This window comes from Zea mays, chromosome 7 (genome assembly GCF_902167145.1).
Source record: "Zea mays cultivar B73 chromosome 7, Zm-B73-REFERENCE-NAM-5.0, whole genome shotgun sequence".
Taxonomy (NCBI): Eukaryota; Viridiplantae; Streptophyta; class Magnoliopsida; order Poales; family Poaceae; genus Zea; species Zea mays.
Window position 1 is genome coordinate 46,458,812 of NC_050102.1, and position 71,832 is coordinate 46,530,643.

At 44.0% G+C, this 71,832-nt stretch overlaps 3 protein-coding genes across 8 annotated transcripts; all 3 read right to left on the reverse strand.

Annotated features, from left to right (window-relative positions):
• Nucleotides 1-21,234: 21,234 nt before the first annotated feature.
• On the reverse strand, nt 21,235-25,216 carry LOC100276131 (uncharacterized). Of its 5 annotated transcripts, none has more exons than NR_159958.1 (3): nt 24,026-24,496; nt 23,780-23,843; nt 21,235-22,065 (listed from the first exon to the last, which is right to left on the reverse strand). NR_159958.1 is itself a non-coding variant. In XM_035960450.1 (3 exons), the coding sequence occupies exons 1-3, from the start codon at nt 24,453-24,455 to the stop codon at nt 22,865-22,867; spliced, it is 573 nt and encodes a 190-aa protein (XP_035816343.1). In that variant the 5' UTR covers nt 24,456-25,209; the 3' UTR covers nt 22,103-22,864. The 5 variants fall into 5 exon arrangements, 4 of the variants coding, with proteins under 4 accessions (XP_035816343.1, XP_035816342.1, XP_035816344.1 ...); XM_035960450.1 differs by lacking the exon at nt 21,235-22,065 and adding an exon at nt 22,103-22,943 and having other exon boundaries at nt 24,026-25,209; XM_035960449.1 differs by lacking the exon at nt 21,235-22,065 and adding an exon at nt 23,130-23,643 and having other exon boundaries at nt 23,780-23,874; nt 24,026-25,216.
• An 18,075-nt stretch (nt 25,217-43,291) lies between these two features.
• Nucleotides 43,292-47,653, reverse strand: LOC118472919 (uncharacterized). Its single transcript, XM_035960899.1, has one exon. The coding sequence runs from the start codon at nt 47,323-47,325 to the stop codon at nt 46,606-46,608; it is 720 nt and encodes a 239-aa protein (XP_035816792.1). The 5' UTR covers nt 47,326-47,653; the 3' UTR covers nt 43,292-46,605.
• On the reverse strand, nt 43,303-49,421 carry LOC100283522 (undecaprenyl pyrophosphate synthetase). Of its 2 annotated transcripts, XM_035960599.1 has the most exons (4): nt 48,792-49,421; nt 48,618-48,685; nt 46,824-48,516; nt 43,303-44,067 (listed from the first exon to the last, which is right to left on the reverse strand). In XM_035960599.1, exons 1-3 carry the CDS (start codon nt 49,188-49,190, stop codon nt 48,063-48,065), a joined length of 921 nt encoding a protein of 306 aa, XP_035816492.1. In that variant the 5' UTR covers nt 49,191-49,421; the 3' UTR covers nt 43,303-44,067; nt 46,824-48,062. The 2 variants fall into 2 exon arrangements, with proteins under 2 accessions (XP_035816492.1, NP_001358872.1); NM_001371943.1 differs by lacking the exon at nt 43,303-44,067 and having other exon boundaries at nt 47,865-48,516; nt 48,792-49,225.
• Between the last annotated feature and the right edge of the window lie 22,411 nt (nt 49,422-71,832).

A 71,832-nucleotide genomic window follows, 5' to 3' on the forward strand; every position in this document is an offset into this window, starting at 1 on the left:
GATTCCTCGCCGGTGTGGGAGCTTCACCGCATCGCCGCCATGTGCTGTGGGTAGCCTTCCTGGCGTCGTTCCAGCACCCGGTATGCCCTCCCACCTTGCATGTGTTAGCTCAGGAACGCGTAGGTCTCTCGGGTTTCGAGAGAAGGGCGTCGGTGTGCCGGGACGGTGTTCACCGGCGGGAGCTCCGCCGTGTGGACCTGTGCGTCGCCACGGCTAGGTGCGAGATAAGGTTGGGGCGACCCTGTCCGTTGGATCCGTCATGGGCCGTCCATTTGTCGATGAGCGCCTTAGATTAAATGAGGGGTTAGAACTGATTTGAGTCGTCCGATCGGATCGGACGGGATCGGATCACGATCATGTGGTTATAATTACGTACCAGTTCACAGTATGTTATGGGCCATCGATCGTTCATCGGGCGGCTCAGTTGTCTCGGCGGGATTAGGTCTAATCCAGATCGTAGGATGTCGATCTAGCGGTCAGGGATCGACAATACCCCTTCGGCCATGCCATTATGCAAAAGAGTCCCCGTGAAATGCAGAAACTAACCCGCCGTCCGCATAGGGCTTCGCCTGAGTCTAGGAAAGTTTAGACTTTAACCCCTTTGCTTATGTTTATTTAGAACGCAGTCCAGAGACTTATAAATTGAATAAATAAATATAGAAATGAATTTTTAGTGTAAAAATAAATACTAGAATGTGCTTAATTCATAGAAAATGCATACTTAGTCCAAATTTATTCATTCTAATTTTTATAATTTTGTAATATTATTGTCTATCACTTAGTACCACTGTTTGACATGAAACCTATGTTAAATTGGATCACCTAATTAATTTTGTATCTAGCACATACAGACTTCGGAAATTCATAACTCCTCCGTTTTAATTTTGATTTGACTCGTTCCAGTTGCGTTAGCTTCGTATATATATTTACTACACAGTAGCAACATTTGTTATATGATATCCCCTACATTTATAGTTTGGTAACTAATTAGATTAATCTGTGTCTATTAGATTAACTTCTTTAATATTAAATATAGTATTCTGATCTTATGATTACAATTTGACTAGATGATCTTTAATCAACTAATGACTTAGATTAAAGTTGAGATAATTATTTATAGAATAATCACTCATATGATTTATATTAACCAATTTATAATATAGTTTAATATTTTAATCACATAAATCCTCTATAAAATCATAATTTCTTAAACGTAACTCCAATTTTAGTGGTTCTCGTTCCCACGATCTCCTAGCAACGCGTAGATTATTATTATTCAGTTTGTACTTATGTTTGGTGTGATGTTAATTTTGTCTATACCATGTTGTTTGGATTGCTACGACTAGTAGTGAGGTCACGAGTCACTTGAAGTTCATCCTATCACCTGGATTCTCAAGTGCCAGGCAAGTTGTGCCATTGATCCACTTTTGTTACCCAATAATATTCTTTATTATCATTATTCATGCATAGGTTTAATTTTGATGGGACCCAATAGGTCACCCTAGACTGTTTATCTTTTTACCTTGTTTACCCCTGAATCATTGGGTAGTTATGCTATTGCTTTACACGTTTTTGGGCTAATATTTCATTATATCCATGTTCCTATTATGCTATTATGTTATTTATGTTCATGATAGGATCATTATGTTAATGGGAACATGGAGAACCACCCGGGAAAACAGTGCTACCATAAGGGTAGTATGGGAGGCCCTTGGCTAACTAATTAGGAAAGCTAGTGGATGACTACCTTACCTGAAAGGGGCAAGAGCAGTAGGAGAGTGGTTAGTGTAGGGAGGTCCTTGGGTTGATTTTGCTGCGATGGCGGTCAGGCGAGGGATCCTTGCATTGGAGCTTCCTAGAAACTGTAGCGGGTTTTCTGAAGCTAGTGGAACTTTGTAAAGGCCTCATAGTGTTACCCTGCCTCGCTTACTTGGTAGAGGTGTATGGGATTCATGACCCCTTGGCAGATGGGTAACATGACTTGTGGGTAAAGATGTGCAACCTCTACAGAGTGTAAAACTGGTATACTAGTCGTGCTCACGGTCATGAGCAGCTCAGACACTCACATGATTAATCTATAGAATTAAAACTCAATTTGTCATTTACATCGCATTGGGATTATTTTATTATTACTTTTACTTATTATTACTAAGGTTTGATATTTACTTATACTTAGTAATTGCTAATAAAATTTTGACCAACTTATAAAAGCAATGCTCAACTTCAACCTTTATTTTGTTGATCAACCTTACACTTCACATGAACTCCCACCTTTGGTGAGTTCATGCACATTATTCCCCATAACTTGTTGAGCTATGAACGTATGTGAGCTCACCCTTGCTGTCTCACACCCCCACAGGAGAAGGACAGGTGGTTCAAGAGGAGCCACACAACGAGCAGTTCGATTTGATCTAGGTGGCGTCTCCCAGCTAACTTTCTGGCGCCAAGGATGGATTTTAGATCCTTTTATATTTATCTTTTATTTTGTAAGACTTCCGCTATGTAATAAATACTCTGATTACTATGACAATTATCTCTATACACTCTTGTTGGGGACTTGTTCTCAAATGCTAAGAATTAAGAACAAGGCAACATAAAAAGTGTTAAGTGTTAAAGTCCTTCGTCCTTCGAAGCATTATGTCCCTTCGGGAAATAATGAGTTTCGGACGAAGGTCATAAGAAACATACCTTCGTAAACATAACAAGTAATGACGAAGGATTCATATAAAGCATGAAATATAATATAAGCATCATCATAGAATCATTTCTATTTTATTAACATGGAAAAATAGAAATGATTTCAAATTACAAATGTACCTTCGGTCCTGAGAGAAGATAAAAAGTACAAGCGTGACACAAAAGCAAATGCCAAGTCAGCGTGAACAGTACGGGAGTATTGTTCATCTATTTATAGACGCGGGACGCAGCCCACGTAAAATTACATTTATGTCCATTACATTTGTCAATGACTTATGGAAACCTGACAAGGTCCACGTAGTCTTTTCATCTTTAAGTCGGTTCCCCTCTCTGCTATCGCGACGAAGCTTCCCTGCGCACAGCTTCGGCTGTGCACCATCCTTCGTGGAGCTTGGTAATCAGCCCGTCCTTCGTCTGGTTCAGGCTTCGTCCTGACCGCACTTCATGTTCGTAATTCTGAGTCCGAAGGTACCTGTTCACATAATCCACTTGGAAAACATTGTTAAATCATGTTTTTGAGGACCTTCGGAGGACGAAGGCCCCCAACAACTCTGTTATTATATTTGTTGTCTTCTTTGGCGCATGTATGAGATGCACCCGGCTTTGTTCCTTAAATCCGGGTGTGACATGAAGATAGTTCTTCTTGCTATGAGTTTCTCAATCAATGTGGATAACTTTAGGAGCTAACTCAAAATATTGTGAGCAAGAGAACTTTTAGAGAGAGGGGAGATGGAAGAAACAAATCGAATGGTGATGATCAACACAAATAAATACGGTGATTTGTTTCTCGAGGTTCGGTTCTAATGAACCTACTCCCTGTTGAGGAGGCCACAAAGGCTGGGTCTATTTCAACCCTTTCCCTCTCTCAATTGGTCACGTAGACCGGTTGAGTGCTTTTTCTTAATCTCATGGGTCACAAAGACCCCGCAAGGATCACCACACAATTAGGTGTATCTTGCTAGCTTTAAAAATCACTTAGAAAATTTAGAGATAGAGATGAAGAAAGCAACCAAGGAACAATAGCAACAATTGAAACACAACCCACCCTCTCTCAAGCCACTAAACAGTTTTGATCACTTGACTTGATTATGGCACTTGGAGAGGATTGAAGGCTTTGAATTTGTCTTTGGAGTGTATGCTTTGTTCTTGTATTGAATGTAGAGACTGGAAAGCTTGGATAACTTGAATGGTTGTGGTTGGGAGGTATTTATAGCCCCAACCACTATTCTAGCCGTTGGCTGACTTCTTTGTCGATGGACACACCGGACAGTCCGGTGCGTGCTTGTCAGCCGGTCGTTGGGGTTTGGAGCTGTTGACCATTGAAGTCGTCTGTCCTTGTGGTGCACCGGACAGTCCGGTGCGACCTGACATCACAGACTGTCTCTGACCTTCAGGCGCTTCAGATTGTGGTGCAGTCGACCGCAGTTGACCGTTGGCGAAGTTGATCGTTGCTTCGTGGGCTCACCGGACAGTCCGGTGCACATAGGACATTCTAGTGAATTTTAGCCGAGGAGTGCTTTGTTTTCCCGAGAGCGGCCTGTTCGCTGGGTGCGCCAGCCGAGGCACTGGACACTGTCAAGTGCACACCGGACAGTCCGGTGCGCCACAAGCTGGTGCAAATCTGTTTTGCTCCATTCTTTTAGAATTGCCCCAAGGGTCATTTTCCTTATATGAATATGTGAACTTTATGCACCTAAGAAAAGATCAACTAGACAAACTAGTTAGTCCATAGGGTTTGTGATGGTCGTCAAACACCAAAATCGATTATAGGAAATGATTGAGGCCATTTCCCTTTCAATCTCCCCCTTTTTGGTGATTGATGCCAACACAAACCAAAGCAAATATAAAGTATAGAAATGTAGCTAGTTTGAATTTGTCAGATGTGCATAAGTTACTTTGAAATGAAAGCAATTCTAAGCATATATTATTGTTTTGATATATTTAACATTTTGGACCACATTTGCACCACTTAGCTTGTTTTTGCAAATCTTTTGGAAAAGTCTTTTCAAATTCTTTTAGCCAATGATATAAGAATATGATTTCTAAAAGCATTTTCAAGTTTTGAAAGATTATCCCTCTATTTCTGATGCTTTTCCTTTGGCTATATAAAAGCTCCCCCTGAAAAGGTTTTTCGAAAAAGTTTTTCGAAAATAGGGTGGTAGTACAGTCCTTTTGCTTTGGCCTATTAATTTCTACCCCTTTGGTATTAAGCGCCAAAAACGAAGAAAACTTAGAGGCCTTTAACAATAAAGATAAGAAAGTAAGTACATGAGTAGGGCAAGATACCGACAGAGTCGTAGTGGAAGCCTTGCATTTGCCTAAAACTCCATTTCTCTTTCAATCTAAGACTAAGCAAAGAAATACTCTTGGACACACATTAGTCTTAGCGTTGGCACAAGAAGAATAAGAAATACGCATTTTGAAAGGGAATTAGGCTTACACCTTTTTTCTAATTGATTTTGGTGGTTGAATTGCCCAACACAAACAATTGGACTAACTAGTTTGCTCTAGTCTATAAGTTCTACAGGTGCCAAAGGTTCACAATAAGCCAATAAAAAGACCAAGAAAGGGTTCAAACAAAGAGAGCAAAAGACATCCCAAAAGGCACCCTGGTCTAGCGCACCAGACAGTGTCTGGTGCACCAGGGCACTCGACGATGAACTTGCCACCTTCGGGAAAATGGGAGGCCGCTCCGCTATAATTCACCGGACTGTCCGGTGAGTCACCGGACAGTGTCCGGTGCACACCGGACTATCTGGTGTGACAGCGAAGCAACGGCTACTTCACGCGCAACGGTCGACTACAACGCATTTAATGCGCGCCTGCGCGCGCAGAGGACAGAGCACGCGCAGTTGGCGCACCGGACAGTCTACAGGACCTGTCCGGTGCACCACCGGACAGCCTAGAGGCCCCACCAGTCAGAGCTCCAATGGTCGAACCCCAACGGCTGGCTGATGTGGCTGGCACACCGGACTGTCCGGTGCGCCATGCGACAGCAGCCTTCCAACGGCCATATTTTGGTGGTTGGGGCTATAAATACCCCCAACCACCCCACATTCAATGGCATCCAAGTTTTCCATCTTCAACACATTACAAGAGCTATAGCATTCAATTCTAGACACTCCAAAGAGATCAAATCCTCTCCCAAGTCCAAAGACGACTCAAATCAATAGTGGCTAGTGAGAGAGTGATATTTGTGTTCATTTGAGCTCTTGCGCTTGGATTGCTTCTTTCTCTCATTCTTTCTTGTGATCAAACTCAATTGTAACCGAGGCAAGAGACACCAATTGTGTGGTGGTCCTTGCGGGAACTTTGTGTTCCGTTTGATTGAGAAGAGAAGCTCACTCGGTCTAAGTGACCGTTTGAGAGAGGGAAAGGGTTGAAAGAGACCCGGTCTTAGTGACCACCTCAACGGGGAGTAGGTTTGCAAGAACCGAACCTCGGTAAAACAAATCATCGTGTCTCGCTCTTTGTTTGCTCACGATTTGTTTTGCGCCCTCTCTCTCGGACTCGTTTCTATTTTTAACGCTAACCCGGCTTGTAGTTGTGCTTAAGTTTATAAATTTCAGATTCGCCCTATTCACCCCCCCTCTAGGTGACTTTCACATTTGTACCAAATGAAAGAGATATGACATGATCAAAGGTTTAAAAAGAGCAATATGTGCAAGATTTTATTCAAAGTTCCGAGAACCTAAGATATGTAGTTCATTCCTAAGCTTGCTAAAAGTCTTTCCCTTTAGGAGCTTGGTAAATATATCGGCTAATTGGTTGTGGGTGTTAACATAGGCAATTTCGATATCTCCCCTTTGTTGGTGATCTCTCAGAAAGTGATACCGGATGTCTATGTGCTTAGTGCGGCTATGTTCAATAGGATTATCTGCCAAGCAGATTGCACTCTCATTGTCACATAAGAGAGGGACTTTGCTCAACTTGTAGCCATAGTACCTAAGGGTTTGCCTCATCCAGAGTAGTTGTGCACGACAATGTCCTGCAGTAACATACTCGGCTTCGGCGGTGGATAGAGCTACTGAATTTGTTTCTTTGAAGCCTAAGACACCAGGGTCTCCCTAGAAACTGACAAGTCCCTCATGAACTATTTCTATCAATTTTACATCTGGCATAATCGACATCATAATACCTGATTAGATCAAAGGTAGATCCCTTGGGGTACCATAGCCCAAACTTAGGAGTGTAAACTAAATACCCCATGATTCTTTTCATGGCCCTAAGGTGAACTTCCTTAGGATTGGCCTAGAACATCGCACACATGCATACTGAAAGCATAATATACGGTCGTGAAGCACATAAGTAGAGTAGAGATCCTATCATCGACCGGTATACCTTTTGATCTACAGACTTACCTCCTGTGTCGAGGTCGAGATGCCCATTTGTTCCCACGGGAGTCTTGATGGGTTTGGCATTCTTCATTCCAAACTTCTTGAGTATATCTTGAATGTACTTTGTTTGGCAGATGAATGTGCCCTCTTGGAGTTGCTTGATTTGGAATCCAAGGAAATACTACAACTCCCCCAGCATAGACATCTCGAATTTATGTATCATAATCCTACTAAACTCTTCACAAGATGACTTGTTAGTAGACCCAAAGATAATATCATCAACATAAATTTTGCATATGAACAAGTCTTTGTCAATTGTTTTAGTGAAGAGAGTAGGGTTAGCTTTTCCGACTTTAAAACCATTAGTGAAAAGAAAGTCTCTTAGGCATTCATACCATGCTCTTGGGGCTTGTTTGAGCCTATAAAGTGCCTTTGAGAGCTTATGGACATGTGTAGGATACTCACTATCTTCAAAACCAGGAGGTTGCTCAACATACACCTCTTCCTTGATAGGACCATTGAGGAAGGCACTCTTCACATTCATTTGATATAACTTAAAGCCATGGTAAGTAGCATAGGCAAGTAATATTTGAATTGACTTAAGCCTAGCTACGGGTGCATATGTTTCACCAAAATCCAAACCTTCGACTTGTCAACAAGTCGAGCTTTGTTCCTAGTCACCACGCCATGCTCATCTTGTTTGTTGCGGAATACCCACTTGGTACCTACAACATTTTGGTTTGGACGTGGAACTAAATGCCATATCTCATTTCTCATAAAGTTGTTGAGCTCCTCTTGCATTGCCACCACCCAATCCAGATCTCTAACTGCATCTTCTATCCTATATAGCTTAATAGAAGACACAAAAGAGTAATGTTCACAAAAATGTAACTCGAGATTGAGTCGTTACCCCCTTTTGAATGCCACCAAGTAAAGAGTTGACGGGGTGATCTCTTTGAATTGCTTGGTGGACTCTTGGGTGTCGTGGTCTTTGGTCTTGAATTTCTTGTTCATCTTCCTTTTCTTGATCATCTTCATCTCCCCCTTGATCAATGCCTTCTTCTTGAGGTGGCTCATCGTCTTGATCTTGATCCTCTTCTTCTTGAGCCTATTCCTCATCTTGAGTTGGTGGAGATGCTTGTATGGAAGATGATGGTTGATCTTGTGCTTGTGAAGGCTCTTCGGGCTCTTGCGGGAACACATCTCCAATGGACATGTTCCTTAGCGTGATGCAAAGAGCCTCTTCATCATCTAATTCATCAAGATCAACTTGCTCTATTTGAGAGCCGTTAGTCTCATCAAACACAATGTCACAAGAAACTTCAACTAATCGAGTGGACTTGTTGAAGACTCTATATGCCCTTGTGTTTGAGTCATAACCAAGTAAAAAAACATTCTACTGCTTTAGGAGCAAATTTTGAATTTCTACCTCTTTTAATAAGAATAAAGCATTTGCTCCCAAAAACTCTAAAATTAGAAACATTGGGCTTTTTACTAGTGAGGAGTTCATATGATGTCTTTTTGAGGATTCAGTAAAGGTAGAGTCTGTTGATGGAGTAGCAAGCGACGTTAATCGCTATGGCCCAAAACCGATATGGTGTCTTGTATTCATCAAGCATGGTCCTTGCCATATCCAAAAGAGTTCTATTCTTTCTCTGCACAACACCGTTTTGTTGAGGTGTGTAGGGAGAAGAGAACTCATGCTTGATGCCCTCCTCCTCAAGAAATCCTTCAATTTGAGAGTTCTTGAACTAGGTTCCATTGTCGCTTCTAACTTTCTTGATTCTCAATCTGAACTCATTTTGATCCCGTCTCAAGAATTTCTTCAAGGTCTCTTGGGTTTGTGATTTTTCATGCAAAAAGAGCACCCAAGTGAAGCGAGAATAATCATCCACAATTACACGACAATACTTACTCTTACTGATGCTTATGTAAGCAATCGGGCCGAATAGATCCATGTGGAGTAGTTCAAGCGGCCTCTCAGTCGTCATGATGTTCTTGTGTGGATGAACTCCAACTTGCTTCCCTGTTTGACATGCACTACAAATCCTGTCTTTCTCAAAATGAACATTGGTTAGTCCTAAAATGTGTTCCCCCTTTAGAAGCTTGTGAAGATTCTTCATCCCAACATGAGCAAGTCGACAATGATAGAGCCAACCCATGTTAGTCTTAGCAATTAAGCAAGTGTCTAGTTCAGCATTATTATCATTGGAATCAACTAAATATAGCTGACCATCTAACACTCCCTTAAAAGCTATTGAATCATCACTTCTTCTAAAGACGGTAACACCAACATCAGTAAATAGACAATTGTAGCCCATTTTGCATAGTTGAGAAATAGAAAGCAAGTTGTAATCTAAAGAGTCTATAAGAAAAACATTAGAAATGGAATGGTAAGGAGATATATAAATTTTACCCAATCCTTTGACCAAACCTTGATTTCCATCCCCGAATGTGATTCTCTTTGGGGATCATCATTTCTCTCATATGAGGAGAACATCCTTTTCTCCCCTGTCATATGGTTTGTGCACCCGCTGTCGATTATCCATCTTGTTCCGCGAGATGCATAAGCCTGCAACACAAATTTAGGTCTTGTTCTTAGGTAGCCAAACGGACTTGGGTCCTTACACATTAGAACAAGCACCTTGGGTACCCAAACAAAAGTCTTTGGACTCTTGTGTTTGCTCGCAACATATTTGGCAACTACTTTGCCTGATTTGTTAGTGAGAACAAATGATGCATCAAAAGTCTTAAATAAAATGTCATGCTCATTAGATGCACCAACAATCTTTTTCTTAGGCATTTTGATATGAGTGGTATGCCTAGAGCTAGAAGCCTCATTACTGTAAATATAAGCATGATGAGAAACAGAATGAGATTTCTTAGCTTGAATTCTTCTAATTTTGTGCTCAGGATAGTTTTTAGGATATAAAATGTAACCTTCTCTATCCTGAACCATAGGAGCCTTGCCCTTAAGAAAGTTAGGAATCTTGTTCTTAGGGGCATTAAGTTTGATGTTGCTTTGGTTCCCATGTTGGAAGCCAATGCCATCCTTAATGCCAGGGCATCTCCCATTATAAAGCATACTACGAGCAAATTTAAATGTTTCATTTTCAAGCTCATGCTGGGCAATTTTAGCATTTAATTTACTATGTGATCATTTTGTTCCATAATTATAGCAAGGTGATCATTCATAGCATCAACATTAATATCTCTACATCTAGGGCAAATAGTAACACGCTCAATGGTAGATGTAGAAGCTTTGCAAACATTCAATTCTTCAATCTTAGCAATTAAACTAACATTTTCAGTTATAAGACAAGAAATTGAATCATTGCATATATCTAGCTCTTTAGTCAAGTTTTGACATTTTTCAACTTCAAGAGCATAAGCATCTTTTGGATTAACAAATTTTTTATTTTGCTTAACGAGCAAGTCTTCTTGGCATTCCAAGATATCATCCTTCTCGTTAATGGTTTCTATCAATTCACTAATTTTATTTTTTGCTCTTTGGTAAGGTTTGCAAAAAGAGAAGTCAAATCATTATCACTTTCACTAGAGCTACCCTCATCATCAGAAGTAGTGTATTTGGGGGTATCTCTAGAGTATACCTTCTTCTTTTTCCTGTCCTTGGCATGAGACATTTGTGGTCGACGTTGGGGAAGACATTTGCTCTCGTCAGAGTCCCATTCCCATCCTTTGTGCGCCTTGCCACCCTTCTGATTGTTGTAGTACTTCTTTTTCTCCATCTTCTTCTTCCCTTTCTTGTCGTCGACCCTGTCACTATCACTTGTATATGGACATTTTAGCAATAAAATGACCAGACTTACCACATCGGTAGCAAACCCTCTTGGAGCAGGGTTTGTAGTCCTTCCCCTTCCTTTGCTTGAGGATTGCCATAAGCTCTTGATGATAAGAGCCATCTCCTTGTTGTCAAGCTTGGAGGCGTCAATTGGGAGCCTATTTGTAGGCTCTTCCTTCTTTTATTTTGTTGCCTTGAATGCAACGGATTGCGCCTCAGGTGTGGAGGTGGCGCCTTGCTCCAAGTTGACAATGTGTTTGGAGTCTTTGATCATAATTTCAAAGCTCAGAAACTTGCTAATCACCTCCTTGGGTGACATCTGTTTATATCTAGGATCTCCATGAATTAATTGTACTTGAGTGGGGTTATGAAAGACAAGAGATCTTAGTATAACCTTGACCATCTCATGGTCATCCCACATGGTTCTCTCAAGGTTGCGGACTTGATTCACCATCATCTTGAGCTGACTGAACATTGCTTGTGGCTCTTCTCCCTTGTTGAGGACGAACGGACCGAGTTCGCCCTCGATCGTTTTGTGCTTGGTGATTTTGGTCACTTCTTCCCCTTCATGCGCCGTTTTGAGGACGTCCCAAATTTCTTTGGCACTCTTCAACCCTTGCACCTTGTTGTACTCCTCCCTACACAAGTAAGCGAGGAGTATGGAGGTGGCTTGGGAATTGAAGTGCCTTATTTGGGCGGCCTCATCGGAGTCGTAGTCCTCGTCGCCCACCTGTGGTGCCTACGGTCCAAACTCAATAATGTCCCAAATACTTTCGTGAAATGAGGTTAGATGGTGCCTCATTTTATCACTCCACATACAATAATCCTCACCATCAAACGAAAAGTAAGGGAGCGCGTTTAGAAATGCGAGGATAGCGATGAGGCATCCTACTATACTTCTTACGCTCTTGGCGTTTCAAGGATGTCTGAGAGCACCTAGAGGGGGGGTGAATAGGTGATCCTGTAAAAACTTGAAACTTAATCCACAAAACTTGATTAGGAGTTAGCCCAATTAAGCCAAGTGGCTAGAGAGGAGAGCTTGCACAACATGATAACCACAAAGAGATCAACACAGAGATGGCACAGTGGTTTATCCCGTGGTTCGGCCAAGACCAACACATGCCTACTCCACGTTGTGGCGTCCCAACGGACGAGGGTTGCAATCAACCCCTTTCAAGCGGTCCAAAGACCCACTTGAATACAATGGTGTTTTGCTTTCACTTTACTATATCCCACTTGTGAGGAATCTCCACAACTTGGAGCCTCTCGCCCTTACACTTTGATGTTCACAAAGAAGCACGGAGTAAGGGAGGGGTGAGCAACACACACAAGACACGAAATCAGAGTACCAACACGCACACAAGTCACAACAAGAGCTCACAACACAACCTGACGAGTTCACAACTCAAATGGAGCTCTAGTTGCTATCACAAAGAATCAAATGCGCGGAATCGAAGTCTTAGTGCTTAGGAATGCTTAGAGAATGCTTGGTGTACTCCTCCATGCGCCTAGGGTCCCTTTTATAGCCCCAAGGCAGCTAGGAGCCGTTGAGTGCATTCTAGGAAGGCAATTCTTGCCTTCTGTCGCCTGGCGCACCGGACAGTCCGGTGTGGATTGTTTTCCTTCTTTGGCGAAGTCGGCCGTTGACGCTTTGGAGTCGTTGGCGCACCGGACACTGTCCGGTGCAACCGGACAGTCCGGTGCCCCCTTCTAGCTGTTGGCTCGGCCACGCGTCGCGCACGGATTAAGCGGCCGATCGTTGGTCCGGCCGACCGTTGGCTCACCGGACAGTCCGGTGCACACCGGAGAGTCCGGTGAATTATAGCCGTACGTCGCCGACGATTTCCCGAGAGCAGCAAGTTCGCCTGAGTCAGCCTGGTGCACCCAGACTGAGCTGACTTCGGCTGAACAAAGCCATCTTTTAATTCCAACTTGATTTTTCCTGTTTCCAGCATCTAGACATAATACATTAGTCTCCAAAACAATATACTAAGTCTTAGAAACATACCTTTATACTTGATTTGTACTTTGTCCACCATTTAACACTTAGGCACTTGTGTTGGACACTAAATCACCAAAATACTTAGAATTGGCCCAAGGGCACATTTCCCTTTTTGGTGATTTATGCCAACACAACACAAAGCAAGTAGAACAAGTGCAAAATCAATTCAAATAAGAACTCAAGATTGTTTTGATTCAAATTTGGCATATATGGATCATTCTTTGCCACCACTTGGTTTGTTTTTGCAAATCAAATTCAATTTCATATCTTTAAGTCAAACACACTTGTTGAGACATAAAGAGAGTTGTTCCAAGAGAAATTGATCAAAGATTTCAAAAACTCCCCCTTTTTCCCATAATCAACCATTCTCCCCTCAAGAGGCCAACTTTTGACAAAAAGAGACAAACAAAAGTATTTTGACAAACAAAAACTCTAACTCTACTTTTTCAAAATTCTCAAGTGGCTCAAGTGGTAGCTGATCCATTTCTTGCTTTGGCCTTATTTTCTCCCCCTTTGGCATCAAGCACCAAAACGGGATCAATCTTGGCCCTTTAACCCCATTGCCTCACTAAAATCTTCAACTAAGAGTAAAAAGGCAATAAGAGTACATAGATGAACTTGGAATTAGTTACTCTTTCATTGGAGTGCAGTGGAAGTCTTGCATGGTCCAAGTCCACCTTTCCCTTTCAAACCTCCTTTGAGACTAAATTAAGCAAACTCAAGTACACAGTTAGTCTCAAAGGGTCAAGTTGTAGCACATCTCCCCCTAAATATGTGCATCACTTGCAAATGGACTTGTGAGGTCCGGGGAGTGCTTGTACAACTTGAGCACCATAAACAAACAACCAAATGCATTAAGGAACATGATCAAGGCATAAAACACTTGTATGCTATAAATCAATCCAGGTTCCGCGAATCTAAGACATTTAGCTCACTACACAGCTTGCAAAAGGTCGACTCATCTAGAGGTTTGGTAAAGATATCGGCTAGCTAGTTCTCGGTGCTAACATGAAACACTTCGATATCCCCCTTTTGCTGGTGGTCTCTCAAAAAGTGATGTCGGATGTCAATGTGCTTTGTGCGGCTGTGTTCAACAGGATTCTCCGCCATGCGGATAGCACTCTCATTATCACATAGGAGTGGGACTTTGCTCAGATTGTAGCCAAAGTCCCTGAGGGTTTGCCTCATCCAAAGTAGTTGCGCGCAACACTGTCCTGCGGCAACAAACTCGGCCTCAGCGGTGGATAGGGCAACAGAGGTTTGTTTCTTAGAACTCCACGACACCAGGGACCTTCCTAAGAATTGGCACGTCCCCGATGTACTCTTCCTATCGACCTTACATCCAGCATAGTCGGAGTCTGAATATCCAATCAAGTCAAAGGTAGACCCCTTTGGATACCAGATCCCGAAGCAAGGCGTAGCGACTAAATATCTAAGGATTCGCTTCACTGCCACTAAGTGACACTCCCTTGGATCGGATTGAAATCTAGCACACATGCATACGCTAAGCATAATATCCGGTCTACTAGCACATAAATAAAGTAAAGACCCTATCATGGACCGGTATGCCTTTTGATCAACGGACTTACCTCCTTTGTTGAGGTCGGTGTGTCCGTCGGTTCCCATTGGAGTCTTTGCGGGCTTGGCGTCCTTCATCCCAAACCGCTTGATCAAGTCTTGTGTGTACTTCGTTTGGGAAATGAAGGTCCCATCCTTGAGTTGTTTCACTTGGAACCCAAGGAAGTAGCTTAACTCTCCCATCATTGACATCTCAAACTTTTGAGTCATCACCCTGCTAAACTCTTCACATGACTTTTGGTTAGTAGAACCAAATATTATGTCATCAACATAAATTTGGCACACAAAAAGGTCACCATCACAAGTCTTAGTAAATAGAGTTGGATCGGCTTTCCCAACCTTAAAAGCATTAGCAATTAAAAAGTCTCTAAGGCATTCATACCATGCTCTTGGGGCTTGCTTAAGTCCATAGAGCGCCTTAGAGAGCTTACACACGTGGTCGGGGTACCGTTCATCCTCAAAGCCAGGGGGTTGCTCCACGTACACCTCCTCCTTGATTGGCCCGTTGAGGAAAGTGCTCTTCACATCCATTTGGAACAACCTGAAAGAATGGTGAGTAGCATAGGCTAACAATATGCGAATTGACTCTAGCCTAGCCATAGGAGCAAAAGTCTCCTCAAAGTCCAAACCTGCGACTTGGGCATAACCTTTTGCCACAAGTCGTGCCTTGTTCCTTGTCACCACTCCGTGCTCGTCTTGTTTGTTGCGGAACACCCACTTGGTTCCCACAACGTTTTGCTTGGGATGAGGCACCAGTGTCCAAACTTCATTTCTCTTGAAGTTGTTGAGCTCCTCTTGCATGGCCAACACCCAGTCCGGATCTAGCAAGGCCTCTTCTACCCTGAAAGGCTCAATAGAAGAGACAAAGGAGTAATGCTCACAAAAATTAACTAATCTAGAACGAGTAGTTACTCCCTTGCTTATGTCACCCAATATTTGGTCGACGGGATGATTCCTTTGAATCGTCGCTCGAACTTGGGTTGGAGGTGCCGGTTGTACTTCTTCCTCTATCACATGAACATCTTGTGCTCCCCTTGATCACACGCCTCTTCTTGATGAACATGTTCATCGTCATGAGTTGGGGGATGCACCATTGTTGAGGAAGAAGGTTGATCTTGCTCCTTTTGTTCCTGTGGCCGCACATCTCCAATCGCCATGGTGCACATTGCAGCCGTTGGAACGTCTTCTTCATCTACATCATCAAGATCAACAACTTGCTCTCTTGGAGAGCCATTAGTCTCATCAAATACAACGTTGCTAGAGACTTCAACCAAACCCGATGATTTGTTGAAGACCCTATACGCCTTTGTATTTGAGTCATAACCTAACAAAAACCCTTCTACAGCTTTGGGAGCAAACTTAGAATTTCTACCTCTCTTCACTAGAATGTAACATTTGCTCCCAAATACACGAAAGTAAGACACATTGGGTTTGTTACCGGTTAGAAGCTCATATGAAGTCTTCTTGAGGAGGCGATGAAGATAAACCTGGTTTATGGCGTGGCAAGCCGTGGTCACGGCTTCCGTCCAAAACCGTTCGGGCGTCTTGAATTCACCAAGCATCATCCTCGTCATGTCTAGTAGCGTCCTGTTCTTCCTCTCTACCACACCATTTTGCTGTGGTGTGTAGGGAGCGGAAAACTTGTGCTTGATTCCTTCCTCCTCAAGATACTCCTCCACTTGAAGGTTCTTGAACTCGGACCCATTGTCGCTCCTTATCTTCTTCACCTTGAGCTCAAACTCATTTTGAGCTCTCCTTAGGAAGCGCTTGAGGGTCCCTTGGGTTTCAGATTTATCCTGCAAAAAGAATACCCAAGTGAAGCGAGAAAAATCATCAACTATAACAAGACCATACTTACTTCCTCCTATACTTAGATAGGCGACGGGTCCGAAGAGGTCCATGTGAACTAACTCCAGGGGTCTTGATGTTGTCATCACATTTTTGGTATGATGAGAGCTTCCCACCTATTTACCTGCTTGACAAGCTGCACAAGGTCTATGTTTTTCGAAAGTTACATTATTTAGACCTATTACGTGTTCTCCCTTTAGAAGCTTGTGAAGGTTCTTCATCCCCACATGTGCTAATCGGTGATGCCATAGCCAGCCCATGCTAGTCATAGCGATTAAGCATGCATCTAGACCGACCTCCTCTTTTGCAAAATCAACTAAATAAAGTTTGTCGTCTAGTACACCCTTAAAAGCTAATGAACCATCACTTCTTCTAAAGACAGACACATCTACATTTATGAATAAACAGTTATATCCCATATTACACAGTTGACTCACAGACAACAAGTTATATCCAAGCGACTCAACTAAGAACACATTAGAAATAGAGTGCTTGGATGAAATAGCAATTTTTCCTAACCCTTTCACCTTGCCTTGGTTCCCATCACCGAATATGATTGAATCTTGGGGATCCTTGTTCTTGACGTAGGAAGAGAACATCCTCTTTTCCCCGTCATGTGGTTTGTGCATCCGCTGTCGATAATCTAGCTTGAGCCCCCGGATGCATAAACCTGCAAGGCAAATTTAGGCTTGTGTCTTAGGTACCCAACTCATGTTGGGTCCTACAAGGTTAGTTACAATAGTCTTAGGGACCCAAATGCAAGTCCTGTCCCCCTTACATTTGGCCCCTAATTTCCTAGCAATTACCTTCTTATCCTTTCTACAAATAGCAAAGGAAGCATTGCAAGCATAATAAATTGTAGAAGGTTCATTCATTACTTTCCTAGGAACATGAACAATATTTCTTCTAGGCATAGCATTTTTCTTAGCCAAATTTCTATGATGCATAGAAGAACTAGAAGCAAACATTGCATTTGAATCATAAGCATGTGAAACAACATCATTGCAACTCCTATCATGATGAACATTCCTAGAATATCTCCTATCATGGTATAAGAAAGCATGGTTCTTTTGAATACTATTTGCCATAGGGGCCTTCCCTTTCTCCTTGATGGAGATGGAAGCCTTATGGCTTGTTAAGTTCTTAACTTCCCTCTTGAAGCCAAGACCATCCATAATTGCGGGGTGTCTACCAACCGTGTAGGCATCCCTTGCAAATTTTAGTTTATCAAAATCATTTTTGCTAGTCTTAAGTTGGGCATTAAGACTAGCCACTTCATCATTCAATTTAGAAATTGAAACTAGGTGTTCACTACAAGCATCAATATTAAAATCTTTACACCTATTGCAAATTGCAACATGTTCTACACAAGATGTTGATTTATTGGCTATTTCTAACTTAGCATTCAAATCATCATTTATGCTCTTTAATCTAGAAATAGAGTCACGGCATGTAGACAATTCACAAGAAAGCATTTCATTCCTTTTAATTTCTAATGCAAGAGAATTTTGTGCCTCTACAAATTTATCATGCTCTTCATACAAAATATCCTCTTACTTTTCTAACAACCTATTCTTATCATTCAAGGCATCAATTAATTCATTAATCTTATCAACCTTAGTTCTATCTAGGCCCTTGAATAAACATGAATAGTATATTTCATCATCATCACTAGACTCATCCTCACTTGAAGAAGCATAAGTAGTATTGTTTCGAGTACATACCTTCTTCTCCTTTGCCATGAGGCAGGTGTGATGCTCGTTTGGGAAGAGGAATGATTTGTTGAAGGTGGTGGCGGCGAGTCCTTCGTTGTCGGAGTCGGACGAGGAGCAATCTGAATCCCACTCCTTTCCAAGATGTGCCTCGCCCTTTGCCTTCTTATAGTTCTTCTTCTTTTCCCACTTTCCACTCTTCTTTTCCTGGTCACTATCATTATCGGGGCAATTAGCGATAAAATGACCAATCTTACCACACTTGAAGCAGGAGCGCTTCCCCTTCGTCTTGTTCTTGTTGGGGTGCTCCTTGCGACCTTTTAGCGCCGTCTTGAACCGCTTGATAATGAGGGCCATTTCTTCCTCATTAAGCCCAACCGCCTCAACTTGCGCCACCTTGCTAGGTAGCGCCTCCTTGCTCCTTGTTGCTTTGAGAGCAACGGTTTGAGGCTCGTGGATTGGGCCATTCAACGCATCATCCACGTATCTCGCCTCCTTGATCATCATCCGCCCGCTTACAAATTTCCCAAGAATTTCTTCAGGCGACATCTTGGTGTACCTAGGATTCTCACGAATATTGTTTACAAGATGTGGATCAAGGACAGTAAAGGACCTTAGCATTAGGCGGACGACGTCGTGGTCCGTCCATCGCGTGCTTCCATAGCTCCTTATCTTATTGACGAGGGTCTTGAGTCTGTTGTACATTTGGGTTGGCTCCTCCCCCCCTGATCATCGCGAATCTCCCGAGTTCGCCCTCCACCAACTCCATCTTGGTGAGCATGGTAATGTCGTTCCCTCATGTGAGATCTTGAGGGTGTCCCAAATCTGCTTGGCGTTATCCAAGCCGCTCACCTTATGGTATTCATCCCTGCACAATGATGCTAGAAGAACAGTAGTAGCTTATGCATTTTTGTGAATTTTCTCATTAATAAATATAGGACTATCAGTACTATCAAATTGCATTCCACTCTCGACTATCTCCCATATGCTTGGATGGAGAGAGAACAAGTGACTACGCATTTTGTGACTCCAAAATCCGTAGTCCTCTCCATCAAAATGAGGAGGTTTACCAAGTGGAATGAGTAAATGAGCATTGGTACTTTGAGGAATACGAGAGTAATCAAACGAGAAGTTAGAATTAACCGTCTTCTTTTTCTCGTAGTCGTTGTCGTCATCCTTTTGAGAGGAGGAAGATTCGTCGCTGTAGTAGTAGACTATCTCCTTGATGCGCCTTGTTTTCTTCTTCCTCCCGTCTTTTCTTTTGTGGCCCGAGCCTGAGTCAGTAGGCTTGTCATCCTTTGGATCATTGACGAAGGACTCCTTCTCCTTATCATTGACCACCATCCCCTTGCCCTTAGGATCCATCTCTTCGGGCGATTAGTCCCTTTCTTGAAGAGAACGGCTCTGATACCAATTGAGAGCACCTAGAGGGGGGGGTGAATAGGTGATCCTGTAAAAACTTGAAACTTAATCCACAAAACTTGATTAGGAGTTAGCCCAATTAAGCCAAGTGGCTAGAGAGGAGAGCTTGCACAACACGATAAGCACAAAGAGATCAACACAGAGATGGCACAGTGGTTTATCCCGTGGTTCAGCCAAGTCCAACACTTGCCTACTCCACGTTGTGGCGTCCCAACAGACGAGGGTTGCAATCAACCCCTTTCAAGCGGTCCAAAGACCCACTTGAATACCACGGTGTTTTGCTTTCACTTTACTATATCCCACTTGCGAGGAATCTCCACAACTTGGAGCCTCTCGCCCTTACACTTTGATGTTCACAAAGAAGCACGGAGTAAGGGAGGGGTGAGCAACGCACATAAGACATGAAATCAGAGTACCAACACGCACACAAGTCACAACAAGAGCTCACAACACAACCTGACGAGTTCACAACTCAAATGGAGCTCTAGTTGCTATCACAAAGAATCAAATGCGCGGAATCGAAGTCTTGGTGCTTAGAGAATGCTTGGTGTACTCCTCCATGCAACTAAGGGTCCCTTTTATAGCCCCAAGGCAGCTAGGAGCCGTTGAGTGCATTCCAGGAAGGCAATTCTTGCCTTCTGTCGCCTGGCGCACCGGATAGTCTGGTGCACCACCGGACACTGTCCGGTGCGGATTTCTTTCCTTCTTTGGCGAAGCCGACCATTGACGCTTTGGAGCCGTTGGCGCACCAGACACTGTCCGGTGCACACCGGACAGTCTGGTGCCCCCTTCTAGCCGTTGGCTCGGCCACGCGTCGCGCACGGATTACGCGGCCGACCGTTGGCTCACCGAACAGTCCGGTGCACACCGGACAGTCCGGTGAATTATAGCCGTACGTTGCCGACGATTTCTCGAGAGCAGCAAGTTCGCCTGAGTCAGCCTGGCGCACCGGACACTGTCCGGTGCACCCAGACTGAGCTGACTTTGGCTGAACAAAGCCATCTTTTAATTCCAACTTGATTTTTCCTGTTTCCAGCATCTAGACATAATACATTAGTCTCCAAGACAATATACTAAGTCTTAGAAACATACCTTTATACTTGATTTGTACTTTGTCCACCATTTAACACTTAGGCACTTGTGTTGGACACTAAATCACCAAAATACTTAGAATTGGCCCAAGGGCACATTTCCCTTTCAATGTCGACTCGACGCCGGAGGTTGAGGGTGAGGAAGAATCGGTCTCATAGTAGACCACCTTCTTCATCTTCTTTTTCTTCTTGTCACCCTTCTTATGTGACTTGGTGGAGCCGGTGGATTCATCCTTGTGCTCCTTGTGCTTATCGCCGGCCTCCTTCGACAGAGTTCTTTCTTCGTTCTTCTTTCCCGAAGATCCGGGCTTTTCCCCAGTGATCATCTCCCTTTTGACGTGTTCTCTTGACATCACTTCGAGTTGTTAGACTCTAATGAGGTACTAAGATCTGATACCAATTGAAAATCGCCTAGAGGGGGTGAATAGGCGAAACCTGAATATTATAAACTTTGAACACGCACTTCACCCGAGGTTAGGGTTAGAAATAAATAATAATCAATACAAAGTGTGGAAGATAATTCTTTTTGCTATGAGTTGCTCAATCAATGTGGATAACTTTTGGAGCTAACTCAAAATATTGTGAGAAAGGGAACTTTTAGAGAGAGGGGAGACAGAAGAAACAAATCGAATGGTGATGATCAACACAAATGAACACGGTGATTTGTTTCCTGAGGTTCGGTTCCAATGAACCTACTCCCCATTGAGGAGGCCACAAAGGCTGGGTCTATTTCAACCCTTTCCCTCTCTCAATCGGTCACCTAGACCGGTTGAATGCTTTTTCTTAATCTCACGGGTCACAAAGACCACACAATTAGGTGTCTCTTGCTAGCTTTACAAATCACTTAGAAAGTTTAGAGAGAGATGAAGAAAGCAACCAAGCAACAAGAGAAACAATTGAAACACAAACCACCATCTCTCAAGTCACTAAACACTTTTGATCACTTGACTTCATTATGGCACTTGGAGAGGATTTAAGGCTTTGAATGTGTCTTTGGAGTGTATTCTTTGCTCTTGTATTGAATGTAGAGAGTGGAAAGCTTGGATAACTTGAATGGTGGTGGTTGGGGGGTATTTATAGCACCAACCACTATTCTAGCCGTTGGCTGACTTCTCTGTCGATGGACACACCATACATAGCACTGTTCATTGTCCGGTGCGTGCCACGCCAGCCGACCGTTGGGGTTTGGAGCTGTTGACCGTTGAAGTCGTCTGTCCTTGTGGTGCACCGGACAGTCCAGTGGCACACCAGACAGTCCGGTGCGACCCGACATCGCAGACTGTCTCTGACCTTCTGACGCTTCAGACTGCGGTGCTGTCGACCGCAGTCGACCATTGGCGATGTTGACCGTTGTTTCGTGGGCTTACCGGATAGTCCGGTGAATTTTAGTCGAGGAGTGCTTCGTTTTCCCGAGAGTGGCCAGTTCGCTGGGCACGCCAGCCTAGGCACCGGACACTGTTCGGTGCACACGAGACAGTCCGGTGCGCCACAGGCTGGTACAAATCTATTTTGCTCCATTCTTTTAGAATTTTCCCAAGGGTCATTTTCCTTATATGAATATGTGAACTTTATGCACCTGAGAAAAGATCAACTAGACAAACTAGTTAGTCCATAGGGTTTGTGATGGTCGTCAAACACCAAAATCGATTATAGAAATGATTGAGGCCATTTCCCTTTCACCTATACAATATAAGTGGGTGTATCATATTGAAACAACACTCAAATACCTGCGAGCCATGGTTGGAAATAAGGCAAGAGTAGAGGATGCATCATCGAAACTTTTTTTTGCTAAAGAAGGTTTCATACGAGTGTGTATTTCACAGAGGAACACATTGTCTATGCTCCTATGATGTGATACAATGTCAATGAGGAACCTCCTGTGATCTCAACATTTTCCAATTGAGAGGCATAACTGCTAGTAAGGGCACATTCTACCACCATAGCATGGAAGAACGAGTGGCTACTTTGCTATACATGTTCTCAAATACGGAAGAGATGGAGCCATATTTTATGTCGGTGTTTCTTTTGCTCCATAATTTCTTTGACATTACTAGATAATGACTTTAATTATTTAATTCTCGTATAGTGAGTTTAATGAGGAAAATTGGACACATATTCATCAACCTACAAGCAAACAGTTAGATACGGTGCGATGATATGAGCGACGAGGAAGACCTAATTTTGTTGATTGGTTTCTGGATCATGTAAAAGTCTTTGTATCCATCAGTTTGATGTCATTTAATCTTTTAGCGATATAGTATTTGTTATTTAACTCCATATCATTTGCAGTGCACAAAGACACCTAACATACATAAGGACTTAGAGACATCTATCTTATGGGACAATGACTTATAGAAGCTATGGTTAATACAATATCAATGGCTTTCGTTTTTCTTGTGCCCAATTTGAAGCTTCTCGTCCCTCATGCAGCCACATGTGATACTTGAGTTGTAACTAGGTCAATCGATGCACACGGTAGAGAAACTAATTAGTATGATGTCATTTAAAACATTCTTGAGTTTAATTTTACAAGAAACAAAAGTCTAAAAGTAGTATTCTTACTTTGTGATTTGTTCGATACTTGTAATGGGATTAGACAAAATTATGGAATGCGTGACTGAAGTCAAGTACAATGAACTATTTCGAGGTCATGATAATTTTATTCTTGCACACGAGTGCGAGCGGATGTACTGTATGTCATACCGAAGCTAGAAGTATGGTGGGTATTTAACAAAGTAAACCCTAGAGGGAACGGTTATATATATATACTCCTTGTATTGCTGGCCACCGAAAACAAAACCGTGCTCCTGTTGCGAGATGGCACCGTCGCTATATTGCATAAATCCTCAAACTAAGCCGTGAGGTGGTTCTATCGCAACACTGGGATGTTTGCTCTGTCCTAGGCTAGTTGTTTGCATTACAGACTGCCCTACAAAGAACGCATTCAATTATGTATCCTAAACTTATTTGAAACTGAAAGATGTTGCAATAATGTATCCTCCCACACGGAAACTATATGTAGGAAACAACGAACAGAAAATAGTGAGCTCTCAGCTGATGATGACGCACATGCAAATCTACAAATGGCAGCAAATTAACTTTATTGTTCAGAATCATAACTTATCCATTGTCTCTGTTTAGCTAATCGCCCAACCTGCTGAAAATAAGGAAAAGAAAAAAAAGATGTGCATAGTGAACAGATTATAACTGAATACAGATTATACGTCACCAATTTGGTAAAAGTGATGAAAATAAGGCAAAAGTGATGAAAATAATAAAAAAACGCATACCGAGCTGATGGCGATGGCATCAACGGTGAGGGACTCGGAAGGTCTATCGGCGGCACTCCATCCACTGTTCAGTTCAATAATAATCCATATATATTCTTCATCAGATCAATCATCGGTGAAGTTTTTTGTTTTTTGTTTCCGGCCGTACGTACAAACATGTGTACATATATAGCTTTCCGATCATCAGATCTCAAGAGGCAGCAGCTAGCTATTACGTACTTGTGTAGAGAAACCTTTGTGACTTACTTAGGCTGCAGGCCGCGGCAAGTAGATCGACACGTCCAGCGTGGCCACACACCGAGAAGAGCTCCACCATGCGCATGCGACTCATCGGCGCCGGCAGAAGCTTGCCGATGTCGCCGTCCACGACGTGGCACAGGCAGGTGACCGTGTCCAACGTGAACATGGAGCCGAAGCCGTCGCAGCAGGTGGCGTCGGGCGCGTACACGGTGGAGTTATTGGTGAGGAAGCCCGCGCACGGCATCATCCGCGCCAGCCATGGCCGGCACTCCCTTGGCTGCGGCGGCAGCTGTGGAATGCCGCCGTCACCGTCACCGTTACCTGGATCTGCGATGGCCCTGGCAAGGCCTCCTCCCACTCTGCTCGCCGCTGATGGTTGCAGGATAAGGGCGGCCATGGCGACCAGCAGTGTGGTGCGCTTGTTGCCTAGCGCCATCCTCAACTATAGACGCGCGCGGCGTGTGTTGAGAATTTGTTCGAGCACCGGTTTTTATATATATATATATAACCACTTTAGTCAACTGCATGCCTATGGTGTGGTGGATCACAAATCTTTTGATGGCACAGGCCTCCATTATTCACGGAAACTTGGTGTTTAGAAACAGGACAAATTCCAATAAACTTTTAACATATACTGGCGCTCCACTTCTTCATGGCTCCATGTTAACACGATAGATTGGGGATGAAGGAAGGAAGAAGAGAATGCTTGGAGAGGAAGAAGTACAGAAGCCAGTGGCTTTGCGCCGTGACAGCTGGGCTGCACACACACGCTACGCCACACCGGCTCATGGGCCACGGTTACAGGACATAGTCGCTGTTGTGGATCAGACGATTGGGCGCCCTTGCACGCGAGCTACGACGAAGGGCTTCAGGTAGACGCAGGTGTAACATTCCCCCTGTTGCGCCGCAGCTTGCCCCCCAAGCCGGCGCAAAAGGAAACGCCTGATGCAGGGAGTCCTCATCTTCCTAGGTCGCCATTGAGGCCGGCCACTTGGACCACTTGATCAAAGCTTGGTGGCGAGGACGCAGACCATGAAAAAAGATGCGACGATGTAGAACCTGCTCAGGGAATTGATGATCAGTGATATTAGCTGGAAGGACAGGAGAAACCTGATGAGCAGTTGGGGCAGCAAGCTTCAGCTGTGAAACATGAAACACCAAATGAACGGATGATGAAGGTGGTGTTTGACACCAAAATGAGCCGGCGGACTGTCCGGCCCTGAGGCCGGACGGTCCGCGCCTGTGGGCCGGACGGTCCGCGCGTGCGCAGAACAGATTAGGGTTCCGAGTTTTGTGCTATGGTTGTTAGCTAAAATCATGGGATAAGCTCGGAAATTAGTTTGTAAAGGGTCCAGCCCCCCTCCTCTATAAATAGAGAGGTATACGGCCGATTTGTAATCAACAATCGAATCAATACAACTTCTATTCGCATTTATTTCCAGTACAATTAGGAGTAGTTCTAGTCTAGTTCTAGTTTAGCCTCTCGATCCCCAAATTCTTCGCCTCTCTTCGACTCTACGCCGATTAGAGGAGTCTAGGTCGGCCGGCCCGAGCCTAGACAACCCCTAGGATCTCTCCTCCCCGACGGGGTCCCTCCCGGGAGCGAGATCCAGGCGCCGCCGGCGATCTTCCGCCGCCCCTGCGCACGCGCGGACCGTCCGGCTCCAGGGCGCGGACCGTCCGGCCGTCAGGCAGGAAACCCTAGCCCCTGTGCCAGGTCGCGGACCGTCCGGCCCCAGGCCGCGAACCGTCCGCGCCTGACCAGAGAGCACCGCCGCCGGTTCTTCTTGAGTATTTGGCGCTCCGAAAAAGCGTCAACATACTTTTTGGCGACTCCGCTGGGGACAACACATATAGACCTATCAAATCGGCCCTCAATGGTCGGTTCAAAAGATAGCTCTGAGGTTTCCACCAGCAATATCATCACACCGACATGGGAAGCCTTGCCGGCTGAAGAACAGCTCCTGTTCGAGGAGCGCCAGGAGCAGCTGATCCAAGAAGCAAAGGCGAAGTTCCTGGCTGACTTCAAAGTGGACAGGAACAACAAAGTCGTTCGACAACGGGCGACAGATTATGCTTCGCTCCGACCTACTACGATTACCCCAAATGTAAGTAGCACCAACGAACTCCAATCTCTTAAAGCTTACATAGACGAACAACGAGAACAGATGCAAAATATCATAGGGGTTATGCAAAACGATTGTAGGAGACTAGTACGTGCATTTGATAAATCTAGTATAGCAAATTTTCCTTCACACGAGGTTGAATTAGGAGATAATACACGTAATACATCGGTTAAAGGTTGTCACGACCAGTCACAACCCCCTTATGGGATGCCGATGGACACGTACCCTGAGCAAACGCAAATCGGCAGTAAACCAGCCGATCTACACATGTCCGGACCGTCCGCTCGCGAGCGCGGACCGTCCGGGTCAGCCACAGCCGGGCCCATTTTTAATGAGTTACCTAGACACGCACCCGAGCCACCACATAGGGCACCGAATTTAAACTATCCAGTCGGACGGTCCGCATACAACGACGGACGGTCCGCATATAATCACGGACGGTCCGGGTACGTATCCGGACAGTCCGCGCATGAGTCTTTTGAGGGGGATTATTACCTGAATCCTCGCCCGTCCCAGCAACACTTCCCATCACATTATGCAATGCACCAGCCCATTAATTTAGGATCCAGAGCCCAGGAAAGCTTTCCGGCCCCACCTAGAAGGCCGGAAAGAAACGATCAAACATATGAGCCATATAGGGCAAATGGAAATGCACCACGTAGCTCAAACCAATGGGGGGAACGACAACATACTAACATGCAACCAACCCCACCTATGTTTGACCAGAGAGCCGGTGGTCTTGCACCGGCTGCCATTGGTATAGTGAGGGAAGAAATAGCCGGGGCGTTCCGAGATAAGCTCGGAGTAAGCATGATCCCTGGAGGGCAATCATATCGGAAGCCTTATGACAGCCGATTTGATCACCACCCATACCCACAGGGAACCAGGATACCCGAGTTTGCAAAGTTTTCGGGTGACCAAGGAAAAAGCACGCGTGAGCACATAGGCCAGTTCCTAGCACAATTAGGAGAATTGGCCGACACCGAAGCATTCCGTGTGCGTTTATTTTCATTATCCTTAACAGGGACTGCATTCACATGGTATGCCACGCTCTCTCCTAATTCCATTTTGTCATGGGGAGACTTAGAGCAAAAATTTCATGAACATTTCTTCTCTGGTGATTATGAGCTAGATTTAGTAGACTTAGTGACCCTACGACAAGAAAAAGATGAATCGGTTAGTGATTATATCCGGAGATTCCAGGATACGAGAAATCGATGCTTTCAAATTCATTTAACAGATAAACAACTGGCGGGAATAGCCTTTGATGGATTGCGCTATTATTTAAAAGAGAGAATAGAAGGCATCCAGTTCTTTACTCTAGCACAATTACATCAGAGAGCTTCGGCTTGTGAAAGCCGAAGCAAAGAACTAGTCAGAACGGTTCATCATAATGTCCCTATAGTAGAACACAATCAAAGTAGTTCGGACGATGAACCAAAGAAAGTTTACACTGCCGAAATAGTTTGGCCCGAGCAGGCCAAATCTTCGGCTTGCTCCTCCTTGCAGTCAGTTCAAAAGGAACGACAGGAGGAGGTTAAGTTTACATTTAATGTCGGCAAATGTGATAAGATATTCGATGAATTACTAAAAAATGGTAACATTAAAATTGATTATATCGTTCCACCTGCCGACGAACTAAAGCGTCGCGCATACTGCAAGTGGCACAACTCATTTTCCCATGCCACTAATGATTGTAATGTGTTCCGACGACAAATTCAATTGGCCATTGATGATGGACGATTGAAATTTCAGGAGGACACGGAGCCCTTCCCAATGAATGTGATCGACTTTAATGGCAAAAAGGTCCTAATTCGGCCCAACACAGCCGATAAGGGCAAAGACAAAGAAGTCATCATCGGCAACGCACGGGAGGCCGATGGAAACAACAAAATTTCTTGCAGGAAAGTGATGGCCGAGAAGACTCCTAATGGAGGGGAGACACTGAAGGTAACCATCACAAACTCCAGCGCTGGGGGGCAAGCACAGACAAAGGGATATGCGCGAGAACCCATACTACGCATCGCGGACGGTCCGGTGTCTAGGCGCGGACGGTCCGTAACATCACTGGACGGTCCGAAGCGTTCCGACGGACGGTCCGGCAACGTCGAAGAGCCGCGGCGACCACGTACCTTCAAACCACGACGACCAGAAATAGGTACGTGGAAAACTAACACGTTCAAGGCAACTGGTCGGTTGGTAAAATCTAGCCCGACCTTTGATCAATTATTGTCTAAATATGTGAAAAAGAAGGCTGGCTCTAGCGACCGGCCACCAAAGGGACCTCGCTTACCCACCCAGGTGCGACGGCAGGTTAGGCCGATTGGACCACCACACCAATCGGAAAGGACGGGAGGTCATAATGTTCAATTAAGACCTAACGTACCCGCATGGACACCTCCACCACCATATCTACATATGCCATATTCATACACATACATACCTCCACCATACGTCCCAAATCAAATGTGGGGCATGCCACCATACCCATTTAGGATGCCACAGTACCCCGCTTGGGGGGCACCCCAAACATCTGTATTCAATAGGTTGACACCTCCAGTACAAGACCGATTGAGAGCCCCTCAATCTGGTCCACAAGCATAGGCCCAGCAAGATTGCCGAACAATTCGGCCCCAAAGGCTGACTAATCCGGCAGGGGGGCATACAGCTACAACCTCCAACAATACGAAAAAGGGAGACGTCATTAAAATAGGAACGACAGATGTCATCGTACAACAAAATAACGAAGGGCCGATGATTTTTGGTGAATCGGCCAACACAAACAAAAAAGAAAGTACGACTGTCAATAAAATAGCCGATCCAAAATACTCCATGCCCCGATGGTGCCCATCGGGATTGACACGATCGCAAAAGCGAAAATTACAACGCCTTAGAGCAAAGGAGAATCAGGAGAAAGAGGCGGAAAAAATATTCAATGACACACATCCGCAGTATCCGCCACCACAAAAGAGATGGAGACCAAAGGCCGTTGAGGAAAATCAAACGGCCATAAAGACAGAAAATAAAACAGCAACTGTGCAGCTCTTTGCAGGTATAGCAGACAGTCCGGCTATAAAGACCAGACCAACCATACAGGACGCGGACCATCTGACCCCTGAGGTCGAACCATCCGCACTACACCAAGACACCACCAACGATGTACCGACACCCATGGAGGAAGATGACCTACAAGGGGAAGACCTGGTCGACTACGAAGTTACGCCAGAACACTTGGAAAATTAGAAAAAGTAAGGTGACAGATTGGTCAAGATCGCTATGACGCTCGACGGTGTTGGGACTGACAGTTCGATCAAAGCTAAAAGAGTCACGTCCGTTGAGTCAACCATCGGGACTAAGGCCACTACGTATCATCCTAGCAAGTGTCAAGATGCCTAAGAAAACTGATGGGATCACATCGAGTTAGTTGCTTTTGATTCGCTCAGCTCCACCAAAAGGCAGGGGGGCATATGTTTGACACCAAAATGAGCCGGCGGACTGTCCGGCCCTGAGGCCGGACGGTCCGCGGTCCGGACGGTCCGCGCCTGTGGGCCGGACGGTCCGCGCGTGCGCAGAACAGATTAGGGTTCCGAGTTTTGTGCTATGGTTGTTAGCTAAAATCATGGGATAAGCTCGGAAATTAGTTTGTAAAGGGTCCAGCCCCCCTCCTCTATAAATAGAGAGGTATACGGCCGATTTGTAATCAACAATCGAATCAATACAACTTCTATTCGCATTTATTTCTAGTACAATTAGGAGTAGTTCTAGTCTAGTTCTAGTTTAGCCTCTCGATCCCCAAATTCTTCGCCTCTCTTCGACTCTACGCCGATTAGAGGAGTCTAGGTCGGCCGGCCCGAGCCTAGACAACCCCTAGGATCTCTCCTCCCCGACGGGGTCCCTCCCGGGAGCGAGATCCAGGCGCCGCCGGCGATCTTCCGCCGCCCCTGCGCACGCGCGGACCGTCCGGCCCCAGGGCGCGGACCGTCCGGCCGTCAGGCAGGAAACCCTAGCCCCTGTGCCAGGTCGCGGACCGTCCGGCCCCAGGCCGCGAACCGTCCGCGCCTGACCAGAGAGCACCGCCGCCGGTTCTTCTTGAGTATTTGGCGCTCCGAAAAAGCGTCAACAGGTGGCAAATCCAATTTATATGCAACGGAGCCAATACGAGACAGCACCCGAAATGGACTAAAGAATTTGTATGCCAATTTCTGGTTAGCCCGAGGTGCTAAAGATGATTGGATGCACGACTGGAGCTTGACAAACACCTCATCTCCCACCTGAAACACGCGCTCTGATCGCCCCTTGTTAGCCTGTCGTTTCATGCGTGCACGAGACCGAACCAGATGTTGTTTGATGAGCGCTGTTATAGCTTCTCTGTCACACAGCCATTGATCAAGGTCCGAGGAAGCCACAACAGTATCAGGCTGAATACCAAAATGGCATGGTTCATAGCCATATAGAGCCACAAATGGAGAGTGACCAATGGACGAGTGACAAAACGAATTATACCAGAACTCAATAAGGTGGATCCAGGAAGCCCATTTGGAAGGACAAGCATTGATGAAACAACGAAGAAAGGTTTCCATCGTCTGTGCCACACCCGGATTTAAGGGATAAAGCCGGGTGCGTCTCATATGTGCCCAAAGAAGAACAACACATATAATGACAAAGTGTATAGAGATAAATGTCACAAATATCATAAATGTCATCATTACATAGCGGAAGTCTTACAAAAATAAATGATAAATATAAAGCGAACTAAACGTCCATCATTGGCGCCATAAAGTTGACTGAGAGACGCCACCTAGATCAACTCGTACTCCTCATTGTACGGCTCCTCTTGGACCACATGTTCTTCTCCTGTGGAGGGTTTATATATAGCAAGTCACAGAAGATCATAGCTCAACAAGTTGTGGGGAATAATGTGCATGAACTCGCCAAAGGTGGGAGTTCATGTGAAGTGTAAGGCTGACCAATAAATAGGGGTTAAAGCCGAGCATTGCTTTTAATAAGTTGGTCAAATTTTATTAGCAGTTACTAAATGTAAGTAGATACCAAACCAAAGTAATAGTAGATAAAAATTAATAATATATCCCAATGTGATGCAAATGACAAATTAAATTTAATTCCATAATTTAATCATGCGAGAGTCCTGAGTTGCTCATGACCGTGAGCACGGCTAGTATACCAGTTTTACACTCTGCAGAGGTTGTACCATTCCTATGTCGTTAGGGTTAGCTAGACCCTTATACACTACCGAGGTGAATGGCTAGGGATCCACTATGAGACCTTTACAAAGTTCCACTAGCTTTAGAAAGCCCGCTACAATTTCTAGGAAGAGCAATGCAGGAATCTCCCGTCTGACCGCCATCGCAGCAAAATCAACCCGGGAACCTCCCTACACGCATACTCCCCTACTACCCTTACCCCTATCGGGTAAGTTAGTTGAAAGTCGCCTAGAGGGGGGGTGAATAGGGCGAAACTGAAATTCTCAAAAATAATCACAGCTACAAGCCGGGTTAGCGTTAGAAATATAATCGAGTCCACGAGAGAGAGTGCAAAACAAATCGCAAGCGAATAAGAGGTGTGACACGTGGATTTGTTTTACCGAGGTTCGGTTCTCGCAAACCTACTCCCCGTTGAGGTGGTCACAAAGACCGGGTCTCTTTCAACCCTTTCCCTCTCTCAAACGGTCCCTCGGACCGAGTGAGCTTTTCTTCTCAATCACTTGGAACACAAAGTTCCCACAAGGACCACCACAAGATTGGTGTCTTTTGCCTCAATTACAAGTGAGTTTGATCATAATGAAGAATCAAAGAAAGAAGAAAGCAATCCAAGCGCAAGAGCTCGAAAGAACACAAGCAAATCTCTCTCTCTAATCACTAGGGCGTTGTGTGGAGTTTGGAGAGGATTTGATCACTTGGGTGTGTCTAGAATTGAATGCTAGAGCTCTTGTAAGTAGTTGAAGTGGGAAAACTTGGATGACTTGAATGTGGGGTGGTTGTGGGTATTTATAGCCCCAACCACCAAACTAGTCGTTTGGTGGTGGCTGACTGTCGTATGGTGCACCGGACAGTCCGGTGCACACCGGACATGTCCGGTGCGCCAGCCACGTCACCAGGCCGTTGGGATTCGACCGTTGGAGCTACTGACTTCTGGGCCCGCCTGGCTATCCGGTGTACACTGGACAAGCACTGTAGATTGTCCGGTGCACCGTCCCGCGCGTGCCTGACTTCTGCGCGCTTCTGGCGCGCATTAAATGCGCCTGCAGGTGACCGTTGGCGCGAAGTAGCTGTTGCTCTGCTGGTTCATCGGACAGTCCAGTGTACACCGGACATGTCTGGTGACTTATAGCGGAGCAAATTCCCGAGACTGGCGAGTTCCAGAGCCGCTCATCCTTGGGGCACCGGACACTGTCCGGTGGACACCGGACAGTCCGGTGAATTATAGCGGAGCGCCTCTGGATTTTCCCGAAGGTGAAGAGTTCAGCGTGAAGTCCCCTGGTGCACCGGACACTGTCCGGTGGTGCACCGGACACTATCCGGTGGTGCACCGGACAGTCCGGTGCGCCAGACCAGGGCACACTTCGGTTATCCCTTTGCTCTTTTGTTGAACCCCAAAACTTGGTCTTTTTATTGGCTAAGTGTGAACCTTTGGCACCTGTATATCTTATAGACTAGAGCAAACTAGTTAGTCCAATTATTTGTGTTGGGCAATTCAACCACCAAAATCATTTAGGAACTAGGTGTAAGCCTAATTCCCTTTCAATCTCCCCCTTTTTGGTGATTGATGCCAACACAAACCAAAGCAAACATAGAAGTGCACAATTGAACTAGCTTGCATAATGTAAGTGCAAAGGTTGCTTGGAATTGAGCCAATATAAATACTTATAAGATATGCATGGATTGTTTCTTCAATTTTTGACATTTTGGACCACGCTTGCACCACATGTTTTGTTTTTGCAAATTCTTTTGTAAATCCTTTTCAAAGTTCTTTTTGCAAATAGTCAAAGGTAAATGAATAAGATTTTTCCGAAGCATCTCCAAAATTTGAAATTTTCTCCCCTTGTTTCAAAATGCTTTTCCTTTGACTAAACAAAACTCCCCCTAAATGAAATTCTCCTCTTAGTGTTCAAGAGGGTTTTGATATATCAATTTTGAAATGCTACTTTCTCCCCCTTTTGAACACAATAAGATACCGATTTTAAATTTATCAATTGAGAATTATATCAATTGAAAAACTCTTTTAAAATAAGGTGGTGGTGCGGTCCTTTTGCTTTGGGCTAATATTTCTCCCCCTTTGGCATGAATCGCCAAAAACGGAGTCATTAGAGCCCTTAGAAATACTCTCTCCCCCTTTGGTCATAAATAAGTGAGTGAAGAATATACCAAAGTAGAAGAGTGATCTCTCCTCCAAAGATGGAGAGTTGCTCGGAGCGATGACGAAGGATGAGTTACGGAGTGGAAGCCTTTGTCTTCGCCGAAGACTCCAATTTCCTTTCAATACACCTATGACTTGGTTTGAAAGAGACTTGAAAACACATTAGTCATAGCATATGAAAGAGACATGATCAAAGGTATATAAATGAGCTATGTGTGCAAATCAACAAAAGAAGTTCCTAGAATCAAGAATATTTAGCTCATGCCTAAGTTTGTTAAAAGTTTGTTCATCAAGGGGCTTGGTAAAGATATCGGCTAATTGATCTTTAGTATTAATGTAAGAAATCTCGATATCTCCCTTTTGTTGGTGATCCCTCAAAAAGTGATACCGAATGGCTATGTGCTTAGTGCGGCTATGCTCAACGGGATTATCCGCCATGCGGATTGCACTCTCATTATCACATAGAAGAGGAACTTTGGTTAATTTGTAACTGTAGTCCCTAAGGGTTTGCCTCATCCAAAGTAGTTGCGCGCAACAATGGCCTGCGGCAATGTACTCGGCCTCGGCGGTAGAAAGAGCTACGGAATTTTGCTTCTTTGAAGCCCAAGACACCAAGGATCTTCCCAAGAACTGGCAAGTCCCCGATGTGCTCTTTCTATTAATTTTACACCCTGCCCAATCGGCATCGGAATAACCAATTAAATCAAAAGTGGATCCCCTAGGATACCAAAGCCCAAACTTAGGAGTATAAACCAAATATCTCAAGATTCGTTTTACGGCCGTAAGGTGAGCTTCCTTAGGGTCGGCTTGGAATCTTGCACACATGCATACGGAAAGCATAATATCCGGTCGAGATGCACATAAATATAGCAAAGAACCTATCATCGACCGGTATACCTTTTGATCGACGGATTTACCTCCCTCGTCGAGGTCGAGATGCCCATTGGTTCCCATGGGTGTCTTGATGGGTTTGGCATCCTTCATCCCAAACTTGCTTAGAATATCTTGAGTATACTTTGTTTGGCTTAGGAAGGTGCCTTCTTGGAGTTGCTTCACTTGAAATCCTAAGAAATACTTCAACTCCCCCATCATAGACATCTCGAATTTTTGTGTCATGATCCTACTAAATTCTTCACATGTAGACTCGTTAGTAGACCCAAATATAATATCATCAACATAAGTTTGGCATACAAGCAAGTCATTTTCAAGAGTTTTAGTGAATAAAGTAGGATCGGCTTTTCCGACTTTGAAGCCATTAGTGATAAGAAAATCCCTAAGGCATTCATACCATGCTCGTGGGGCTTGCTTAAGCCCATAAAGCGCCTTAGAGAGTTTATACACATGGTTAGGGTACTCACTATCTTCAAAGTCGGGAGGTTGCTCAACATAGACCTCTTCCTTGATTGGTCCATTGAGGAAGGCACTCTTCACGTCCATTTGATAAAGCTTGAAGCCATGGTAAGTAGCATAGGCCAATAATATACGAATTGACTCAAGCCTAGCTACGGGTGCATAGGTTTCACCGAAATCCAAACCTTCGACTTGGGAGTATCCCTTGGCCACAAGTCGAGCTTTGTTCCTTATCACCACACCATGCTCATCTTGCTTGTTGCGGAAGACCCATTTGGTTCCTACAACATTTTGATTAGGACGTGGAACTAAATGCCATACCTCATTCCTAGTGAAGTTGTTGAGCTCCTCTTGCATCGCCACCACCCAATCCGAATCTTGAAGTGCTTCCTCTATCTTGTGTGGCTCAATAGAGGAAACAAACGAGTAATGTTCACAAAAATGTGCAACACGAGATCTAGTGGTTACCCCCTTATGAATGTCGTCGAGGATGGTGTTGACGGGGTGATCTCGTTGGTTTGCTTGGTGGACTCTTGGGTGTGGCAGCCTTTGTTCTTCATCCTCCTTGTCTTGATCATTTGCATCTCCCCCTTGATCATTGCCGTCATCTTGAGGTGGCTCATTTGATTGATCTTCTTCTTCATCAACTTGAGCCTCATCCTCATTTTGAGTTGGTGGGGATGCTTGCGTGGAGGAGGATGGTTGATCTTGTGCATTTGGAGGCTCTTCGGATTCCTTAGGACACACATCCCCAATGGACATGTTCCTTAGCGCGATGCACGGAGTCTCTTCAATACCTATCTCATCAAGATCAACTTGCTCTACTTGAGAGCCGTTAGTTTCATCAAACACAACGTCATAAGAAACTTCAGCTTGTCCAGAGGACTTGTTAAAAACTCTGTATGCCCTTGTGTTTGAATCATATCCTAGTAAAAAACCTTCTACAGTCTTAGGAGCAAATTTAGATTTTCTACCTCTTTTAATAAGTATAAAGCATTTGCTACCAAAGACTCTAAAATATGAAATGTTGGGCTTTTTACCGGTTAGGAGTTCATAAGATGTCTTCTTGAGGATTCGGTGTAGATATAACCGGTTGATGGCGTAGCACGCGGTGTTGACCGCCTCGGCCCAAAACTGATCCGAAGTCTTGTACTCATCAAGCATGGTTCTTGTCATGTCCAATAGAGTTATATTCTTCCTCTCCACTACACCATTTTGTTGTGGGGTGTAGGGAGAAGAGAACTCATGCTTGATGCCCTCCTCAAGGAAGCCTTCAATTTGTGAGTTCTTGAACTCCGTCCCGTTGTCGCTTCTAATTTTCTTGATCCTTAAGCTGAACTCATTTTGAGCCCGTCTCAAGAATCCCTTTAATGTTTCTTGGGTATGAGATTTTTCCTGCAAAAAGAACACCCAAGTGAAGCGAGAATAATCATCCACAATTACTAGACAGTACTTACTCCCGCCGATGCTTATGTAAGCGATCGGGCCGAATAGGTCCATGTGTAGGAGCTCCAGTGGCCTATCGGTTGTCATGATGTTCTTGTGTGGATGATGGGCACCAACTTGCTTTCCTGCTTGGCATGCGCTACATATCATGTCTTTCTCAAAATGAACATTTGTTAATCCTAAAATGTGTTCTCCCTTTAGAAGCTTATGAAGATTCTTCATCCCAACATGTGCTAGTCGGCGATGCCAGAGCTAGCCCATGTTAGTCTTAGCAATTAAGCAAGTGTTGAGTTCAGCTTCATCAAAATTCACTAAGTATAGCTGACCCTCTAACACTCCCTTAAATGCTATTGAATCATCACTTCTTCTAAAGACAGTGACACCTACATCAGTGAATAAACAGTTGTAGCCCATTTTGCATAATTGAGATACAGAAAGCAAATTGTAATCTAATGAATCTACAAGAAAAACATTGGAAATAGAATGGTCAGGAGATATAGCAATTTTACCTAATCCTTTGACCAAACCTTGGTTTCCATCCCCGAATGTGATAGCTCGTTGGGGATCTTGGTTTTTCTCATAGGAGGAGAACATCTTCTTCTCCCCTGTCATGTGGTTTGTGCACCCACTGTCGATAATCCAACTTGAGCCCCCGGATGCATAAACCTACAAAACAAGTTTAGTTCTTGACTTTAGGTACCCAAATGGTTTTGGGTCCTTTGGCATTAGAAACAAGAACTTTGGGTACCCAAACACAAGTCTTTGACCCCTTGTGCTTGCCCCCAACATATTTGGCAACTACCTTGCCGGATTTGTTAGTCAACACATATGATGCATCAAAAGTTTTGAATGAAAAGCTATGTTCATTTGATGTACTAGGAGTTTTCTTTTTAGGCAACTTAGCACGGGTTGGTTGCCTAGAGCTAGATGTCTCACCCTTATACATGAAAGCATGATTAGGGCCAGAGTGAGACTTCCTAGAATGAATTCTCCTAATTTTGTCCTCGGGATAACCGGCAGGGTATAAAATGTAACCCTCGTTATCCTGAGGCATGGGAGCCTTGCCCTTAACAAAGTTGGACAGTTTCTTAGGAGGGGCACTAAGTTTGACATTGCCTCTCTGTTGGAAGCCAATGACATCCTTGATGCCAGGGCGTCTCCCATTATAGAGCATACTTCTAGCAAATTTAAATTTTTCGTTTTCTAAGTTATGCTCGGCAATTTTAGCATCTAATTTTGCTATATGATCATTTTGTTGTTTAATTAAAGCCATGTGATCATGTATAGCATCAATGTTAACATCTCTACATCTAGTACAAATAGTAGTATGCTCAACGATAGATGTAGAGGATTTGCAAGAATTAAGTTCAACAATCTTAGAACGCAATATATCATTTTTGTCTCTAAGATCGGAAATAGTAGCATTGCAAATATCAAAATCTTTAGCCTTAGCAAGCAATTTTTCATTTTCATTTCTAAGGCTATCAAGAGAAATGTTTAGTTCTTCAATCCTAGCAAGCAAATCATCATTATCATTTCTAGGATTGAGAATTAAAACATTACAAGCATTTGAATCAACCTTAGCTAACAAATTAGCATTTTCATTTCTAAGGTTGTCAATAGTTTCATGGCAAGAACTTAGCTCACTAGAAAGTTTTTCACATTTTTCTACTTCTAGAGCGTAAGAATTTTTGACCTTAACACGCTTCTTATTTTCTTTAATAAGGAAGTCCTCTTGGGTGTCCAAGAGATCATCCTTTTCATGAATGGCACTAATCAATTCATTAAGTTTCTCTTTTTGTTGCATGTTGAGGTTGGCAAAAAGAGTGCGCAAGTTATCTTCCTCATCACTAGCATTTTCATCACTAGAGGATTCATATTTAGTGGAGGATTTAGATTTAACCTTCTTCTTTTTGCCGTCCTTTGCCATGAGGCACTTGTGGCCGACGTTGGGGAAGAGAAGTCCCTTGGTGACAGCGATGTTGGCGGCGTCCTCGTCGTCGGAGGAGTCGCTAGAGCTTTCGTCGGAGTCCCACTCCCGACAAACATGGGCATCGCCACCCTTTTTCTTGTAGTACCTCTTCTTCTCCTTTCTTCTCCCCTTCTTGTCGTCGCCCCTGTCACTGTCACTAGATATAGGACATTTTGCAATAAAATGACCAGGCTTACCACATTTGTAGTACACTTTCTTGGAGCGGGGTTAGTAGTCCTTCCCCCTCCTTTGTTTGAGGATTTGGCGGAAGCTCTTGATGACGAGCGCCATTTCCTCATTGTCGAGCTTGGAGGCATCGATTGGTGTTCTACTTGGTGTAGACTCCTCCTTCTTCTCCTCCGTCGCCTTAAATGCGACCGGTTGTGCTTCGGACGTGGAGGGGCCGTCAAGCTCGTTGATCTTTCGTGAGCCCTTGATCATAAATTCAAAGCTCACAAAATTCCCGATTACTTCCTCGGGAGTCATTAGTGTATATCTTGGATTACCACGAATTAATTGTACTTGAGTAGGGTTAAGGAAAATAAGAGATCTTAGAATAACCTTAACCACCTCGTGGTCATCCCACTTTTTGCTCCCGAGGTTGCGCACTTGATTCACCAAGGTCTTGAGCTGGTTGTACATATCTTGTGGCTCCTCCCCTTGGCGAAGACGGAAGCGACCGAGCTCCCCCTCGATCGTTTCCCGCTCGGTGATCTTGGTGAGTTCATCACCCTCGTGCACTGTCTTGAGCACGTCCCAAACTTCCTTGGCGCTTTTTAGTCCTTGCACCTTGTTGTACCCCTCCCTACTTAGAGAGGCGAGGAGTATGGTTATGGCTTGGGAGTTGAAGTGCTCGATTTGGGCCACCTCGTCCTCATCATAATCCTCATCCCCTACGGATGGTACCTGTGCTCCAAACTCAACAACATTCCATATACTTGTGTGGAGTGAGGTTAGATGAAATTTCATTAAATCACTCCACCTAGCATAATATTCACCGTCAAAGGTTGGCGGTTTGCCTAATGGAACAGAAAGTAATGGAGTATGTCTAGAGGTACGAGGATAATGTAAGGGGATTTTACTAAACTTCTTGCGCTCATGGCGCTTAGAAGTTATGGAGGGCGCGTCGGAGCCAGAGGTAGATGGCGATGAAGTGTCGGTCTCGTAGTAGACCACCTTTCTCATCTTCTTTATTTTGTCGCCACTCCGATGCGATTTGTGAGAAGAAGTTTTCTTCTCCTTCTTCTTCTCCTTCTTCTTCTCCCTGTTGCGGGACTCTTCCGATGAAGCCTTCCTGTGGCTTGTAGCGGGCTTGTCGCCTGTCTCCATCTCCTTCTTGGCGAGTTCTCCCGACATCACTTCGAGCGGTTAGGCTCTAATGAAGCACCGGGCTCTGATACCAATTGAAAGTCGCCTAGAGGGGGGTGAATAGGGCGAAACTGAAATTCTCAAAAATAATCACAACTACAAGTCGGGTTAGCGTTAGAAATATAATCGAGTCCACAAGAGAGGGTGCAAAACAAATCGCAAGCGAATAAGAGGTGTGACACGCGGATTTGTTTTACCGAGGTTCGGTTCTCGCAAACCTACTCCCCGTTGAGGTGGTCACAAAGACTGGGTCTCTTTCAACCCTTTCCCTCTCTCAAACGGTCCCTCGGACCGAGTGAGCTTTTCTTCTCAATCACTTGGAAAACAAAGTTCCCACAAGGACCACCACAAGATTGGTGTCTCTTGCCTCAATTACAAGTGAGTTTGATCGTAATGAAGAATCAAAGAAAGAAGAAAGCAATCCAAGCGCAAGAGCTCGAAAGAACACAAGCAAATCTCTCTCTCTAATCACTAGGGCATTGTGTGGAGTTTGGAGAGGATTTGATCACTTGGGTGTGTCTAGAATTAAATGCTAGAGCTCTTGTAAGTAGTTGAAGTGGGAAAACTTGGATGACTTGAATGTGGGGTGGTTGAGGGTATTTATAGCCCCAACCACCTAACTAGCCGTTTTGTGGTGGCTGACTGTCGTATGGTGCACCGGACAGTCCGGTGCGCCAGCCACGTCACCAGGCCGTTGGGATTCGACCGTTGGAGCTACTGACTTCTGGGCCCGCCTGGCTGTCCGGTGTACACCGGACAAGCACTGTAGATTGTCCGGTGCACCGTCCCACGCGTGCCTGACTTCTGCGCGCTTCTGGCGCGCATTAAATGCGCCTGCAGGTGACCGTTGGCGCGAAGTAGCCGTTGCTCTGCTGGTTCACCGGACAGTCTGGTGTACACCGGACATGTTCGGTGACTTATAGTGGAGCAAATTCCCGAGACTGGCGAGTTCCAGAGCCGCTCATCCTTGGGGCACCGGACACTGTCCGGTGTACACCGGACAGTTCGGAGAATTATAGCGGAGCGCCTCTGGATTTTCCCGAAGGTGAAGAGTTCAGCGTGAAGTCCCCTGGTGCACCGGACACTGTCCGGTGGCACACCGGACAGTCCGGTGCGCCAGACCAGGGCACACTTCGGTTATCCCTTTGCTCTTTTGTTGAACCCCAAAACTTGGTCTTTTCATTGGCTAAGTGTGAACCTTTGGCACCTGTATATCTTATACAGTAGAGCAAACTAGTTAGTCCAATTATTTGTGTTGGGCAATTCAACCACCAAAATCATTTAGGAACTAGGTGTAAGCCTAATTCCCTTTCAGTAGTCCTCCACTAGCTTTCCTAGTTAGTCAGCTAAGAGCGTCCCATTCCACCCTTGTGGTGGCATGTGTTTCTCAAGTAAGCTCGATGTTCCATTTAACATAGTTGTCTTATCATATACAGAAATAGAACAGTAATAAGGAATAATCATGTGTAACAGTGATCTCAACACCCAAAACCATGTATAGCAATAGCAGTGATTACCCAAAAATTTAGGGGTAAACAAGGTGAAAAGATAACCAGACTAGGGTGACCTATTGGGTCCCATCAAAATTAAGCCTATGCATGATAAAATAATTATAAAGAACATTACTAGGTAAATAAAAATGGTCAAGGGCACAACTTGCCTTCAATGAGCTCCTGCTCAGCAACTTCCCTGCTGAACACCTGACTCCTCATCCACTGGCTCTTCTACTCGCCACAATACAAACAAGCATGGTACAAGGGAGAAATTAACATCACACCAAACATGTATACAAAATACATAATAATAATCTATGCATCGTAACGAGATCATAGGAAAAAGAATCACTAAATTCGGAGTTACGGATTTTAAGTTATGATTTTCCGAAGTTCGTATGTGCTTGGTACAAAATTAATTGAGTAATCAATTCTAGTATAGGTTTAATGTTAAAACAGTGTTACCAAGTGATAGACATTATTAATACAAAATTATAGAAACTGGAATGGACTAAAAAGAATTTAATATGATTTTTCTAGGAATTAAACAAGATCTAGGGTTATTTTTATACCTAGAAATTCATTTCCTAAATTGATTCCCTGATTTAATCACTGTTTGGACTACGTGCAGGATTAAACAGATACTCAGTCTAATCCCACACTGGACTGTGGATTGGTTTCCAGTTTCTCCGAGGGCTTAACTGCAAATCGGAGCCAGACGTAGAGTGCGGACGCAGACCTGCCATCCGATCCAAGATCAACGCGCCAGATCAGACCGATACGTGAACAAACCGATACGCGATATCGTGCATTGGATCAGGGATCAACGACTCGGATTCAAATAACTACAATCTACCCTTGACCTTACGATTCCAAACCTACGGTCCAGATCTGATCGCGCGAAAAGGTACGCGCAATCCAATCGGGCCCGTCCGTGGGCAGATCGATGGCACCCAATCCGTTGCGCGAGATCTAATCCGTACCGTCTAATCCAGGATGGACGGCTGTGGAGTCGTCTTCTCCCTACCGATGACCGAGTGCAATGGCGCAACCCCGCCACCACAACAAACGCCAGTGAACTCCCCGAGCAGCCACGCGAGAGCCCCAAAGGTAAATCCAAGGGTATCTAAACGAACTATAGGAAACAACGAATACTCTAGGAGGGGTCTTACCGTGAATCGCGGCGTAGTGGTCCCTGGTCACGGTGGAGCGTGAAATTGGTGGAATCTTCAACTCCGGCAAGCGATTAAGCGCTGTGAGGTCATCGATTTCGCCCGCAAGCTCCACGGATGGTTTCCCTCTAACTCGGTGCAGGTCCCTGACCCGATCCTAGGCTTTGGACGACGACTGGGAGGAGAATCTGCGGCGGCGCGGGTTGTCTAGATGTCGGGTCTCTGTTTTCCCTCCCACTCACGGCTTGGGCTCCAGTGAATTCATGTGATGGTTGACTCAAGGCACGGTGCTAATACTTATAGACGCGGGCGTGGTTTGCTGGGTCAGCCGAGGCCGGGAATTTAGGTTCGGCTGTTGAAGCTCTCCACTATGCACGCGAGGTGGTGGAAGGTGGCCCTGCACGGTGGGCTCCACGCGTAAGTGTCAGAGTGCCAGCACATCGAGCAGGAGTCACTGGATGTTGGGTCCCGCCCGTCAGTGAGTCTGCGGAAGTGAGGGCGTGCGGGGTTCAACTATCCGCGCCGGTCCCACCCGTCAGTCCCATCAACGAGCCAGGCTGCACGGTGATCGTGGGTTTGGGCCGAATTGCGTACAGCGAGCCCAGTTAGATTTTTTCTTTTTCTTTTGTATTTCCTTTTTCCTTTGTTTTCTTTCCCTTTTATTTTGAATTTTGCACTTTATACTAAATACTTACATCAAAATGTCAGTATGAAATAATATCTTTATTTATATATTTTCCTTTCTCACTTCTCCTTCTTTCTTTTCTCTTTAATTTTATTTCCATATCCTATAATTGAATTTTTGATTAAATCCCTAATTCTCATCATTAATATGCCCTTATTAATATTATCAGTATTATTAAATGCACAAGCAACCAAAACTCCAACATGAGACATGATTTATTTTATAGGTTATTAGCTAATTAATCATTTTGGAAATGGTTGTTCACATGTTTTAAGAAATAGAGACATATCACATAAGCGAATTATTTCCTTTGATATAGTTTACAAGTTTGGGTATTACAGTCTGGTTCAGTCGCTCTTTTTGTTCGTCGGATTGTGGGTGATAAGATGATGACATTTGTAACTAAACTTCGGCAAGACGAAACAGTTCCTTCCAAAGCGAACTGGTGAATATTCTGTCCCAATCAGAAACAATTGAGGAAGGCATCCCATGGAGACGATACACATGCAGCAAGAATAACTTGGCAATGCTGGTAGCAGTGAACGGATGGCGAAGAGGAATGAAGTGACCATACTTTGTGAAAAAATCAATAACAACCAAGATGCAGTTGTATGAAGAAGAGGTCGGCAAGCCTTCCACAAAGTCCACCGAAATAATCTGCCAAGCTGATGAGGGCATTGGTAACGGCTGTAGCAGACCTGGTAAACGGGTTCTGTCCGGTTTAGCTTGCTGGCATACCAGACATGTTTGCACAAATTGCTTCACCGCAACACACATGTCGGTCCAAGCAAACAGCTTCTTCATCCTCATATATGTTACCGGGAATCTAGAATGGCCACCTAATGCACTGGCGTAACAAGCTGATAGCAGTTTTCTGTTGTAGTGGCACATTATGGAAAATCCAAACTTTGGACTTGTAGCGCAGTAATCCCTCCACCAATGCGAAAGTGGGCACCAATGTGGGATCAACAGCCAATTGAGCTCGTAGGTTTGTTGCATGGGTATCCTGATCGTATCCAGCAATCACCTCGGCAAACCACTTTGGAGTAGCTGATGAAATAGCTGCACAAGAAGCTTCATGAGAAGATTTCCGTGAAAGGGCATCTATCACTCAATTCTCAGTGTCGCGTTTGTAAACAATATGGTAATTAATGCCCAAGAGTTTGGAAAACACCCGTTGTTGCCACATTGTATGGAGGCGTTGTTCGAACAATGATATTAGGCTGCGTTGGTCAGTAAAAATGGTGAATTCTTTGAGATGCAAATAAGCGCACTAGTGAGACACTGCTAATAGAATGGCCATATACTATTTTTCATAAGTGGAGAGGCCTTGAGATTTGGGGCCTAATGCCTTGCTGATAAAGGCTATTGGGTGACCATCCTGAATCAATATTGCACCCACTCCAGTTGTTGCTGCGTCAATTTCAACTGAAAATGGATGTCCAAAGTTGGGCAACTTCAACACATGCGCCAAGCACAAGGACTGTTTCAGCACGTTAAAAGCATGATCATGTACTGACGTCCACACAAACACTGAATGTTTCTTGAGGAGAAGAGTCAAAGTTTTGATATGACTTCGAAGTTACGGACAAATTTGCGGTAGTAACCAGCCAATCAAAGGAAGCTGCGTAGTTCCTTCACTATTTGAGGACAAGGCCAATTAGCGATGGCTGACACCTTTCGGGATCAGTAGCTACACCACGGGCACTGATAATGTGAGCCAAATAGCTGATTTGTTGTTGTGCAAATGAACATTTGGACAGTTTAATACACCACTTGTCTCGAGCTAACAGCTGTAGTACTATCCGAAGGTGTATTACATGGTCAGACAAGGATGAGTTGTAGACTAAAATGTCGTCGAAAAACACCAGTGCACTCTGACACAGGCAAGAGGCTAAAGTTGAGTTCATGGCCGACTGAAACGTGCCTGGAGCACCTGTGAGGCCAAACGCCACGACCTTAAACTCATATTGTCCATAGTGTGTCTGAAACATTGTCTTATTTCCTCGCCCTACTTCAGTCAGATCTGGTGGAACCTAGCACGAAGGTCAAGTTTGGAGAACCAAGATGTTGCTAATAATTCATCCAGAAGTTCATCAATAATTGGTACTGGATACTTGCCCTTGACAGTGATAGCATTCAAGTGATGGAAGAAGAGAAGGGACGAGCTCTGGGTTGGATGATGCCATTGGCCAACATGTCACAAAATTGTTTCTCGATTTCATCCTTGAGTGCTAGAGCATAACGGTAAGGACGGACCGTGACCGGAGAAGCACCATGGAACAATGGGATTGCATGGTCACATGCTCGGGTAGGTGGTAATTATGTGGGCACAGCAAACAAAGCTGAGAACTCTGATAACACTGCTTGAATGGCAGGGGGCCTCAGAAACCATGGCATCTAATTCTAGGCACGCGACCAACAAGCATAATTGGACCACAGTACCCTTAGAAATGGAACAATTGGACCCTTGCAATAAGACTGATACTCCTTGGTATGGAAGTACCATCCACTGATGTTGCTAGTGTATGTGCATCGGACTGAATTGAGACAACCAATCAATCCCCAATATAGCATCATAAGAAAACACATCCAAGATTTTGAAGTCTGTGGAGAAGGTGAACTCTTGGACCGACCACGCAGTGGCTGGACAATGCGCTGAACACTGTAACCGAGCACCATTAGCTACTTGAACAACAATAGGAACTGATAGAGGAACAATGCCTTGAAGCTGAGTGGCCAATTTTGTTTTCAAGAAAGAATGAGAACTGTCGGAGTCCACCATGATTCGAACAGCTTGGTGATGAATAATGCCACCCAGACAAAATGTACGTGGACCTGGCATTCTAGATACAGCAGCCACCGACACGAACATAAATATCTGCTCTAAAGGTTGGATTGGGTCATTCCCTTCTGATTGAGCATCCGAATCCCACTAAAACAGCTCAAATATCTCCTGCACAGCATTGAGTTGAATCGAATCAGCACAACGGTGATCCTTAGACCATTTCTCTGCACACTTAATACACAGCCCCTTGCACGCCGATAAGCCCGAAGGGTAGACCACTTGTCCTCCATATTATTTGAGTTAGCGCCCCGACGGTCCTCGCCCAGAGTTGTCTGTTTCTCTCCTTTCCACGGGGGTGGTGGAAGTGGAAGAGAAGCTGGTGGTGTTGACTGAGTTCTCGAGAATGGATCAGGTTGCCGGGTCGGTGGCCTCTTGCCGTACTCCGAGACCTCCTCCTGTAATTGAGCCAACACACAGGCAGAATTCCAAGAAGATGGACGTTGAACCAAAATAGAAGAATTAATATCATCACGCAAATCATCAATAAAGCGCATGGTGAAATAAAGGGGGTCTGTGTGCGATCCGTAAGCTGTCAATTGGTCGACAAAGGGATGAGAAACGATCGATGTACTCAGACACCGATGAAGTTTGACGAATGTTAAACAACTGGCGGATCAACAATTCGTGATGGTCATAGCCAAATCGAGCCAAAACCCAACCACAGAACTCTAACCACGAACGGGATCTAAGATGGCTCTGCACAGTTTGCACCAAGCGAGATGCAGCAGCACTGAAATGCATAGATGACACCCTCACCCACTGCGCTGGATCAACACTATACAGATCAAAGTAATCCTCACATCTACAGATCCATAACTTGGGTTGATCCCCATCGGACGTAGGAAACAACATTTTAGGAAAATGATCAGATAAACCAGCCAAACTTCCACCCACGGGTTCCTTAAACTCGGATCTCGAACAGTGGAAAATAGGAGAAGCAAACACATGGGGTGAGAAGGGGATGACGCACCCTTTGCCGGGTGATGATCAAGAATTGTGACAACTCCGCAACCATCATCCCGGATTGATGGATTCAGGCGGTGCCTGTCAGGTTGAGCGTCCGTGGAGGCAGCAGCAGATGGGCGCACGGCCGGAGAGGGAGCCGGAACAAGCACACCAGTCATGACGGTAGGGTGCTCCACTGCCGACCGTTCGTAGAGATTGGTCAACTTGGAGACGTGAAGACGGATGTCGTCGACGGAACCCTCCATGCAGGGATGCCAACCGTCGAAGGAGATGGCCACCGACTCGAGCTGCGACAAGCGCGTCTCGTTGGCCGTGGAGAGCGAAGCCAACTTGTCGTCCATCCGTGTGTCGAGATCCGCCATACGACGCTCCAGTTCCAGATTGCGATCTAGCATTCGCTGCTGCAGCTTGACGCCGTAGTCGGAGAGGCGCTGCGTCAGCTTCGCATCGTAGCCGTCGAAGCGCTTGGACATTTCGTCGAGCAGGTGCTGGAAGTCGACGTTCATGGCGGCGCGCTGGCGACGAAGACGAGTGTCGTAGGGGTGGGAGGTTGTGGGATCCAGAGTGGAACAGTGACGAGGATCAGACCCCTCTGATACCACTTGTTAACACGATAGATTGGGGAGGAAGGAAGGAAGAAGAGAATGCTTGGAGAGGAAGAAGATGAGATACGGGGGGAATAGTTCTGTTTGCAATTCTCTGGATGATTCATCCTTACAGAAGCTAGTGGCGCGCTTTTGTGCGTCGTGACAACTGGCTGCAAACACACACGCTACTCCATATCGGCTCATGGGCCACGGTTACAGGACATAGTCGCTGTTGTGGATCCGACGATTGGACGCCCTTGCACGCGAGTCGGGACGGTCTTTTGGGTGCTGACGCTGGAGATGCAGGTGTAACACTCCATCAAGTTAGACCATGTTTGGTTTCTTTAGTCTAGGGACTAAAGTTTAGTTAGGGGACTAAAATTTAGTCTCTAACATGTTTGTTTCTAAGGACTAAAATTAGTAAAAATATACTAAATGACTCATAAGAAGACTAAAATAGCCTTTAATATTCTCCTGCTATTAGTACAATTGAACTAAATGAAGGGCAAATGTAGAATTAATATGATTTAGTCTTTTTAACCATATCTTGAGAGACTAGAGACTAAATCAGTTTAGTCTCTGTTTTAATCCTACTGTTTGACAATTTAGGAACTAAATAAAACTAAAATAGAGGGACTCTTAAACCAAACGAGGCCTTAGAGTAATTTTGATTGGCCGAAGCGGCGGTCTCTGCCCTGGAAGGAGCGCAACGCTTCCAGGTACTCAGCCTCCCCAAAGTCAGGCCACATCTTGGCGGTGAAGAACAACTCCGAGTACGCCGACTGCCATAGCAAGAAGTTGCTGAGCCTCATCTCGCCGCTGGTTCTGATGACCAGGTCGGGACAGGAGAACTCGCCGGCGGCGCTCGTCGCGAGCTTGCCGGCGATGATCGACTCGTCGATGTCGTCCGGACTGAGCCGGTTCGCCTGCGCCTCCCGGGCCAGCTCCCGGCACGCCTGGACCATGTCCCATCGCCCGCTGTAGCAGATGGCCAGCATCACGTGCAGCTGCGAGTTTTGCCTCGTGGCCTCGTCGGCCTGCGCCGCTGCGCTCCGCAGAGAGGCTGGCATCTTCGCGGCGTCGCCGATCACCTGCAGTCGGATCCCCTGCCTGAACGCGGAAGCAGAACATGTAAAAAAAATTCAAACGGTATACTGTGGCACTGTGCTATGCAAGATCACTGCAGGTTTTTATTAGCCGACGACGACGACCTCGAGAGCTTGTCGATGTTGTCGCCTATCAGCCACTCGGACAAGCCCATCATGTAGTCGACCTCGGCCTGCAGATACGATGGGCGGGAAGACAAGAACGCACCAGTGCGTGTCAGGGTCGTCGTCCGATGTGTATGCGAGAGTTTATTGAAAAGCAGGGATCGAGGGCGGTGCCTTGGGGCGGCTCAAGTTCTCGCGGGAGCAGACGAAGGCGGTGAGCGCGCGGATGCCCCAGGCGCGCGACAGCGCAACGACCCGCTCCAGGTTGCGGCCCCCGGCCTTGTGGCCGTCCGCGGGCGTCAGCCCCCGCTCGCGCGCCCACCGCGAGTTCCCGTCCATCACCACCGCGACGTGCCGCGGCAGCGACTCACGGCGCAGCCCGCTCTGGAGAAGCGCCTCGGCCGCGCGGTCGGCGCCAACGCCCGTCGCATGCGTCTCGGCCCGCGCGCGTGGAGGCAGGAGGCGTGCGCGCCGGGGGCGAGCGGTCGGACGCGGCGGCGGTGCTGCTGCTGCTAGTGCTAGCCCACGAGTGGTAGCAGTTGCAGAGGCTGACGAAGAGTGTGGGAGCAGCATCGTGATCTGTGTACGACGACCGTCACTGCTCTGTCTACGGCTCTCTGCCGCCCGTGCAAAGCAGCTCCATTAATATCGTCGAGTGCACTGCCACGCACCTTGTTCTTGTCTATTATTGCCGTCTTGATCTCGACTGGTACGGTGGCGTGTGGACGTATGCCATGGCATCCAAGTTTCAACAGTCCTCTTCTTTTGGAGGGTTGAGGGGAATAGTCTTTCGAGGTCTGGGAACGTGACGAGGAAGCGCCAAGGATCCAGTGGTAAAAGGAGGTTACTTCATCGCACAGTATCGTCAGAAGGTACGGAATACCATTTACGTCAGTGGATACGTATCTGGTTTCTGGCAACAACTGTACTATACTATCAGCGTCGGGTGTCCGTTAGATCTAGAGTCAGATGCAATAATGGTTCCTGTATATGTGCTAGTTGTGGCTGTCACTTTTCGAAAAATTAAATGTTTTTTAACTTTAATCATGTATATTTATATACATAATTAGTTTTGTTAGATATATTTTAAATTATTTTTATAGTCAATTTATTAGAAAATATATACATTACTAATATTTTCTTTAAATCCAAATTTAAAACTGAGCACTATAAATATTATAGCGAAAACTATTCTGGCAAAGAGAGTACTTATTTTTTTTCAATGTAAAGTTTTTTAAAACAACAAAAGATAATACTCCGTTGGCACTTAAAAGTGTACAGAAAAAGAAGCTAGGCAAACTGGTCACCTATACTAGTTTGAGAAAAACCACTACAGATTCAGAAAGAAGTAAGCATAGGAATCCCTCGTCCGAAAAGCTATTATAGACGGTTCGATCAAAGGACCTCCATATACTCTGCAGTGACGCACTCCCCGCTTGCCCCTTTTGGGTAAGATAATCTCTCCATAGTTTTTCTAATTACTTGGCCAAGGGAAACCCATTCCACCCTTGTGGTAGCACTAATTTTTCGGGTGGTTCTCCATGTTCCAATTAACAAAATAATCTTATCATGAACAATAAATAATTCAATAATAATAATAGAACATGACCATAGTACATATACAATATTAATCCCTAAACCAGGTAAAGCAATAGCAAGACTATCCAATACTTCATTTGTTTGTAAGTTGTAGGGTAAACAAAACTAGGTAACATATTAGGTCCCATAAAATTAACCTAAACATGCCACAATTCTTATTAAGATCATTATTAGGTAAAGAAAGTGATCAAGAGCACAACTTATCTTATACTTGCGACAACCTTTTAGTCCAAATGTTGTCCCAAAAGTTGGGCTTCGAAATCCTCATCATCTTGCTTCTATGCGTAGCAATAGATACAAACAATCAAATAATGGATATGATAACTGTTGAGGACTTGTTCTCAATTGCTACGAATTAAGAACAAGGCAACACAAAATGTTAAGGGTTAAGATCCTTCGTCCTTCGAAACATTATCTCCCTTAGGGCATAATGATCTTCAGACGAAGGTCATGAAAGATATGCCTTCATGATTGCAGTATATATTGATGAAAGAAGAAACATGTAAGACATAAAAAGCAACGTGAATAATTATGTGCCATTATCAATTCAACTTTATTATGTCATGAATAAACAGTAATAATATAGAACTATATTTGTACCTTCGGCTTGACAGAAGGAAATAGTACAAGCATATTGCACGAGCGAGTACAGGTCAGCGTGAACAGTACGGGGGTACTGTTCATCTATTTATAGGCACAGGGTGCAGCCTGTGTGGATTTACATTCGTGTCCTTTACAACCGGTTACAATCATGACATAGATTATCATGGGCCAATTGATCTTTTCATCTTTAAGTTGGTGCCACCCTTCGTCTTTAGGCATGTCGTTATGCTGAAGCTCCCCGAATGATAGCTTCGGCTTTGCTTCTGTGTTGATCTTTCGAAGGTGTTTATTCTTATGGGACCTTCGGCAACGAAGCAGACCCCCAACAGTAGCCCCTTCATGGTGCCAGATCGTTTTTCGTAACGAGCTCGATCCGTGAAAAATTCTCTTAGGCTTCGGAATGCCGAAGGTCTGAAAAACACCTTCCCCGAGCTCGTTGTCGAGAAACGATTTAGATATTCCGAGTGTATGGTGGTCCCACCATACGACGGGTACGCGTGATCTGGTGATTCGCCTTCTCGCGCACTATGGTCCACCGTTCAGTGGGTGCGGGCGACTGTTCAGCGGGTGCGAGCGGCTTGACGATTTACCTTCCCACCTGCAGCACTATATAAACAGACGGGTAGGTGTGAAGTTACCACATCATTTACTACTATTGCACTGTTGTGCTGCCGAAAAATTTGACTATAGCCGAAGCTTATTCATCGTATTCTCAATCAAAACATTGTTTTGCTTTAGCTTCGTCACAAGAGGGAGCTTCGGCAAAGCTACAAAAAGTCATCAACTTCGTCAAAACCGTGAGAAGTTCAGTATCAAATGGCTAGAGTGCATTCAACAGCTAGGATTACACGCGACGGAGAGGAGGCCGAAGCTGCTGAGACTGCCCCAATCTCCGAAGTAATGAGGCAGTCAGGACTGGTTGTGACAGAGGGCGCCTCTGACGAAGGTGCACCTCGAAGCCGAGCAGGCTAACATTGAAGAAGGTGAGGCTGATGAAGAAGAGATAGATTATTCTATCATGCCATCTAAACCCAGCCACCTGGAATTTGGAAAGTCTACTGTCTCCGAGGCCGATATGACCATGATGACAAAGCTAGGCTACTTCGGGGAAGCCGAGAAGAAGCTGATTCGTTTTGGCGGAGAAGAAATCACTCCGAAGCCAGAAAATGATGAGGTGGTAGTTTTCAGAAGTTTCTTTAAAGCAGGATTGAGGTTTCCTCTGCATGGAATGATTGCGAATGTTTTGGAAAATTTCGAAATTTATCTTCATCAACTGACTCCTAACGCTATCGTTAGGCTCAGCGTCTTTATCTGGGCTCTCCGAAGCCAAGGAGTGGAACCGCTTGCCGAAGCTTTCTACCGGGTGCATGAGCTTCACTATCAGACGAAGGCTAGGGAAGATGGGCTACACGAGAACTTCGCCTGTTACAACTTTGCTTACCGCAAAGATATGAAGACTCCGGTGGTTAGCTACCGCACCAAATGGCCAACCGGTTGGAAAACTGAGTGGTTTTATGTTAAGGTTGATGAGAAAAAGGAGAAGCTAGTTCAGAGCCCACTAGACCTAACCTTCGGGTTAACTAGGCCCCAGTGCTACATGACGTCGGGGTCATCATGCCCAGATGTTGTGGGCGAATTTAGAGTTATGTCTGAGCATATCGGTACTAGGGATTTGGTTCAGGAATACTTAGCCAATAGAGTATTCCCAACGTTAAAGGAATGGAATATGTCGAAGCTCAAAGGAGAAAAGAAAAAGAATGAACTTGTTCGACTGTCCTATCAGTTCAAGTTTAAGAAACATTTCAAAGAGCCCAGTCAAGAGTGGTTAGAGATGATTGAAGCCATGTGCAATGAAATCTTGGGCAATTATACGAAGAAAGAAGATCAATTGATGACGGCAGCCTTCGGCACCCGACCGAAACGAAGGCTGAACCGAGTAATGGACGCTCTGAAATTTGAATATCCAGACTATGAACGGTTAAGCAAAGGCGTCGAAGGGCCAAAACGAAAAAGCGCTGTCAGTGTTATGCAAAGACAAGCTACCAGAATGATAAAAGAAGATGAAAATTTAGCAAAAAAGAAAAAATCCAGCCCTGAGCCAAAGGTGACCGTTTCGAAGAAAAGAAAAGCTACAGCTCCAAAGCCAAAAGCTAATTTAGAAGAAGAAATTCCCTCAACACCTTCTGCCACTGACGCAGAAGAAATTTTAAAGGTAATGATCGAATCTCTACCTAATAAGCTAAGTCCGCTCGGACCAGAACTGATGAGGCTTTTACAGAAGAAGAAGGAGCCTTCGGTTGCCGAGAAGCCCGCTGAACCAAAAAAGAAAAGAATTATTACTGTCATTGAGGCTATTGAAGAAACACCGCCATCAGCCTCAGCGCCGAAAACAGCAGCAGCCGAAGCTGCTCTTGCTGAAGCTTCTACTTCCGAAGCTGCAGCAGCCGAAGCCACAAATTTGGAAAACACACTTTCTAACATTGATGAAATGATTTTGAATATGGCTGAGGAAGAAACTGATGTAGCTGTTGAGGAAATCCCGACTGCAGTGCCTGAAAAAGGGAGAAGATGCCTGGAAAAGAGAAGGAGCTTGCCGAAGATGCTTCGAAAGAAAGAAATTTCAACTTTCAAAACATAATTGGGCAAGAGTTGTCTAAGGCTAAAAAAGAAGAGCTGAGGGACTATGCTATATCTTGCGGGTACCAGCCAGGGGCGCTGCTCTTTGGTGGTATAGACGAAGAGAGCTTAGGTTGTCTTCGAGACCGGACTGGGCGAAAGTTGTCATCACTTTATCGAAAAGTGTTGGTTTCCCGAAGCTCGAAGCTGATCTCAGCAGATACCGACGACAGCATATCGCCGGTAGCTTGTTTTATTCTAACTTTAAGGTAAAATTCTTCCCTTATCTTTTTTATTGTTTTGATATGAAGATGTTTTCTGATGAAGGTTATTTTGTCAGAGCCTACTACTAAGCAAAACCTTGAGGATGCAACAAGACCTCGAGGACAAGAAAAACGAAGTTATAATTGAGGGCTTAGAGAACAAGATTAAATATCATGAAGCTACCCTAGAAAAGAAAGACTTCGTGCTTCAAACAATGGAAGGTTCACTGGCAGAAGCTCAAGCCGAGATCGCCAGATTAAACAGTGAACTTTCCATGAAGTCAAAAAGCTTTGAGCAAGAGAAGAAAAATTTCGAAACAAAACTCGAAGCTGAAGTTGAAAAAAGTTCAAATCTGCAGAAATCACTCAAAGATCTTCAAGAAAGATGTTTAGGCTTCGGCACCCGGTGCATTCAACGGCTGAAGCAGGTCTTCAACTCAGTTGGAGCCAGTTCCGAAAAGTTTAAACCTTCGGTTGAAGACCTGCCGGGCACATTTGATCATATTGAAGGTGAAGTTGATGCTCTCGACGAAGTTATAGCTAGACATGGTGACTTTTGTGCTCTGCTAGCTTCTCGAGGCACAACTGTTGCTTTCATGAAGGCTGGCTGTACACATGGAAACATTGTAAACAGACCAAACTTTAGCCTGTCACTAGCAGACTTGGATGACATCCCCGGCCTAGCCCGAAGCATCGGAAACAGATTCGTTACTCAAATCTGGGCAAAGGGCGGGCGAAACTTGGCTGGTGACGAAGCTCGAAGCTACCTCAAGCCAGTAATAAACTTGTGCCTGCTGCTTTACCTTCTCCTTGAAATTTGCACTTTCCTTATACTACTTTGTTATGTACAGGATGACAAAGCCAAAGATCAGTAAGCTGAAGTTTATTAAGTAATGATTAAGTGATGAATCTGCTGCAAAAGAGACATAGAGAAAATTTTGGATTATCCTTGTAAAAAATATTGTAATTTAGAAATCAAACAATGCTCTGTAAATTTGTCAATACCTTGTAATATATTTTACCTTTCCATCCATGTATGAACTGCTTTGATGTGGACGAAACTTGTCCTTTTTGAGCCGAAGGCGAAAAACATCTTCCCTTCTTTTCGTACACAACGAAGCATAAATCTGCTTTTTTCATTTTTACCGAAGCCTTGTCATTGGAGCTGAAGCAATTGTCTGCACTCTATGATATGATGATGATGATCCTACGAATGTCGAAATGAATGTATATGTATGCAATGTATGATGTAATGTAACGTGCAAATGAATGCCCAAACACACACATACGAAGCGACATCCATAACCTTCATTCCCTTAGTAATGACTGAAGTCTCTTTGCTACTTATTTTTCGGCTTCACTGCTTATTTTTCGGTGTAAGTTCTGCATCCCCTTAGGAACGTCTTTTGAACTTCTTCGCCTTCTATTTCGGCGGTATTTTTCGCGTTGACTTTTCACGCTTCGCCTTATATTTCGGCGGTATTTGGCTCTGCATTCCCTTAGAAACGACTTTTGAGCAGAAAACTTACACTGCGCTCCCTTGGAAACGGCTTTTTGTAGCTTCGTCGTGCTCTGCATCCCCTTAGGGATGACTTTTGAGCTTCTCCCTATTTTTTTCTTTTTTCTGCACTCGATGGTGCATGCTCAGATTTTACATTTTACATATTTTGGGGGATTTTGCTCTCGTAGAGCTGGATAAGAAAGGAAAATTACAAACTATGGCCCCATTAAAAACCTTTCTCCCCCTTTGGAAAGGAAAAGGGTGCCATAGGAAAAATGAAAAAGATTACATCAATTTATAAATAATATCATCGAAGCTCATCTGCATTCCAAGATCTAGGAATGTCGTTGCCGTCCATGTCCTTCAATCTGTAAGAACCGGGCCTTGACGAAGATACCACCAGAAAGGGTCCTTCCCATTTCAGCTATAGCTTACCTACTGTGTTTGGATTGGCCACTCTTCGAAGTACCAGATGCCCTGGCTTAATGTTTTTCAGCCAAACGTTTTTGTCACGCCATTTTATTGTTTCGGCTTGATATTTGTTGATATTTTCCACAGCCTGAAGTCTGGTCCCTTCTATAGCATCTTTTGCCACAAAATAATCAGCTTCGTCTTTTGCCGAATCTACTGATCTAATTGACCTGGCCTTAGCTTCTTCTGGGGGTTATAGCTTCGTCACCAAACAATAGCTTAAACGGTGTAAAACCTGTTGACCTTGATACAGTTGTATTGTGGCTCCACACCACTTTAATCAACTCTTCTGGCCACTTTCCTCTGGGTTGATTGAAGATTAACTTCATTATTCCCGTCATTATGATACCATTTGCTCTTTCGACCAGCCCGTTTGACTCCGGGTGCTTGACTGATGCAAAATGAATCTTCGTGCCAATCTAGTCGCAGAAATCTTTGAAAGCTTCGACATCAAACTGTGTTCCATTGTCCATAATTATAGCCTTCGGCACGCCGAAGCGACAAACGATATTTTGCCAGAAGAATTTCTGAACTGTAACCGAAGTTGTTGTAGCCAAAGGCTTTGCTTCAATCCACTTAGAAAAATATTCCACTGCCACCACGACATATTTCAAATTACCTTGTGCTGGTGGGAGTGGGCCTAACAAGTCTAGGCCCCATCTTTGCAATGGCCAGGTTGGTTGTATTAAATGTGTTAATGACGAAGGTTGTTTTTGGTCCCTTGCACATTTTTGACAATTTTCACACTTTTGGACCAGATCTGCTGCATCTGAAGCTGCCTTCGGCCAGTAAAATCCCTGTCTAAAAACCTTTCCCAGCAAAGGCCTAGACCCAATATGAGATCCACACAATCCTACATGTATTTCCTTCATTAGTTCTATACCTTCGGTTCTAGATAAACACTTGAGAAGGGGGGAGCAAACTCCATGCTTGTAAAATTCACTTTTTATTATGATATATGGTCTTGTTCTTGCTTCCATTCTTTTATTGTAAACTTCGTCATCCGAGAGGCAGTTACCCTGGAGAAAAGATATGATTTCAGTCCTCCAATCTTCACTATGTACTGGAGAAATGGCGAGCACTGCTCTCTCCATGAGTTCAACCGAAGGTGCCTTTATTGTTTCAAAAAAATACTTCCGAAGGTAAAGGGAGCCCCTGAGCCGCTGATTTGGCTAACAAATCTACATGCTCATTTTCGCCTCTTGGAATGTTCTTGACAGAGAAACCTTCGAAAGAAGCCTCCAACCTTCGAACTGTATCTAGATATTTTTCAAGTTTCACATCTCTTGCCTTGCTACTTTTATCTATGTGGCCAGAAATGACTTGAGAATCAGTTTTCAGAATAGCCCTTCTTATTCCAATTGCCCTTAACTTCCGAAGCCCCAACAAGAGTGCTTCATATTCGGCAATGTTATTTGTACAACTGAAGTATAGTTTGGCTGCATAACATGTTCTGACTTTCGAAGGTGCTATTAGAACAGCAGCTGCTCCTACACCGAAGGTTCCCCAAGAACCGTCACAGAATACTGTCCAAGCTTTGGCATTTTTATTTGTCTCTTCTTTCTGAGCCCCTGGCGTCCAATCAGTGATGAAGTCTGCTAACACCTAGGACTGAATTGAAGATCTATGCACATAATCAATGGTGAATTCATTAAGCTCTGCAGCCCATTTTCCAATTCTTCTAGTAGCCTCTCTGTTCCTCATGATGTCCTTTAGAGGTTGTGACGAAGGAACAATTATGTGATATGCTTGAAAATAATGTCGAAGCTTTCTGGAGGCTATTAACACAGCATATAATACCTTCTCCAATTCTGTGTAATTTTTCTTTGATGGACTTAGAACTTCAGAGACGAAGTATATTGGAGTTTGCTTTTTAGCCTGACCATCTAGCTTCTCCTGTACCAGTGCCGCACTCACCGCAGAATGCGAAGCTGCCACATAAAAGAGCAATGGAGCCCCTGGCGCGGGTGGAGTTAATGTTGTTAAATCAATCAAGTATTGTTTCAACTATTCGAAAGCTTTTTGTTGTGTCGGGCCCCATTGAAAGACTTCAGCTGACTTCAGTATTTCAAAAAATGGCAGGTTTCTTTCCGCTGATCGGGATATGAATCTGATTAATGATGCTAATCTTCCTGCCAGTCGTTGAGCCCCTTTTTTTCGTGCTTGGTGGCTCCATCCGAAGGATAGCTTCGATCTTACTTGGGTTAGCTTCAATTCCTTTCGTTGAAACCAGACAGCCAAGGAACTTGCCTTTCTTTACTCCGAAAACACATTTTTCTGAATTTAACTTCAGGCCAGCTTGCCTGAAATTGGCAAATGTCTCTTGCAAATCAGCAATGTGATTTTCTTGCTTCGTGCTTTTCACTATGATATCATCAACATAAGTCAGCACATTTCTGCCTATCTGGGAATGAAGGACCTTGGCTCTCATTCTGCTGAAGCTTCCTCCAGCGTTCTTGAGCCCCTCAGGCATCCGAAGATAGCAATAGGTGCCACTGGGAGTTAAGAAGCTAGTTTTCGACTCATCCTCCTTCTTCATCCATATTTGATGATATCCTGAGTAGCAATCCAGCAGACTCATAAGCTCTGAAGAAGCTGCTGCATCTACAAGAGAGTCTATTCTTGGTAATGGAAATTCGTCCTTTGGACAGGCCTTGTTAAGATCTATGAAGTCAATACACATTCTCCATTTGCCATTGGCCTTCTTCATCATAACAGTATTGCCTAGCCACTCTAGATATTTTACCTCTTTGATGACACCAGCACTGAGAAGCCTTTTTACTTCATTCCGAGCACCTTCGGCTTTATCATCAGACATTTTCCGAAGCCTTTGCTTTCTTGGCCTGAAGGATGGGTCGACATTGAGTGAATGTTCAATGACGTCTTTGTTGACACCACAGAGATCATTGGCCGACCAAGCAAAAACATCTTTGTTGTTGAATAAAAACCTTATCAAAGTTTTCTCCTCCTCTTCAGATAGTTGAGACCCCAGCAGTACTTTTTGCTCTACTATATCTTCACATAGAAGCATAGGCTTCGGCTGATCTGCCGAAGCAGCCTTCTCTCTTTTGTATTTGTACTATTCACAGGCTTCGACTCCTTCTATGTTGTGAATTGCCTTTGAATCTGTCCAGTTTCCTTCGGCTTTCCTGGCAGCTTCCTGACTCCCATGAACAGCAATGGGCCCTTGTTCCGAAGGTATCTTCATACATAGATATACTGGATGAAGTATTGCTTCGAAAGCATTAAGTGTCCCACGACGAATGATTGCATTGTAGGGGTATTCCATGTCAACAATATCAAACACAACCTGTTCAGTCCCTGTATTGTGGACGAAGCCGAAGGTCACTGGCATCGTGATTTTGTTGAGTGCTACAATCTGCCTTCCTCCGAAGCCACAAAGAGGGTGTGTAACATTATGAATCTTATCTTCTAGCTCTTGCATCTGTCTGAAGGCCTTAGCAAATATGATATCCGCTGCACTGCCTTTATCAACCAGAACATTGTGGACCAGAAATCCCTTGATGACACAAGATATGACCATAGCATCATTGTGAGGGTAATCTTTGAGCTGAAGGTCCTCCTGGGAGAAAGTGATTGGGATGTGGGACCATTTTGACTTGATGAAGGGTCCCTGCACCCCAACATGCTGCACCCTTCTTTGTGCTTCCTTCTTCTGCTTCTTGTTAGCCGACTCTGAACTTGAGCAGCCTATTATCGGGAGCACCAGCTTCGTAGCCGAAGGTGCTACGACTTGATTGTTGAACGAAGCCATTAGCTCAAAAGTGGAAGTGAGTTCACCGGAGGTGGGCGCCAATGTTGGGGACTTGTTCTCAATTGCTGCGAATTAAGAACAAGGCAACACAAAATGTTAAGGGTTAAGGTCCTTCGTCCTTCGAAATATTATCTCCCTTAGGGCATAATGATCTTCAGAAGAAGGTCATGAAAGACATACCTTCATGATTGCAGTATATATTAATGAAAGAAGAAACATGTAAGACATAAAAAGCAACGTGAATAATTATGTGACATTATCAATTCAACTTTATTATGTCATGAATAAACAGTAATAATATAGAACTACATTTGTACCTTCGACTTGACAGAAGGAAATAGTACAAGCGTATTGCACGAGCGAGTACAGGTCAGTGTGAACAGTACGGGGTACTGTTCATCTATTTATAGGCACAGGACGCAGCCTGTGTGGATTTACATTCGTGTCCTTTACAACTGGTTACAATCATAACATAGATTATCATGGGCCAATTGGTCTTTTCATCTTTAAGTCGGTGCCACCCTTCGTCTTTAGGCATGTCGTTATGCCGAAGCTCCCCGGATGGTAGCTTCGGCTTTGCTTCTGTGTTGATCTTCCGAAGGTGTTTATTCTTATGGGACCTTCGGCGACGAAGCAGACCCCCAACAATAACATTAAACCAAAGATGGAAACAAAACACATAATAATATTCTACGCATCGCTACGAGATCATAGGTACGAGAACCATTAAAATCGGAGTTAAAACAGAAAAGTTATGGGTAAAACAATATTTTTAGGCGCAATAAATCTAATAGATGTTGCAATTAAATTAAGAAGGTATTGAATCTAAATATTTGAGTTGATATTAATTACTTTAACAATTATTTATAAAAAACGTAGGTTAGTAAATTAGATTAACTAGATTGCCTAGCTAATTAACATTATTTAAACAAATATTTAAATAATTAATTATTAAAACATGAGGTATGATTAAAACAATGTTATTACTACGTACACAAAATTAATATGAACCTAACATAATTTGAAAAAAAGTTAAAACAAATTATTTTGACAGAGAAAATATCATATTTTTTAATAGATTAGTATGGTTGTATAGAAATAGGTGACATGACGAAATCTAATTGGTTAGATCAGTTCGTTAAAGGTGGGAAAGCTTTATTTACAAAGGCATGAACTAACTGTTGTCAACTAATCATGATTGTACTTACTGTTAAATTTGTGTTGTATAACAATATTGCATGTAAAAGAGTATGTGGTGCTGATTATCTATTAGGTGAAAAGCGCCAATGCTATCATGTGGAAAAGACCATTAACCTACCACCAACTTAGCTTCCAATCAAGCTCTTCGATCTCGCGCTGCTGCTGGACATCTTGGTTTTTCCGTAGATTAACAATGAACCGCAGATCCGTTCGACGAACCGTAAATATGGTGACGAAGCTCTCGTCGAGCTAGTTACAACGATGTTCTTGGTTTCCCGAAAAATCAGTATGTAATGACAATAGAATATCCTAAAAATTCATGAAAAAATGTTGTACTCCTTTCCATATGTGTTTTTAAGATTTAATGAGACAACACGTGTAATGCAATTAATGAAAGGATTTAATGTGACAACACGTGTAATGCAATTAATGAATGTGATATACTCTTTTCTTCAAGAACCGTTTTTGTCACTGAATTTTCAGATAGAGTTTTTAACGTAGCATGTACATATCAAGGAACGTTGTAAAAGATACAAACTTATCCTAAAAGGAAAGGAGAAAGAGAAACTTTACTCATAGTTTATTTGTATGTAGGTTCTATGCCAACTCTTAAGACTGATTCGGTGACCAGAAAAATTGAGTGGATCCATGTGAAAGAAATCTACTTACTAAATGTAAGAAGATTCCTTCCTCATAGATGCCTCTATTTTTCTCGCCACCAAACCAATTCTTATTAATGTTTTTTATGAAGCAAGACACAGAATCCCGTGAAAAATATTACTGGGAAAAGTTTGAAGAAACAATAGAAACAAACAAGGGGAAAAATGAGGGTGGGAAGAAGGAACGTTTTTTATATTTTACTTAGTTTCTTATCTGCTGTGTCTACATATTTTACTTTTATCTGATATATTATTTATGAGAGGAAGAAAAAAAGATCCTAAGCGTTATTTGTGTTGGATCTTTTATGGGCTTGGCCCATTTATTGAATAAACTCTATGATGTGTAATGGTGGAGAAACCAATAGTACCACATTAGAAGTCCAAGGGTCTTTTGCCTTGACTTATATGGTGGGATTTATTCCACTTAACTTGAGAAGTCAAGAAATGGACAAGGGCGTGCCACACGCGCGCGCGCGCCGCCGCCGCCGGCCGGGCGTGGCGTGGCGTGGCAGGCGAGCGTGGTGTGGTTGTGTTAATTTTGTTAATTTTTAGCACTCACTAACCGCGTACGTCAGCCGAGTGACCCTGTCTCTTCGTCTGTCGAGTGACCCTTCTCCTTCAGCTGCCAACTTATGGCGTGACTCGGCAAGAGCTGGCCGACTCATGACATAACTCGGCTAGAGCCGAGTGACCCTGTCTCTTCGTCTGTCGAGTGACCCTTCTCCTTCAGCTGCCAACTTATGGCGTGACTCGGCAAGAGCTGGCCGACTCATGACATAACTCGGCTAGAGCTGGCCGACTCTTGGCGTGACTCGGCGACCTTTCTCCTTCAGCTTCCCTCTGCGAGAGGATAAATAGAGGAGCATCCCTATCACTCGGTACACAAGAGAAAACACTTTCAGAACACAGTACAGCAGCCGAGTGAGGGTATTTCCATCTCGTGACTTTGCGCGCACAGAGAAGCGAGAGGGCAGGTGCCTCCGGAGCCCTTGCCGTTCGAGACCTTGCACGAGGGATCGGCAATTAGGTTTTTGGGGAGCGTCTACGCGACTGCCCAAAGTCTTCCTCCTGCTGACATGACAAGTGAAGTTGGACAAGGATCTAGATCCTCGGAGCGCATGGGAGGGTATGATCAATTCATCTCCTTACTGTTTTTCATTCTGCAAATTATATATGTTCATACCTGCTGTTTTATTTATAGCCGTAAATTTATTCAATCTGTTTTGTCGTATTATATCATAACATGTCTGATGCCTGATCATACTAGTAATATGATAAATCTGTTTGTCTTAATTTTACAGTCATGCTGTTTATGTTGCTATCTGTTTATTTTCAGTTGTTCCATAATAATACATGTTCCATGTTTATATGCTTATTATATTTATATGATTCATATGTTTCATGTTCTCTTGATCCATATTGTTATGGATATATTTGAGATAATGATTTCTATGATTAAACATATTTTATATGTCATCATCATAATGTTAATTTATGGAATTAAAATAATACGGAAAATGCCTATATTTCTAACAATCCAAAAACCTAATGTTAGGCATTTTTCTGTCAGAGGTTTTGCTGCTGTGCTAAAGCCTGATCCTTTTGATGGTAAAAACTTCTTGATATGGAAAGCTAAAATGGAATTGTGGCTAACTGCAATGTCTTGTTTTCATGCCGCTGAGGGCAAGCCTGCCAACTTACCTCCTGAGGATGAGGCTAAGTTTAAGGCTGAAGACAACCTCTTTCGAGGAGCAGTAATTAGCGCACTGGATACAAAATTCCAGAAAAGCTATATCATCCTTCCCACGGGGAAAGAGCTGTGGGATGCTCTTGTTGGAAAGTTTGGAGTTATTGACGCTGGTAGCGAGCTGTACCTCATGGAGCAGCTGTATGACTACAAGATGGTTGAGAACCGATCTGTAGTGGAACATGCTCATGAGTTTCAGGCACTAGCTAAGGAACTCGAACTTTTTCCTTGTCCTTTGCCTGACAAGTTTGTGGCTGGCGGTATAATCGCCAAGTTGCCACCTTCTTGGAAGGACTTTGCTACCTCTCTCAAACATAAGAGACAAGAGTTCAATGTGGAAGAGCTCATTGGTACTCTTGATGTTGAGGAAAGGGCTAGAACAAAGGACAGTGGAAAAGGTGTTGAGACCTCTACTGCTAATGTGGTGCAGAAGAGAAACTTCCGCAAGTTTAACAAGAAGAAAAACCAGAACAAATCAGAGAACGCGAATAAACCTGTTCAAACAACACAATTTAAAAAGAAGAACAACAATAACAAGGGAAAGGGAGGTTGCTTTGTCTGTGGCAGTGATCAACATTGGGCTAGAGAGTGCCCTGATCGCAAGTTCACTCAGGACAAGAAATCAGCTAATGTTGTAACCACTGAAACTGGAGATGGAACATCTGGGTATGGTAATTCTTTACCATTTGTTCTCTCAGTTTGTAATTCACCTGAGTGGTGGATGGACAGTGGTGCAAATATTCATGTGTGTGCTGATGCCTCTATGTTCTCTTCCTACCAGGTTGGGAGGTCTGGCGCCTTGTTAATGGGAAATGGGTCGCGTGCTCATGTTCTTGGTGTTGGTACGGTCATTCTGAAGTTTACTTCGGGAAAGACGGTGCCATTGAAGAGCGTGCAGCATGTGCTCTCTATCAAGAAGAATCTCGTTAGCACGTCTATGATATGTCGAGATGGATACAAAGTTGTTCTTGAGTCTAATAAATGTGTTGTGTCTAAACATGGTAATTTTGTTGGTAAAGGATATGACTGCGGAGGGTTGTTCCGCTTATCACTGCATGATGTGTGTAATAAACTCGTGAATTCTATTCATTTTTCTGATGAGTCGGATTTATGGCATTCACGTTTTTGTCATGCAAGCTTTGGCTGTCTTATGCGGTTAGCAAATATAAATTTAATTCCTAAATTTAACTTGGTCAAAAAGTCTAAGTGCCATGTGTGTGTTGAATCAAAACAACCCCGCAAGCCTCATAAGGCTGCTGAGGCGAGGAGTTTGGCACCTCAGGAACTTGTTCATTCTGATCTGTGCGAGATGAATGGAATTTTGACCAAAGGTGGTAAAAGATACTTTCTCACTTTTATAGATGACTCCACTAGATTTTGTTATGTGTATCTCTTAAAAACAAAAGATGAAGCGTTCAATTATTTTAAGGCCTATAAAGCTGAAGTTGAGAACCAACTTGAGAGGAAAATAAAACGTTTAAGGTCCGACCGAGGTGGAGAATATTTCTCTAATGTATTCGATGAGTTCTGCGTGGAACATGGTATTATTCATGAGAGGACACCGCCATTCTCACCACAATCCAATGGGATTGCTGAAAGGAAAAACCGCACTCTAACAGATTTGGTGAATGCCATGTTGAGTACAGCGGGATTATCCAAGGCATGGTGGGGTGAGGCGATTTTGACAGCATGTCATGTCCTGAATAGAGTTCCAACAAAGAACAAAGAGATCACACCATTCGAGGAATGGGAAAAGAGAAGATTAAATCTCTCATATTTGCGCACTTGGGGTTGCTTGGCTAAAGTGAACGTGCCAATCAACAAAAAGCGTAAACTTGGGCCTAAAGTTGTTGACTGTATATTCCTTGGGTACTCTTTTCACAGCACTGGGTATAGGTTCTTAATTATAAAATCTGATGTGCCTGATATGTATGTTGATACTATCATGGAATCAAGAGACGCAACATTTTTTGAGAATGAGTTTCCTATGAAGAATACACCTAGTGATATAAGTCATGAGACTATAATTCCCCATGAGCACGAACTGTCGATTCCTATAGATCATGCTGAGGATTCTCACGTGCACATCCCTGAGGAGGATGACACTATAGTCACTCGAAAGAGCAAGAGACAGAGGGTTGCAAAATCCTTTGGTAATGACTTTATAGTGTACCTTGTGGAAGACACACCAACTACCATTAGTGAGGCATATTCCTCTCCTGATGCTGACTTATGGAAGGAAGCAGTAAGGAGTGAGATGGAATCTATTATGTCTAATGGAACTTGGGAGGTCGTGGATCGTCCTTATGGTTGTCAACCTATAGGTTGCAAATGGATCTTCAAGAAAAAGCTTAGGCCTGATGGTACAATTGAGAGGTACAAGGCAAGGCTTGTGGCCAAAGGATATACCCAAAAGGAGGGTGAAGATTTCTTTGATACCTACTCACCAGTGGCTCGATTGACTACAATTCGCACATTAATAGCTGTGGCAGCCTCTTATGGTCTTATCATTCATCAGATGGATGTTAAGACAGCTTTCCTAAATGGAGAGTTGGATGAGGAGATCTATATGGATCAGCCAGAAGGGTTTATTGCGGATGGTCAAGAGAACAAGGTGTGCAGGTTGTTAAAATCATTGTATGGCCTAAAACAAGCACCTAAGCAATGGCATGAAAAATTTGATAATACTCTTACAGCAGCTGGCTTTGTTGTAAATGAATCTGACACGTGTGTATACTATCGGTATGGTGGGGGTGAGTCTGTTATGCTGTGTCTTTATGTTGATGACATTTTGATCTTTGGATCAAATCTCAATGTGATTGAGGAAGTTAAAAATCTTCTATCGAGCAATTTCGAGATGAAAGATTTGGGAGAGGCTGATGTCATTCTAAACATCAAGCTTGTTAGAGAAGCTGATGGTGGGGTAACTTTGTTACAATCCCATTATGTGGAAAAGGTATTGAGTCGCTTTGGTTTTAGTGACTGTGATCCTGCTCCAACACCTTATGACCCCAGTGTGCTATTAAGAAAGAATCGGAGAATAGCAAGGGATCAATTGACATACTCCCAGATCATTGGCTCGCTCATGTACCTTGCAAGTGCAACAAGGCCAGACATCTCTTATGCTGTGAGTAAGCTAAGTCGGTTTGTGTCGAAACCAGGAGATGATCACTGGCGTGCTCTTGAGAGAGTGTTGCGGTATTTGAAAGGTACTATGACATACGGTATTCATTATACCGGAAACCCAAAAGTGCTGGAAGGCTATTGTGATGCCAACTGGATTTCTGATGCTGATGAGCTTTATGCCACAAGCGGATATGTGTTTCTGTTTGGAGGTGGCGCTGTTTCCTGGAAGTCTTGCAAGCAGACTATCTTAACGAAGTCTACAATGGAAGCAGAACTCGCATCATTAGACACTGCTGGGGCTGAGGCCGAGTGGCTTCGTGATTTCCTATTGGACTTACCGGTAGTTGAAAAACCGATACCGGCTATTTCCATGAACTGTGACAATCAAACGGTGATTACAAAGGTTAACAGTTCTAGGAATAACATGAAGTCTACAAGGCATGTTAAGAGGAGATTGAAATCTGTCAGAAAGTTGAAAAACTCCGGAGTTATTACTGTGGATTATGTCCACACATCGAATAATCTGGCAGATCAATTCACTAAGGGTCTATCACGCAATGTGATAGAAAGTGCATCGAGGGAAACGAGTATGAGACCCATGTGAGATCTACTCTATTGGTAACCTGCTCTATGTGATCGGAGATCCCGTGAAGTAGAGTGGAGAAACAAGCTAGGAGTAGATTGTGAGGAAAGATCCCTTCTTTAACTCATTTCTGATGCACATCTTTCCTATCTGTAAGGCAGGATGGTTTCTACCTTAATGTATTCCAAGAGTCTTATAAAGGTGAGATGTTGTCCTACAGAACATCTTTTGAGGAATACACCTATATGAATCAGACTGCTGGTCACAGTCTATGGGACTTGGGTAATCCCTAAATACTCATGAAAGGCACTGAAGTGTGACTTATATGCTTCTAAAAGCGGGAATACCCTTTTGCAGCCTAGTATTAGCAAAGGATTTGAGTGAATCTTATTTCGCACAAAACTGTCAATTCAAGGCATAGTCCATTGTTCAGTTGTGAATGAGTGAAACTCTTATTCTAGATGGATGTTCAACTTAACAGTCTCCATCGAAACACTGGTATATCAAAGGATTGTGATTCTGATATTTCATCATTACAAACCCTAGAGTTTGGTGGAGATTGTTGGATCTTTTATGGGCTTGGCCCATTTATTGAATAAACTCTATGGTGTGTAATGGTGGAGAAACCAATAGTACCACATTGGAAGTCCAAGGGTCTTTTGCCTTGACTTATATGGTGGGATTTATTCCACTTAACTTGAGAAGTCAAGAAATGGACAAGGGCGTGCCACACGCGCGCGCGCGCGCCGCCGCCGGCCGGGCCGGGCCGGGCGTGGCGTGGCGTGGCGAGGCAGGCAGGCAGGCAGGCGAGCGGGCGTGGTGTGGTTGTATTAATTTTGTTAATTTTTAGCACTCACTAACCGCGTACGTCAGCCGAGTGACCCTGTCTCTACGTCAGCCGAGTGACCCGTCTGCCGAGTGACCCTTCTCCTTCAGCTGCCGATTTATGGCGTGACTCGGCAAGAGCTGGCCGACTCATGACATAACTCGGCTAGAGCTGGCCGACTCTTGGCGTGACTCGGCGACCTTTCTCCTTCAGCTTCCCTCTGCGAGAGGATAAATAGAGGAGCATCCCTGTCACTCGGTACACAAGAGAAAACACTTTCAGAACACAGTACAGCAGCCGAGTGAGGGTATTTCCATCTCGTGACTCTGCGCGCACAGAGAAGCGAGAGGGCAGGTGCCTCCGGAGCCCTTGCCGTTCGAGACCTTGCACGAGGGATCGGCAATTAGGTTTTTGGGGAGCGTCTACGCGACTGCCCAAAGTCTTCCTCCTGCTGACATGACAAGTGAAGTTGGACAAGGATCTAGATCCTCGGAGCGCATGGGAGGGTATGATCAATTCATCTCCTTACTGTTTTTCATTCTGCAAATTATATATGTTCATACCTGCTGTTTTATTTATAGCCGTAAATTTATTCAATCTATTTTGTCGTATTATATCATAACATGTCTGATGCCTGATCATACTAGTAATATGATAAATCTGTTTGTCTTAATTTTACAGTCATACTATTTATGTTGCTATCTGTTTATTTTCAGTTGTTCTATAATAATACATGTTCCATGTTTATATGCTTATTATATTTATATGATTCATATGTTTCATGTTCTCTTGATCCATATTGTTATGAATATATTTGAGATAATGATTTCTATGATTAAACATATTTTATATGTCATCATCATAATGTTAATTTATGAAATTAAAATAATACGAAAAATGCCTATATTTCTAACAATTTGTAGAAGACGGAAACGAAAAGATTGTGAGTAGAATTGGCCAACCCTGCCTAACTGCTAGCGACATGATTTACTAGAGTAGCTAGCGGTTAAAGAGATACAAAAGAAGCTAGCGATTCTATGACTATGAGATGGTAGAATTGGTTTGGAAAACTGAAGCAATCGTCGAGCGGCCGAAGAGGAAGCAGGAAGCATCAACATCACCGACGCGGACTGAACCCGTGAGTAGAAGGAAATCGAGCCCACGACAATCCGCAAGCCTCGAGCTGACCTGGCTGGCTCATAATGCAAGCCTCGAGCTGGAATATACATGTCTTTGTCATTCCTTCGTTCTATATGATAAGCGCAACGTACGCAACACACCCGTGTGGTCTGAATGGCAGATGGCAAAGGACGCTGTTCATTGTTGCGTATAGGTATGCTCCACCGGTGAGGCATAGTTTATGTCATGTTCGTTTGATCCCAAAATCATATGAATTGAGAGGGATTGGAAGGTATTGAAAAGGATTTTGACTTGTAGGGGATTTAATCTCCCTCAATCTCTATAGATTGGCACAAAACGAACAGAGCCTTAACGGGTGCTGGAGACAAACACGACCAGCCCACGACAATCCGCAAGGGCTCAGTTTCGTCCGTTTCCACAACCAGTTCAACCAAAGTCACCTTTTTTCTTGTAAGATCCCGTTCGTTTTCTCTCCAATCCATATGTATTGGAGGAGATTGAATGTTTCAATTAATAGCAATTCAAAATCTCTACTAATTTTTCCAATACTATCCAATTCATGTGATATAGTAATAACCGAATAAGGCATAATAGTAAAATGTCTTACCGCTCTACTTGTCCATAGAACCAGCACTACTCCAAGATCCACCACGATGCAGGCAGGGTGGAGTTAGAGGTGATAATGAACTCTAAATTTTACAATATAAAATTTAAAGATCAGATCGGATTAAAATCAGACTTTATTTCTATTCATTTTTGAACTAAAATTAATTTAGGATTCTAAGGAATTGTGAATAAACATTTAAATCGTGATCCATTACCACCCCTAGGTGCAGCTGCCACGGTGTAGTGTGCAGTTGGTGCTCATACACATTCCACTACCAGAGAAAAAGCTTAAATCGGTATTCTTTTTAACTGAGTTACGTTCCCACAGGGAGTAGAGTAGTAGTACCGATTGAAGACGTCAACTAATACTAATGTTATGTCATCAGTATCAGTTGAACATACTAATTAGTACGAATATAATTAGTATCGATTGGTGTTTTCAACAGGTACTTATGTTGGTGCTTTATAAATTCTTATCCTCCTTAAGCTGGCCCAAGAACAAAGAGTAGTTTAGTGCCACAAACTTCAAGTTGAAATAGTTACTTTTGTTTAGACTATTATCTTCTATAGAACGCACCTCGTTTAGTCTGCCATCCCTCTAAAATACTCTTTAAAACACTCTTTAGTGCTAGTTCTTTCACGAACCGATACTATGGTTCTTTGTAAAAATCTATACCAAATATCCATTTTTAGTTCTCGTCCACACGTATTTAGTACATGTTCTTTATAAGAACTGATACTAAATGTCCCTTTTCAATTCTCGTCTAAAGGTCTTCAGTATCGGTTCTTTGTAAGATCTTGTACTAAAGTGCCCCTCTATAACTTCCATCTTCCTTATGCCATTCTCATTCTCTTCTTCTCATGCTCTTCTTGATGAGCTCGTTGAGCCCTCCCCCTGCACTGCCACTGCCCTCGTCGAGCCAGCACCCCCATGTCCTCCCTACGTCATCGCTATTGTAGCAGTGACACCCTAACTCCACGGTGAGCACATCAGAAACCGAAGCATTGTCATACCATTGCAATATATATAACACACAATCTTTTTGTATTCAACTCATGTTAGTATTCTTGTCTGTCTTCGCTATAGAAGATCCTTGTGTGTCTTCACTATAGAGTTTCCATTTCCCACACCCACTTGTAATCTTGATATATAGATATCGTAATTTCTCCATGTTTGTCCTTTTTCTTGCGGTCCATAATGCCCACATGGTGTTACTTCTTTTGCATCTATGATACGGATAAACAACACACAAAAATACGCGCACACGAGGTGTACATATTATAGACATGTGTATCACAAACACATGTATCACGGATGTGTATATACCTTACATGTCAATGAGGAATACATATCATAGACGTAAACATAGTTTACATGTCTATATGTTTTCTTAACACAAGTAGATAAAATAAGTTTGTGAAAAACCCTTACCATAGACATATATTATCGGAGGTTTTGATTCAGACAATAAAGATCATCATATTGCACATACAGAATCAAAAGAATAACATATAGACATATTGTTGGGGGAATGCCTTTTCCGAAGGTCCTCAAAACTAATTGATACTAACATTCTTACAATATGTTTTAGGAATAGCTACCTGCGTTTGCCGAAGGATGTTAACACATGTAAAAGGAGAAGTGGACGAAGTGAAAGGGAAATTGAGAGCACCTAGAGGGGGGGTGAATAGGTGATCCTGTAAAACTTGAAATTTAACTCACAAAACTTGATTAGGAGTTAGCACAAATACTGCCAAGTGGCTAGAGAGAAGTCTCAACAAAACACAACAACCACAAGAGATCAATCACAGAGATGACACAGTGGTTTATCCCGTGGTTCGGCCAAGACCAACGCTTGCCTACTCCACGTTGTGGCCTTCCAACGGACGAGGGTTGCAATCAACCCCTCTCAAGCGGTCCAAAGACCCACTTGAATACCACGATGTTTTGCTTGCTTTACTTTATCCCGTTTGCGAGGAATCTCCACACTTTGGAGCCTCTCGCCCTTACACTTGAAGTTCACAAAGAAGCACGGAGTAAGGGAGGGATAAGCAACACACTCAAGACAAGAAATCACAGCAACACCACGCACACAAGTCGCAACAAGAGCTCACAACACAACTCAATGAGTTCACAACTCAACTAGAGCTCTAATTGCTATCGCAAAGAATCAAAGGCGCGAAATTGATGTCTTAGTGCTTAGGAATGCTTAGAGAATGCTTGGTGTACTCCTCCATGCGCCTAGGGGTCCCTTTTATAGCCCCAAGGCAGCTAGGAGCCGTTGAGAGCATTCCAGGAAGGCAAATCTTGCCTTCTGTCGCCTGGCGCACTGGACAGTCCGGTGCGGATTTCTTTCCTTCTCTATCGAAGCCGACCGTTGGCGCCTGGGAGCCGTTGGCGCACCAGACACTGTCTGGTGTACACCGGACAGTCCGGTGCCCCCTCCCGATCGTTGGCTCGGCCACGTGTCTTGCGCAGATCGCGCAATCGACCGTTGGC

What these genes read in the sequence shown, in the direction of transcription:
- LOC100276131 (XM_035960449.1), bottom strand. Translation starts at nt 24,455, where the DNA reads ATGGCGCTAGGCAACAAGCGCACCACACTGCTGGTCGCCATGGCCGCC. An exon ending in TGCCGCGGCCTGCAGCCTAA is followed by an intron (nt 23,875 to 24,025) that starts GTAAGTCACAAA and finishes GATCTGATGAAG; the next exon opens with AATATATATGGATTATTATT. An exon ending in ATGCCATCGCCATCAGCTCG is followed by an intron (nt 23,644 to 23,779) that starts GTATGCGTTTTT and finishes TATTTTCAGCAG; the next exon opens with GTTGGGCGATTAGCTAAACA.
- LOC118472919 (XM_035960899.1), bottom strand. Translation starts at nt 47,325, where the DNA reads ATGAACGTCGACTTCCAGCACCTGCTCGACGAAATGTCCAAGCGCTTC.
- LOC100283522 (XM_035960599.1), bottom strand. Translation starts at nt 49,190, where the DNA reads ATGCTGCTCCCACACTCTTCGTCAGCCTCTGCAACTGCTACCACTCGT. An exon ending in AGAACTTGAGCCGCCCCAAG is followed by an intron (nt 48,686 to 48,791) that starts GCACCGCCCTCG and finishes TCGTATCTGCAG; the next exon opens with GCCGAGGTCGACTACATGAT. An exon ending in AACATCGACAAGCTCTCGAG is followed by an intron (nt 48,517 to 48,617) that starts GTCGTCGTCGTC and finishes TTCCGCGTTCAG; the next exon opens with GCAGGGGATCCGACTGCAGG.